General features: G+C 49.3%; 1 protein-coding gene and 1 pseudogene across 1 annotated transcript; both read left to right on the forward strand.

Annotated features, from left to right (window-relative positions):
* Positions 1 to 19,450: 19,450 nt before the first annotated feature.
* LOC144160908 (uncharacterized) lies at positions 19,451 to 20,940 on the forward strand (annotated as a pseudogene).
* Positions 20,941 to 47,256: 26,316 nt separating this feature from the next.
* On the forward strand, positions 47,257 to 49,410 carry LOC144160796 (uncharacterized). Its single transcript, XM_077691955.1, has 2 exons — positions 47,257 to 47,266; positions 48,147 to 49,410. Exons 1-2 carry the CDS (start codon positions 47,257 to 47,259, stop codon positions 49,328 to 49,330), a joined length of 1,194 nt encoding a protein of 397 aa, XP_077548081.1. The 3' UTR covers positions 49,331 to 49,410.
* Positions 49,411 to 72,089: the final 22,679 nt, after the last annotated feature.

Genomic DNA, 72,089 nt, shown 5'->3' on the forward strand with positions numbered 1-72,089 from the left:
TCGATGTGTTTCTGGTCGTCTGTTGCTTTAGACATTGAAAACATGCCCGAAAAGGGGTTGCGAAGTTCGTGCAACCATTATTAATTCGTTGTGAGCTGCTGAGGCATGCCTGTAGTCGTTCGGTAAAACGAAAACACAGGCATCGCGAGACGTCGTGGTGAAGCTGGGTGCACAAAAGGCAGTGGTTTAGCGCTAGATGGGCGCCGGCACAGCTAATATGCCCTGTGCCGATCGAACCACCCTGTGTTTGTGAGAGAAAAGAAAAAAATAGCTACCGTGGGAGGGAAGTGTAGAAAGATGGCGGCTAGGGTGTAGGTTTGAGCGCATGTTGTGAAAGTTCAAATCCAGAATTTTATTATTTTTGTTTACGGGGGCAGTTTTGTTCCTGTTAGCAGGGTGCCCGCGCAAAATCTTTAGATAATAGGCAGTTTTAGCATATCGTTACCGTGTTTGCGTTACCGTTTACCGTGTTACCGGAAGCGCTGCTGACGGTGAAGCCTGTGCCGGTAAGTTACCTTTCGCGGTAACTCTCGCGCTGCGCAGTCTACTCCCGGAAACACGGTAAACGGTAACGTAAACACAGTAACGATATGCTAAAACTGCCTAATGATGTCATGCAGTGACGAAAGCACTGCAGTGTCTTCACTCGTGAAGCAGTGACCTTCCCCGAGGCTCAGTACTGCGAAATGTGGCCTCGTTTTTTGTTTTTCTAACTGGCGAGAGAAATGTTGCCAACAGCGGCTAGTATTTATTTGTTTTTTGACGAAGTAGTTTGAGCTAAATCGATTCCGTGTAGGGCGCCGCGTGCTGTACTCGTCCGCGCCCCGACCGGCGCGATAAAGTGACAACAGCGTATCACCTCGCGCGGCGCAGAGCTCTTCGATGCCGTCGGCGTACTCGCGCTCTCGAAAACCGCTTTCAGTGCGCCGCACAGCTGCCGAAGTCGTTCGACCGCCGCCGCAACGACCAGCCGCGCCAACAGCGTATCGCCCGCGTAGGCTGTACACGCGTTTCGTGTGCTCATCGAGTCGACCGAGAGCCTGCTGCCGCCGTCGCGACCACGAAATCGGTCGCTGTGCCGCATTTGCTTTTTATGTATCGGCAACCCAGAGTTTCTTCAGCTTCTCGCATTACGGAAACCAATTACTCATGCAAGAGTCACGAATTACACTGCTCACTCGCGTGAGGCCGCACATAAAAAGGCCCCGCACGGGGCACCTTGTGTATTCATGGTGACGGTGAGCAGCGACACCGCGGACCCCGAGTTCCCATACATAAGCCGTGTCCAACCGTGGCGAGGTGTTTAAAGGTGAAGGGTAGAAGCCGTAAACGGTGGCCGTCGGAGCTTTGGTCAAGCTCCGGCCGATGGGCTCCCTGCCTGTCTACCAGGCTGGGAGCTCCGGGACCTCTTTGACTACCAGGGTAAGGTCAAAGGAGAAAGTACCCCCGTCTCCCTGCTTTCGAATGTATCATATGGCATTTTCAACCGCCCCCCCCACCCCAAACGTGATCGGCCCCCGAAAAGGGGCCGCACCGAAGTTTCCTTTCCACCACTTCCCAACTTGAGTATTCCGAAACCGAACAACTACTCTCGCTAATTAGTGATGGAATCAGTTGACCAGTTGAACCAGCTTGTTTCAAAGTCAATATTTCTCATCTCCAAATTTCTTGAAGGTGTCATCGGCGAATCATATAAAGCCAAAAAACAAAGAACCGGTGGAATCCTTGCTGAAGTCAGTAGTCAGGATCAGGCCGATAAACTACTTGCACAAACCCGCATCGCCGATCTGGCCATCCGAGTCACGCCCCACCGCCGCCTAAACAGCTCCCAGGGCGTGATTTCCGAATCTGACCTAATCAATGAATCTGAAGCTGACCTGCTGGAGGGCCTTCGTAGTCAGGGCGTAACAGCGGTCTGGCGCATAACCATCCGCAGAGACGATAAGCAAATACCGACAAAGCACCTCATATCCTAACCTTCGACAAGTCGACCATTCCAGAATTCATCAACGCAGGTTACATCCGTTGTTCAGTCCGGCCTTACATCCCGATCCCACGGCGCTGTTTGAAGTGCCAACGTTTCGGGCACGGCAGAAACACCTGTCGCGGCCGACTTACCTGCGCAAACTGCGCCCAGCACGATCACCCGGCCGAAAACTGCAACGTGCAACAACTTCTTTGTGTAAACTGCCAGGGTCCACATGCGGCCTACTTTAGAAAATGCGAAAGGTTTCAATTAGAAAAGAAAATCATTACCATCAAGGTCACTGAAAACATCACTTTCCCAGAGGAGCGGAAGAGGTTCGCCTCTTTCCGTCTGGGGAAGTACGCCGACGCAGCTCGCCGGGGGGGCGGAGTGGCGTCTGGTTTCGGCGGGAACCCAGTACCGCGAGTCAGACTTGGTGCCGCCCCCGCCCCCCCCCCCCCCCCCTGGGTTGCCTATGGCAGCCCAACCCGCCTGCGCACCGCTCGCCGAGCCAGTAGCGGTTGTGGTGGCAACTTCTTCCGTCGAGACCGGTGCCGCTCCCGTCCCTGCCTCCCCGTCCTCCAGTGCGTTGGAGGGTGCCATGGACACCACGGGCCCCGCATCGGCTTCCACCGCCACCGCACCGCCCGTGCCACTTCTGGTGCGCCGGACACCTACGGCGGTGGCGGGTCAAACGAAGGGCCCCCGAAGGGGGGCCAAGTCCGGGGGGCCCAGTTCGACGGGCACAACCAGGGCATCGGACGACGAGATGGACGTCGTGCCGTTCTTGCCTGCAACGCAGCGCAAGGAGCGGCCTCCGACGTCCAAGCCTACAGAAAGGCCCAAAAACCCGAATCCAAAAGTCACAGGCCCGAAAGACGACACATAAACATACACACTCCCGTAGCTCTGACACTAAATAATGGGAAGAGAAAACATAGTTCAATGGAACTGCAGAGGCCTTCTGAGTAATCTTGACTACGTGTATGAGATTCTGCATGCCAATCAGCCATGTGTAATGTATGTCCAGGAAACACATCTGAATTCCAAACACACAAATTTCTTGAATAGTTACCTGGTATACAGAAAGGACAGGGATGGCTGCACGCACTCTTCTGGCGGTGTGGCCATTGTGGCGGATCAAGCAAGGAAAGCAGGACGCAGACATCCGGTTCTCGTGGTGGTCACGGAACCCTCAAGCTCGAGCACGCGAGCGCGGCCGATCTTATTCTTCTGATCGCGCCACGCCCCCTGCCTTCGCTTGTCTCAACCGCCCATTCCACCTTTATTTTCTACACACTCCCCGGCCCGCCAAGAAGTCTAAGGGTTGGCTTCAAGGAAGTAGAACCGTTGAATGGGCCGTCTGATTTCTTGACCAGTTGACAGGCGGAGTACACAGGAGTGGGCGATTCCGTCGCGTCCGGGTGGCAACTTGGCCACACGGCCGAATCTCCAAAACGTTGGGGCGTATCCTTCATCGTGCACTACAACCACGTCTCCAACTGCGAGTTCGTGTAACGGATGTGAGGGCGCTTCGTGAGCGGACCGCAGAAGCAGCAGGTATTCATTCCGCCATCTTTGCCATAGGCGCTTTGTGACGTTCTGTCAGTGCCTCCAGCGGCGTGTCAACTAGGAGCTTTTCGACGATGGCTCGAATGGCCCGTGGTTCTGGGGGAGGCACGTGTTCTGCTTGCCGAGCCAGAAGTGAGCCGGTGTTATGGGATGAGGTCCGTCGGCATCCGTGGTCAGGTACGTCAAGGGCCGGCTGTTTATAACCGCCTCCACTTCACACAACGTGGTGACCAGTTCCTCAGCTGTCAGGGAGTTGCGTCCAAGGGTACGTCTCAGCGTCTCTTTTGTTATCCGGATCACTCGTTCCCACTAACCGCCCCACCACGGTGTGTTCTCTTTGTTTTAATGTCCAAACAATGCGCTGTCCGCTGCAGAAATCTTGGAGTGTGGCGTTGGTGAGGGAGTGGAAGGACTTCGCACAGTGTTTAAAAGCCAGGGCATTATCGGATTATACCGTGGCAGGTATTCCGCGGCGAGCAATGAAGCACCTGTAGGCGAGCAAGAAACTTGACGCTGCCATCCCCGTCAATTCCTGGTGTAGAGCCCGCGTGACGCCGCACGAGAACACGGCGACGTGTTCTCGTGCGTCGTTGGTACGGTCGTTGGTACGGCAGTACAGTACGGTAGTACATTCGTTGGTACGGCAGTATACAGAGGACCGCAGAAGTCGACGCCCACAATAGAGAACGGGCTTATCCGTTATGCGGTCACGTGGTAATGGTGCCGTCGGTGCTGTCTCCGGTGTCAGCCTGCGCCTTCGGCATGGCAAGCACTGGCGGAGGGCTTTGTTCACTGTCTGGCGTCCTCGAATGATCCAACAGCGCTGGCGGATCTCTGTGAGCGTGGCTTGTGTTCCAGCGTGCAACAGGCGCTCGTGGGTTGCCAGAATAAGCAGCCGGGTGAAATCGTTATTTCCGGGCAGAATGATCTGATGTCGCACTTCGAAAGGAGATTGTAAGCATTGTAGTCGTCCCCCCACGCGGATAACGCCAGCGGAGTCCAAAAAGGGCTGTAGACGAAGCAGTCGGGAAGTCCCCAGGATAACGCCAGTGGAGTCCAAAAAGGGCTGTAGACGAAGCAGTCGGGAAGTCCCCACACCAAGCTGGCTGTTTGATGGAGCTTCCTGGTCTTGGGGGAATGCATCGTGCTGTACCTGCAGAATCCAGTACAGTTCAGCTTCTTGGACTTCGTTAGCAACCAGTGGCCCGGTCATCGCCGGACGTTGCGGTAAAGCGTTATTTACGAATCGTCGAACCCAGGCCATCACTCTAAGTAGCCATGAGTAGCGGCTGTAATCTGAAATTTGACATAGCGGTTCCGGTGGCGAAGACCCCACCGGGCAAGATGACGCCAAGGCTGGTGACGGGTTTATTGTTTATTGTTTATTGGGTGGTGCCCACCAACAGCACTAGGCCTTCTTGGGTGGTGCACACGAAAAGGACAGGGCGACACACAGATAAACAAACGGTAAAACATGGAGACTGGTTATGAAGTGCAGGGGTCACAAAGTACATAGTACCACCGCACACGCGCGTGCTCGCAGGCACGCACACGCACTCACACACGTAAACACGCACACATGCGAGCACGCACACACACACACACACACACACACACACACACACACACACACACACACACACACACACACACACACACACACACACACACTCAATTTATACATTTAAGGAATTAAGATTACAGTCAGGTACATTAGCACGCGCTGAGACAGGGCTTGTGACAAGGTATACTACAAAGTACATTGGCATACACGCAAGTTCAGTACAATCTACCGTCGTAACTTACTGGGGAACGTGGATACTGGAAATAAGTACATATAAAGCAAAATTTATATGTATGCACGGCACATACGCTCGTGAGTGCAAACAAAACATACATACACGCATGCCCACGCGGGTGCATGTGAAGGTGAACAAGTGCAGGCAAATGCGCACGTGCATGCATGCACAGACACGTGGGTACACACAGACATAGGTACGTGGGAGTATGTGTACGGCAAACGGTGCAAGTGTAGAAAATGGGAAGGGAACGGAAAACACGAACACGAGATAACTTCTATACCATACTGAATGGGCAACAGCGGCTTCAAATGCATGCATTTTTCACGGCGCATTTAAAAGAGTTAACATTGCCGGAAAAGACGTCCAAAGATGCACGAAAGTCATCATTATACACGCGTTGTACACGGCACAGTGGAGGCAGCATCTCTGAGGTGGTCACATCAAAGCAAAGTTGGGGGCGGAGAGCTCGAATTGGTGCCCTTAGCCGAACAGAGCTCACTAATTTCGGGCTGTCGAATCTGGAGCGGATACACTTGAACAAAAACACTAAATCGCGGTTTGTGCGTCTAGATTGCAGTTCTTCGAGCTTCAGCCGCTTGATGAGATCCTTGTAAGCGTATTTCTCGTGTAGGGTGTAGCGGCGAGAGAAGATGCGCGTGAACCTTTTCTGAACCCTTTCCAAGCGCAAAGACGACGACGCACTCATGCAGTTCCAGACTGCCGATGCAAACTCCAGCTTTGGGAGTACAAGGGCTTTGTACAGAGCAAGGAAACACGAACCTCCTGAGAAGTCCCTTGTTGCACGAGAGATAGCGCCCAAAGTCCGAAGAGATGAGCGTGCGAGGTAGTTAACATGCGGTGTGAATCGTAGTTTAGAATCCATCAGAACGCCCAAATCACGTGTTTCGCTTACTCTTCTTATCGTCAGAGAGTCGAGGTGGTATGGGAAGGTTAAAGGAGAGGTTTTTCGAGTGTATGTAATTGTAACGGTCTTCAATGGATTCAAATCTAAGTAGTTAGTTTTGCACCAGAGGGAGATTGCTTGTACGTCGCGTTGAAGCTGGGCGCAGTCCGCCTGTGATCCCACTGTGCGATAGAGTTTCATGTCGTCTGCAAACTGCAATAGAGATGAATGCTTTATAATTAACTGCACATCATTCACAAATAAGTTAAACAATAAAGGACCGAGAATAGAGCCCTGGGGAACCCCGGACGGTACAGTGAAGCTGCGAGACTTAGCACCAGCGTACTGAACAAAGTTTGTTCTCTGTTTCAGGTAGGTTGCAAACCACTCGCAGAAAGCAGGAGCCAAGCCATAAGCAGACAGTTTGCGAAGGAGCAAATCATGGTTTACGCGGTCGAAGGCCTTGCTGCAGTCGAAGTAGATGGATGGTTGACGTGAAAGTATGTACTTGCTGGCGTCACTCAGTAAGCAGGCAAGGTTTGATTCGACGGACCGGGCAGGTATAAAACCGTGCTGATTACTATGAATGAGGGGCCGGATTTTGGACAAGAGGTAACGGTGTACTACTTTTTCGAAAACTTTTGAGAAAGAACAAAGGAGAGATATTGGTCGATAGTTCCCAGGCACCGACGCATTTCCGGACTTATGGAGAGGAAAAACAACGCCGGGTTTCCAATTTGTCGGAAAGTGCTGCTCTTCAAGCGAGAGACAAAAAATGTGGCAGAGCAACGGCGCGAAAATGGCAGAGCAGCCTTTTACAGTGAAGCATGGGATGTTATCATGGCCTGAGGATTTCTTCGAAGGTAGGCTGCGGATAGCAGCCGTGACATCCTCAACGGTTATGTTGGGCGTGTGTATGACATCACCTATCTGCACGAGCCGAAGCGGGAAGCCGCTGTCGCGTGACGAGGAGTACGCGGACAAGAAGTGTTTTGTGAATATTTCAACAATGCTGGCTGGGTCGGAAACGATGGTGTCGCCATCCTGCAGAGTAATCCGCTCAGGGGCCTTTCTTGTGCGCGTGCTAAAGATCCGCCAGAAGTCGCTCGGGGATCGAGTAAGCGAAGATTCTGTGAAGTCCGAAAAATGTTTTTTGTCGCGAGCGAGCAGCACTTTCACAAGTGAGCGCCGTTCTTTGAAGTTAGTGTTGGCGGACGTGTCGTTTTTAGCTTTCCTTAGTTTGTGGAATCGACGCTTACTGCGCAGCGCGCTGCGGAGTTCTTTGCTGAACAAGAAAGGGAATTGATGAGGGCGCTTAGACTTTTTTGGTATGTGCTCGTTTATTGCTTTTTGGACAATTTTTGTGAGCAGCTGCACCGCTGCGTCTGCATTATGCGATGTGTAGACTGGCTCCCAATTCGTCTCCTGGAGCGTTATGTAGAGGGCATTATAATCGCCACGGGGAAAATCAAAGAATGGGGTCTCCATGCGCCGCTCATAGGCAACCGGTAGTAAAGCCGTGACAGTGAATGGTTCATGCAACGGGTCGACCGGAACAAGGGCTTCTCGAGCGTGTTTAAGGTCTAAGGAGGTCAAGTTGGAGAAGACGATGTCAAGGACATTTCCTGCGGGGTTAGGAGGAAGTGCAGCATATGCCATCCAGCGAATGAGAAAAAGTTAAACAAGTGAGCGGCTTTGGTAGAATTGCCAACATTTTCCCCGGGATTCCACCACCGGCCGGGCACGTTGAAATCACCGAATAAAAGAATGTTGTACTTTCCAGGGTCTATACTGTGAGAAGTCGCGCCTGCATCTCCGTGTACAGTGATGTGCGAACTCGTGACTGCCACTCCATGTGTGTGATACAACGCAGTCACATTTTTCTGTGCCTCAGAACACTCGTGGTCATCACTACGTGCATCGAGTCACGTAGGCCAGACAGGTGTGAAGTGTATGTGTCCGTGTAGTGATGTGTGTCCGTGTAGGATGTGAGAACTCGTGCCTGCCACTCCATGTGCGCGTAATGCAATTGCGGTCTCATGTTCACGGATACTCGAACTGCTTCGCGCCATGCGAACGAGCCTCGAGTCACGTACGCCAAGGCCTCCCGCTTCTCCCCCCCTACCCTTTAAATTGAGCAGATCCTGTGGCCGGGGGCTCACAATGGCTCCGATGAGAGAAGACGTGTAACTTGCTTCAACAAGTATTAAACGCTTTATCTAACCCTCAGCCATGGACCTGCTCACATATGGCGCAGTCGCCCAACGTTACCTGCTGCAGCTTTAAGCGACACGACTGACGAGAAGAGCCTGCTTCATTCTTCAAGCAGTAAGCCCAGCCTCAGCCCGACAAGCCCAGCCTCAGCCCAAGCCGAAGAGCACCGGAGCAGCTCAACTCGCTCAGCAATCAGCCGTCGCTTCCGCCACTCTCAAACATCTTCGCCTGCAGTCTTTACGAATCTGCCCGAGATGCCGTTCATCAATTGGAGCAACGCAACCGCCGATGACATCGCACAAATCACAATGCCGCTCATAAAACAAGAACTTGAACGCCGACAGCTTAACACCGTAGGCAACAAAGAAGAACTTTCCGCCCGTCTACTCGCCGACATTGAAAGTCACCGAGACCAAGATGATTCGCCGGATGCAGCCCAAGACAGCCACACTCCTCCTGCCCAGACTGGATTCCCTCAAATGCCAAGCTTCAGTGAAGATAGCGCTTCTAATTTTCAACCGTTCACCACCTACATGCAGCAATACATGGCGATCATGACGTCTGCAATGGCTTCTCAGGTGAGACCGATTACAGTAAACACTCTTCCTGATCTATCAGCTTCACTGCGAACATTTCACGGAAGTGGTGTTCCATCCGCCGAGAGCTGGCTCGAAGAGCTTGAGAGAACCCAAAAACTAGCGGCATGGGAAGATTCTACACTCCTTGCAATAGCTCAAAGCAAACTGCGCGGAGCAGCCGCAGATTGGCATGAAACGCAGGTTCGGCATATGACAACCTGGCGCATCTAGAAAGCCAGCCTAAAAGAAAGTTCTGGAGAACAGCTTTCACTTATCCAGTGGCAGGAGACCGTGACCGCGAGATTACAGCTAGCCGAGGAAACTCTGCACTCGTATGCATTCGCCAAACTGCGGGTAATTTCTCGATGCCCGGTCAGCCTCACAGACAAAGAAAGGATTGAATATCTAATCCAAGGAATACGCGATGACCAACTGGCAACAGCAATTGCTGTACAGCACCCGAAATCTGTCGATGAGTTCTTGAGCATCGCAATTGAGGTAGACCGTACCATTGAGCACACAAAAGGGACGCGAACGTTCGACAGTCTTCTGCGCAGACCAAAAACGAAGACAAACCAGCCTCGACCTTCCCTCCAAAAGAAAAATCGCAAAAGCAATTGCGCCCGCCACTAAAGCGCATTTCTGAGCTTCCGCCCGCCGAGCAAAATGCACGGTATCAAGAAATTTCTGATAAGTATGGTGCACCAGCCCATAAACCCGGTCAAGACATAAAGAACGCCGTTTGCTTTAAATGCAAGAAGACCGGTCATTTAGCAGCAAAGTGCAGCGAAAGAAGTAAGGATCACCGGAACACAGAGCCAAAAGCGTACGCCACGTACGTACCTGATTCACTTGATGGGTCAAAATTTTTTTGCGCTGTGGTTCCTGCCGTTATACCAGGAATCGGAGAAATTCCAGCCTTCCCGGACAGTGGTTCGTCTATGACGATTATATCGTCGAAACTGCTCACAAAACAAAATGTTTTGCCGTGGACAGGACCACCCGTTCTTGTTGTCGGAGGAGGATCAGTGACGCCTATCGGAACTGTCTGTCTCCGGATAACAGTTGGAGCAATATCAGCTGTAGTAGAAGTGGCCGTTATGACAAATAGCGCGCTTCCACTCATTCTTGGAGAGGACTGGTTCTGCGCTGCTCGAGCTGAGCTCCACGTAAAGCCTCCTCAGCCATCTGAAATCCACCAGCCGAGCACGAAAACCATCATTAAGTGCCGCGACCAGCTTATGCCACGAATGGCCAACGCTGTTATGCTGACAATATCAGCTTTGTCTCACTTTGATGCTCGAGATGCCAAGGCCGATGCACTTCAACTAACCCATGAGCCCGACGAAAATGAGCCATTATGGAGCAAACCAGCCAAAGCAGCTGCGTCTGAAGTGAACCCAGCCCCCACAATAAGCTGCGCTGTAACAAAGCTCTGCAGCCCAGAAGCCCCTCTTTCCCCTTCCAGTTCCGGTGACGACGACTTCACTAATATCATTCTCGGAAAACAGCTAGTTCCTGAACAACATGATGCTGTCAAACGCGTTGTTGAAAAACACGCTGACCTTTTCACACGGAGTCCGGATGACTTTGGACTCTACGAAGGAATTGAACATGAAGTTAAGTTAAAGCCCGATGCCCAGCCATACGCACGACAACCTTACCGATACACAGCCTCGGACCGAATATTTCTAGAAAACCAGACAGCAACTTTACTGTCGAAAGACATCATCCGCCCGACCTCTGGACCGTGGGGATTTCCAGCTCTTGTCGTGACACAGGGTGACAAAAAGCGGCTATGTGTGAATTATATGGCCCTCAACCAGATGACAGTCCGTGTCCTCCAGCCGCTTCCGCGAGCAGACGACATTTTTGATGACATTGGTGGAGCCTCTTTGTTTGCCGTATTGGATTTATGCTGTGCGTATTGGGAAATTAAAGTAAAAGAAGAGGATCAAGACAAGACAACCTTCATCACTCATCAAGGCACTTTCAAGTGGACACGAATGCCCTTCGGACTAAAGAACGCACCTGCCACTTTCCAAAAGGCAATGCATAAAATATTTTCCCAACTCAAACCCCGAGATTCGAAATCTGGTGTGCGTACATACCTCGATGACGTCATCATCTTTGCGAACTCGTTGGAAGAATTTCTCGACCTTCTCGATGAGACTCTGACCCTTTTGCAACAAGGAGGCCTTAAGGCTTCATTGAAAAAGTGCAAGTTTGCTGTTCCTTCAGTAAAAGTTCTGGGATTTTTGATTTCACAAAACGGGAAGCAGCCAGATCCCGCAAAGATTGAAGCCATATTGCGCATCCCTACTCCGAGAACGCCGAAGCAGCTACTATCTTGGGTGCAAACCGCAAACTTTTACAGGCGTTTCATTCCTGGCTTTTCTAAGATTTGCGCGCCACTTCAAGCTGCAATGCGGAGTGCCGACTTCAAATGGACACCTGAGTGTGAGGAATCATTTCAGACCATCCGTTCGGCCCTTACATCAGCACCCATACTGGGCCACTTTGATCGCGATGCGCCCACAACAGTGGCCACGGATGCTTCTGCAACAGCTTTTGGAGCGGTGTTGACACAAAAACAAGCCGGAAAAGAAGTCGTGCTTGAATACGCCAGCCGATCACTGACGGAATCTGAAGGAAAGCTACACAGCAACGTTTGGGAAGCATTGGCTGTGCATTGGGCTATTGCAGGGAAATTTCGCCATTACCTGCTTGGTAGGAAATTTCACCTGCTCACTGATAATTGGTCGGTCGCCTGCTTGACCAGAAACTTGAAGCCGACTCGCCGATTCACTGGAATATTGCTGGATTTGGCGGAATTTGAGTTCTCTGTTGAGCACCGCCCTGGACGTCAAAATTACGTTGCTGACATGCTTTCTCTGCATTCATGTGCAGCGCTATCTCAGACGCATGAATTCACGGCCATGCAAAATGCGGACGACTTCTGCAAGAGCACCAAGCAGAAAGTGTGTGCTGAACCTAACTCAGCAGGACCGTTTGTCATAATCAATGACATCCTCTATCGGGTAACTTCAGAGGGGCATCACTGTCCTGTTGTGCCAGCAAAGATTCAACAAAGCGTTTTGGAGCTCACGCACGACGCAAGTGGGCACATGGATATCAAACGCACGATGGACAAACTGCAAGGACGGTTTTGGTGGTCGAATATGTTATCAACCGTTACAAGCTACGTGCAGGCATGCCAACGTTGCCAGGAAGACAACAGACCAACCAGCCGGAACGTCGGCAAGATGGAATTCATGCCTACTACTGACGTACCATTCAGTTCGATCGCTATGGACCACAGAACAATGCCATCCAGCGACAAACAGAGCTACATTCTGTGGGATATACGAGGGGTTCCTCGGGGGCCTTGCCAGCTCTCTGGGGTAGGCCCCCGCTAGCTCCCGGCGTGTCAACCACGCGGGCTCCCATGGCTACGGCAGCCCAGCGAGGTTCGCCGATACGAGAACACAGTAGACAGTAGTGCCGAAGCACAGCCGTTTATTTGGGGAATCCCAAAGCATGCGAGCACAAGGCTCGACGGCGTTCACGAATCACGCCGTCCGGGTCGTGACCGCGAACGGGAGGTGGGCACTCACGGCGCGCGACAAACAAAGCTCCCACCTGAGACACAAGTATCCATCACCGCCGCCATGTTCCGCCGATCTCGTCCCGACCGGGTCTCCGACGAGACTGTCCCTTCTCCCGTGCGCGCACGCTCGCGCCGCCCGCGCCCGCGCGCCTATCCGCGCACACATCGGTGGCGCCATCTCTCGGGGGACGCTGACGAACCAGCGGAGCGCCGGACCGGTTCCAGCAGTTCCAGCGCACAAGCGTCTCTCCCGAAGCGCGCGCTGGCTCGGGATCGCAGGTCGCGGTTCTCCACGATTCCCACACTCCTCCCCCCTAAAACTGGACGCCACTTGAGCTCGAGTGACGCCACGGTGCACCACACTCGTCACGTCTCAAGTCAGCAAAACAGCCACCGAATGCCACTCCACACCAAAGTTCACCACACGATGCCGCCGTAGCGATGCTCGCCTCACAAACCCGCAAACACATTGCAAAGGTTCCAAGTCTCTCGCGGTTGGGCAGCACAGCAGGTTGGCAGGCCCGGGGGTAGCTGCAGCCGCAGCCGACGAACGCCGGGGTCGCGCCATGATGCGACCCCCACTCCCAGCTCGAGGCGGCAACAGGAACGGCCGCGCCCACTGCGGCTGCCCGAAGGCTCGCGCCGCTCGCGTAGGCGCCAGACACCGCCGCCTCCTGGGTTCCGTGGCCGCTTCGGCCGCAGGTCCTCCCGAATGGTTGGCTGCCGCCCGGCAGGCCGGAGCAGCAACTGGAGTAGCAGCTCCACGAACCGCGCTCGGCCCCGCCGGTGGTTCAGCAGGCCATCCTCGCTGTCCGTGGCAGTGGTGACTGGCGTGGCTCCCGGTGGTATCCGTATGCTGCAGGTCTCGCTCTCACCGTCCAGTTTAAACGATTCCCGAACTTGAAGTGGGGAGCAGCGGGACTCCGCAATCTCCTGTGACTTGGCGGAAACCTTATCGACGATCTCACCAAATAGGGTAACAAAGATGCCCGAGGGGACGCCTCCTTGCACGTTCGCTTGCTCGCGGAATCACGAGTCCGGCAACTGTGCTCCAGCCGCCACCCCCGCCTGGAGGCAGCTCGCCTGACTATTACGGGTTGTCGGCATCGAAACGCCCGTCCGAGCTATTTCGGCCTGGTGCGTTGGTCGGCAAAGCAGCGTCAGCATCAAGCAGGCGGGCTCCTGCAACTCACTCGCAGCAATACAAGCTGCCGTAGAGCCAGCGCCAACCGCAATACCAGCGGCTTACGGGCGCACATCACCGGTATAGGTCGCCTGAGAGTCCGTCACTTACTAAGACTGGCGATCTCTCGCGACCAACGAGCCCGCTGCCGACCCGCGCGAAGCTCTTACTGCCTAAACGCAATCTCAAGCGGAGACTTCACGGCATCGAGACGCACGCACTCCGGAAGCACGGAGACAACGGTCCTATTGCTCCCGCTTCCCCCCGCAGCGAGAGGAGACTGATTCTTCAGCGATCCCCCTCGCTCTTTGTCAGGCGTCAAATCGGCAAACACTCCGCCTCGGACTCGAAGCGCAGTAGCGGCGGGCTCATCGTGCGGCTTGCGAACTCCCAAACACCGCACCCTCGCTCGGTAGTGTCCGCCGCGCCTGGGGGAAACTTCAACCGGCGCCGCCGGCGCGACTGCGCGGGGACGGCGCTACGAGGAAGGCGACCCGCCGCCATGTTGGAACAAGGCCTACGCACCTCCCGTCTCGCAAGCGGGCCGCGACTGCGGTGCTCGGAGGTATCCTACTGACTCACCGCCTGGTGCGTGTAGGAAGGTTTACGCATTTGCCGTCACGGCTGTATCGGGCATCATAACTGTCTGCCTGCAACCGACTGGCGCGAGGCGTTTCGTCCGAAGTCTTCCGGACAAAGGGTAGCGGGCTACGACTGCAGCAACGCATTTCTCGGAGAGCTAGCAACCTCGAATTCGTCCGAATACGAGACCCACGTTCGGGCGCCATGTGGGATATACGGGGGGTTCCTCGGGGACCTTGCCAGTCCTGGCGTAAGGCCCCCACGCTAGCTCCCGGCGTGTCAACCACGCGGGCTCCCATGGCTACGGCAGCCCAGCGAGGTTCGCCGATACGAGAACACAGTAGACAGTAGTGCCGAAGCACAGCCGTTTATTTGGGGAATCCCAAAGCATGCGAGCACAAGGCTCGACGGCGTTCACGAATCACGCCGTCCGGGTCGTGACCGCGAACGGGAGGTGGGCACTCACGGCGCGCGACAAACAAAGCTCCCACCTGAGACACAAGTATCCATCACCGCCGCCATGTTCCGCCGATCTCGTCCCGACCGGGTCTCCGACGAGACTGTCCCTTCTCCCGTGCGCGCACGCTCGCGCCGCCCGCGCCCGCGCGCCTATCCCCGCACACATCGGTGGCGCCATCTCTCGGGGGACGCCGACGAACCAGCGGAGCGCCGGACCGGTTCCAGCAGTTCCAGCGCACAAGCGTCTCTCCCGAAGCGCGCGCTGGCTCGGGATCGCAGGTCGCGGTTCTCCACGATTCCCACAATTCTGAATGTAACTGACTTCGCCACACGGTACATTGTTCCAAAACCCGTACCGAATACGTCCACGAAGGAAGTAATCAGGCACCTTCACTCTGTTTTTCATAGATTCGGAACTCCAAGTGATTGCCTCTCTGACCACGGAAAAGCCTTTGACTCCAAAGAATTCAAGAACTTCATGAGAATGCACGGAGTCACGGTACACTATTCAGTGGCATACAGGGCCGCAAGTAACGGACTTGTTGAGCGAAGCAATGGCACCCTCGTCACCGTTTTACGTAAAATGTGCAACCATGACCAGTCACAGTGGACAAAAAAGCTCGACGAAGCCGCTTTTGCCGTGAACACCAGCCTGAACTCCAGCACTGGATTCTCCCCCTTTGAGTTAATGTACGGATATACGCCAAATCTACCATACCAGACCATCCACGCATCAAAGCCCACTTCTGTGCAAGAGCGCCTTTTGGCACTGCAATCCCAGCTAGCCGAAGCAGCCAGCAACACGGAAAACGCCCAGCAAGCGTGCAAAGCGTACTATGGTCGGGCGCACAGAGATCACTCCTACAAGGTTGGAGACTTTGTTTGGGTGCGCCGCCAGCAGCCTCTTCCGCATGTGTCAGAGAAATTGGCTCCGAGGTTCAAGGGAGTCTATCAGATCCTCGAAAAGAAGACCCCGGTTACTTACCTCGTGACTCAAGTCGGCTGGAATTCGGGAACCCCTGACTCCAGAGTGGTGCATGTGAGCCAGATCAAGCTATTTAGACACCTTACATCGACCCTAATTGATTGATTTTAGGGTTTAACGCGCCGACGCAACGCAGGCGATGAGGCGCGCTGTAGTGGAGGGCTCCGGATTAATTTTGACCACCTGGGGATCTTTAACGTGCGCCGAAATCTCGTTCACACGGACGTTTTTGCTTTTCGCCTCCATCAGAAAAGCGGCCGCCGCGGCCGGTTACATCGACCCTATTCTTGCGTCATCTGAAGCTTGACCTCAATGTTAGCAGACTGTTGTTCAGTTTTCACGTCACCAAAGGGACTTGGTCATTTTGGCTAGGGTGGGATGTGAGAAGTCACGCCTGCATCTCCGTGTACAGTGATGTGCGAACTCGTGACTGCCACTCCATGTGTGTGATACAACGCAGTCACATATTTCTGTGCCTCAGAACACTCGCGGTCATCACTACGTGCATCGAGTCACGTAGGCCAGACAGGTGTGAAGTGTATGTGTCCGTGTAGTGATGTGTGTCCGTGTGGGATGTGAGAACTCGTGCCTGCCACTCCATGTGCGCGTAATGCAATTGCGGTCTCATGTTCACGGATACTCGAACTGCTTCGCGCCATGCGAACGAGCCTCGAGTCACGTACGCCAAGGCCTCCCCCTTCTCCCCCCTACCCTTTAAATTCAGCAGATCCTGTGGCCGGGGATTCACATTGGCTCCGATGAGAGAAGACGTGTAACTTGCTTCAACAAGTATTAAACGCTTTATCTAACCCTCAGCCATGGACCTGCTCACAATACTTTCTGAGAGGTTCTGAAAAACGGACGCGAATGCGGGGAAGTCTAGAGTTGGATGCATATAATACACGCCGATGAGCAGGTTTTTTCCGCGGTTTGTCTTTGTTTCGACCCAAACGCATTCATTTCCCAATTCGAGATCAGCTTGGCGAAACGCAACCATAGACTTTCGCAGGGCGATTAAAGCTCCTCCACCGTACTTTTGTCCGGTGCGTTCGTAGTCTCTGTCATGGCGAAAGACAGCGTACTCGTCCGGGAAGCAATCTGTAGAAGCAATTTGGTCTGAGAGCCACGTCTCAGTAATGCAGTATACGTCATGATCGAAGAGAACCACATTATCAAAGAACTGTTGCGCTTTTGTCCGTAGGCCTCGTGTGTTTTGGTAGTAAAAAGAAATACTCATGGGACGTTTACTTCGGAGGGCTTTAGCGCACGGTCTTCCCTCAGGGTGCCGTCAAATTGTCAAAATAAGCACCCGCTCGGCCACACTGACGACTTATTCACAAGATCAAAACACGCATCGCTTACCGCAACATGAAAGGAGGCGTAGCTCGGGTGCTTGGTTTTCAGACGCGTGCACACGACGCTGCCATCTTTACAAACATCCGTGACGAGTTTCAGCACGGTTGGAACTGAGGTGTCGGGGTGAAGATGGGACACAAACAAGGCTTTCTTGAGGGGCTGGCGGGGCAGGGTCTGAAGGTCGCTGTTTTCGTTTGCCCCAACGGAAGCCTCGGGGAAGCGGTTGCGGGGTTGCCTTTTGTTGAGGCCGCCGGGGCGAAGAGGGCTCCACGCGGGAGGGGGGCCGTTCAAGCAACTCGATATGGGCGACTGGCTGGTGGGTGAGGAGGCCGGGACAGAGCTGCTGAGGGGGCTTTGTGTGGCAGGAGCGTCAAGCACTGCGGAGGGCTTTCGCGGTGACCCGCGGCGGCGGAGCTCCTCGCGCAAGACACGCACCTCACTCTGAAGACACGCAATTGCGGCCGCCTGTATTTCCGATGCCTTCGTGGTTTCGCTTCGAAGGCGGGCGTGCTCCTCCCGTAGCTGGCTGAGCTCGTCCGTTAAAAATGAGATGCCTTCCACGGCGTTGATGAGCAGGTCATTCATCTTGCTCAGTTGCCTACCAACATCGCCGGGGTAGGGAAAGAATGCGTTGTGGTCGAGAGCAACGTTTTCTGCCGCCGGTCCGGTGTTCTCGTCGGGCTTGACGGGTGGTGCCGCTTTCCAACAAGCGTTGCAAAGGAAAGGAAGATCGCCAGCGCGAAGAAGTTGGAGATCCTCGTAGGGCCAGGCAATGCACTTTGTGTGCGCGCACTTGCCACACGAAGCACAGCGAAAAGAGTGCTGCTTGGCTGTGACACGTTGCGAGCAGGCGACACAGTTGGCTCGACCCGCCATCTTGGCGGCTTTGATGCAGCGGCCGTCGGCAGTGCACGATTTCACAAGGGGCGAAAAGGAATAGAAGCAGCGATGGCGGAAGGGGAAATCTCGGCCTGATCGTATAGTCTTTGACCTGATATTCTGTGTGAGGGTGAAGAAGAGCAAAAAATCAAATCGCGCGCCGCAAACCGCAAAGGGTTCGCACAACATCCAACAGATGGCGACGAATGTACTGGCCAGTAGGAAGACACGCAGTGAAGCATCCCCCTCGCGAGGGGCACGATCAAATGCAGAGCATTTCCGGGGGCGCACGACGTTAAGTAGTTTGCGTTACGTTAATGTCGTTGCACTTGTGGCAACTGCTGACGAGAGAGCGCTCGTTAGCAGTAATTTGAATCAGTCAACGATATAAGGCGCGTTAGAGGCGTCCCATTTAGTGTCGGCTTTGTGGCGCAGTGGGTAGAGCACCATGTACATTGCGCTCCGCCCGCAGGGTCGAGGGATCGAAACCTGGCGCCGGATAGTATTTTCTTTTATATATTGTAGGGGGAGGGGTGAGGACAACGACGGTGCGGACTACGACGGGACAACGCGGGTGACATCGTGAGTTACTGTGAAATGCTCTGCATTTAAAAAGCTATGCGGGGGAAGCAGTTACAATGCCTGACCGATCGTGATACGGCCCCGGCACCAGCATCGTGTGATTCACCGGACGCGGCTTCCGGAATGCTCGCCGCGAGCCAGCTTGTAATTGAAAACCAATCCTCCGGCGAAAGCGCTCTGGCGCGACGGGCAATCCATATTTCATCACCGAATGTAGCTCGCAGTCTAATTAAATGACATGATGTAAAAACAGCGCGGTAGGACAAAATACACGAGGAAAGGAACCAGATAGGACGAGCGTTGACTATCAACTGAAAAGTTTATTTGACTGGAAAGACATATATACAAAAACACAATTGAAACGACGCATGCGCTAACATCTTTGCCAAACCAACACTAATAGCGAAAAAAAGGACAGAAACTAGTTTGCTCCTTCATAATGTCAACCACAAGCAAGATAAGCAACTTCTTTATCATGTAAAGTAACTGATGCCTTACTAATGCACTCGTCACCAAGCCTGTTTATACAGAACGCCTGTATTATTTCGCGCATTAGCTGATTAGAATGACGGAACAGTAGGACCGTTTTTTCAAATTGGGACTGACATGAGCGGGTAGGACACAAACGACAGTGATCAGACAAATGAGATGTAGGTGTGCCTTTCAAAGAATTGAAGTGCTCTCTCAAACGGACATTTACACAACGGCCCGTTTGGCCAACTTAAGCATGACCACAAGATAAAGATATTTTATGTACCTTTGTGGGCTTGGCAGTGGGCTTGGCAGCACCGTGTTCGGCCGGTTGCTCATGCATTTCTGCTTTTTCGTCCAGATCGCCCTGCTGCGGGTGGATTCCGTCGTCGGCCCAGCGGAACTTTTTCCACCGCAAGGAAGCATCGTCGCGCCTGCGCCGGACAGCCCCGACAACGGAGCACCGTCATGGAAAGCAGCTCCTCAAGTGCTGCTCCCCTACCATGTTGTCAACAGTGTGACGCCAGTGGACACTCTTGAGCTTCAGCATAAAACCCGGAGCCATCTTCAGCAGCCTTTCAGTGGGCTTGGTAGCACCGTGTTCGGCCGGTTGTTCATGCATTTCTGCTTTTTCGTCCAGGTGGGTGACAAACATTCTGTCTGCTCTATTAGAGACGATTCGCTCACTTTAGTAGTGCTGCCAAGCCCACAGAGCTTCTTTCTTCATTGTGTGATTGTTTGCTTGTCATTAGGCTACTGCTGTTGACATCAGGTGACGTGGAGTTAAACCCTGGACCCCGCTCAGACTCAGATTCTAGTTCCGGAGCCGCCTTAAACAGCCAGCTTCTCAAGAAAATCCTAAAGGAACAAACGAAGACCAATAAAACACTCACTGCTCTTTCCGAAAACTTGAAACAAGTAGAAACAACGGTACAGGAAAGATTAACCGCCATAGAAAAAGAGTTAGCTCGCCTACAACAATGCGAGGATAGACTCGCCGAGCATGAGGTAATGACCGTAGAAACAAATAAACTGGTGCGAGAGTTATCGGTTCAGGTTGAAGACTTGGAAAACAGGAGCCGCCGGAATAACATATTAATCTATGGCTTGAAAAAGGGTGATGACGAACAAAATGCAGATTTACAAGAGCGGGTTGTTAAGGGCATTTTTAAAGATATCCTCAAGGTCAATGTTACATCTGTAGAACGTATGCACCGAATCGGCAGGAAAAAACAAAATCGAGAGCGGCCAGTAATTCTTAAGCTGTACAATTTCTCCGAAAAAAATGTTAGTCCTTCGTAATTGCGGCAAACTGAAGGGAACAACAATATCGATATCTGAAGACTATTCCGCACGAGTTCGGGACTTGCGCAAAAAACTATGGCAATCAGCAAAGGAAGATCGGGACAATGGTGGCAAGGTCACTCTTGTATTCGATAAACTGAAGATAGATGACGACTTGTATGTATGGGATGAACAAAAAAATGCAAGAGTTTCCCTGAGAAGGGCACGTCACGATAGTCCCGCGAAAAACAACGCGTGACACGCTAAAGCCACTACACCGTTTTCCTTGTTATGTTTCAATGCCCGTAGCATTGTTAACAAAACTGCTAAACTAGAAGAATTGTTATTTTCGTACACTCCTGATATTGTCGTGATAACTGAAACGGGGCTACACCCAGACATACTTGATTTTGAAATTGTTCCTGCGTCATATTGCCTACTTCGGTCAGATCGTGACGGTCGCGGGGGCGGGGTTGCCATTGCAATAAAACGCGGCTTGCAATATCGTAGAGAAAAGGGTATCGCGAATCATGAAAGCGTTTGGTGCACAATATTTGCTCGCGATGCTCCAGCCAGTACTGATCGGTGGCATCTACAGAAAGCCAAATGCGTCTGATGATTACCTTTTACAAGTGCGTGACTATCTGGTTGATAAGGTTACCCCCCGTACCCAATTAATACTTACTGGAGATTTAAATCTCGCTATTGACTGGACAAACTTTAGAAGTACTAGAAATACCACCAACAGCGAGCTATTATACAATTTAATGTTCAATTTTTCATTGGCCCAGTTGGTCCAGGAACCAACCCGTATTCAAGGAAATACTTGCTCCATACTAGACCTAGCTTTTATTTCTGATAACCTATCCGGTAAAGCCACTGTAGAAGATGGAATATCTGACCACAAAATGTTAATCATAACTTTTAACCTTGATGGCTTAAATCCCAAACCCGATGGCACAAATTCACGGATAGCCGTGAAAGACTACACCAGAGCTAATGATGTTTGTGTTATTGATTACCTCGACACAGCACTAGAGACGTTTTCTCTAGAGGAATGTGAGGGTGTTAATGGTATGTGGATTCAACTGAAAAAAATAATTACGTACTGTGAACAAAACTTTATCCCAACGAAACTAAAACGCACACGAAGAAAAACACCATGGATCAACCGCCGTGTTACTCACCTTAAAAGAAGGATGCAGAAATCGCAATAACAAGAGGAACCCAGTCATTTTAAGTGAACTTGCATCTCAGCTTAAGGCGGAAATTAGAAGTGCAAGGCAAGCTTTTTTTCACATACGTTATCTCACTTCATGATGCATCACCCACAAAAATTTTGGCGTTACTTGGCACGGCCTAAAAACCCAACAACCGAAGTAGAAATTGAGGGTACTGTTGTAAACGACGCGCAGGCAGTTTCCAATGCTTTCAATAGATATTTTCAGTTGGTATTTACGCGCACATGCGCACCGAGCTGCCCTGTTGCTCCGGTGCATCCTTTTTCAATGCCCGATGTCCTTATCACTACGGAAGGTATTCTTAACCTGCTGTTACAAATCGATGTTAAGAAATCAGTGGGTCCTGATAATATTTCAAATGTTTTCCTTCGGCGCTACGCAGAGCAGCTATGTCCCTTTCTTGAAGCAATTTTTAAAGATTCCCTACTAACAGCTTCTTTACTTGCAGACTGGTTGTGTGCAAAAGTAATTCCTCTGATTCTTTGGAAGTTTTTTTCCGGAGTACCGCAAGGTTCCGTTTTAGGGCCCATCTTGTTCCTAATATATGTCAATGATATCTATATGTGCCTTGAGCTTAACGTTAAAATGAGACTTCGCTGATGACTGCGTGATCTACACCACTATCCGCACTACTGATGACCAGCTTAGACTTAACACCACACTAGCTAATATTGCATGTTGGTGCCTTCAATGGGGAATTGAAATTAACGTGTCGAAAACAGCTTGCCTTAGCATAACTCGCAAAAAAACAATCCAGCATTTTAATTACAATTTGGTTGGCACAAACAAATTGTTGGCACAAACCACCTTCTTTAGCTTTTAGTTTCAAAGAACAGGTCAAAAAGCTAAAAGAAGCTGGTTTTCCAACTAGTGCGCTGGCGTCAGCATGCAGTAAGCTTGTAAGAACGGTAAAAGGCTGCGACAAGCATAGCGCACAAAAAGAAGTAGATCAACAAAAAAAAGTTCGCGGTAGTTCCGTACATCCACCGTATCACTCAAAGATTAAAAAAGGTTGCTTCCAGATATGGGGTGCAGGTTGCCATATCAGCACCAAATAAACTAGGTAAAGTCTGTGCCATAGTAGACAGGAAGAAACGAGACACAAATTCAGATAGTCCACACAGTTTTACTGTCAACCGCAAGAACAAGTACATACCGTGCAGTGTTGGTGTTGTATATACCTTTGTCATGTGGTCATGCTTACGTTGGCCAAACGGGCCGTTGTGTAAATGTGCGTTTGAGAGAGCACTTCAATTCAATGAAAGGCACACCTACATCTCATTTGTCTGATAACTGTCGTTTGTGTCCTACGCGCTCATGTCAGCCCCAATTTGAAAAAACGGTCCTAATGTTTCGTCATTCTAATCAACTAAAGCGCGAAATAATAGAGGCGTTCTATATAAAAAAGCTTGGTGACGAGTGCATTAGTAAGGCATTAGTTACTTTACATAATAAACAAGTGGCTTATCTTGCTTGTGGTTGACATTATGAAGGAGCAAACTAGTTTCCCACTTTTTTTCGCCATCAGTGTTGGTTTGGCAAACATGTTAGCGCATGCGTCGTTTCAATTGTTTTTTATGTATATATGTCTTTCCAGTCAAATAAACTTTTCAGTTGATAGTCAACGCTCGTCCTATCTCGTTCCTTTCCTCGTGTATTTTGTCCTACCGCGCTGTTTTTACATCATGTCGACCTACCAACTCGCCCAACTTTCCATCCTGCTCCTAATTAAATGAATTACTTTTGGCTTTCTTGAAGTGTATACTTTTTCTTCAAGCTCATAACCAGGGGCAAAATGCTTCCCACTTGAGAACCATTGAAGGAAGGAGGCGCGTGCTGCTGATCAGGGAAATTTAAGAAGTACCCGCTCGCTCTTTCAGCCTGTGTTATTAGCGCGGCAGTGCGATAGCGCTGCACAGTAAGGCGGCGTGGCGCTGGAAATTTTTCGAGAGCGGGGAGGCGATCCACTAGTGATACGATATCGATACTGCTGATGACAATGCCGAAATTGATGCTATTGTTTCGATGCTATTGTATCGGAACCGCGGACAGTATGACCCAGCAGCAGTTCTCGTGTATCCCTTTGAAGTTAAAATAAAGTACCTTGCGAATGGACTCGCCATGGCGAAACCTGGAGGCGCAGCAAGATATACCCTGATCCGTCACCAAACCCGCGTTCCGAGTATATTTTCTGGTACACTGCGAGAAGGCGGTACATTACAAAGTCAAATCGCCACTTAACAAAATTAGCCATGCATTTCTTTTTTGTTTTGTTGGATTTGAGTTACACTGAAAACGTAGTGTCTAAATTTACGTCGGGCATACCCGAATCCAGCGTGGTTTTGATGGCGTATAGCTCCTTGGTGCAATGCAGGGAGGGAGTTTGACTCCGGCTACTTTTTTTTCGTGTATTTTGTTTCCGGCTGCCATTTGAGTTAGCACTGGGGTTATTTAGGTTGGAGATTTCAGTGATTGTATTTGTTAGTTCGGCTAGACTACGTTAAGCTGAGTGAGGTTAGGTATCACCGCTTGTATGCCCACAATGGTACCTTGTAGCCTTTTCTCTGTCATGGTGCTAGTTTTACCGTGAGCAATATATTTCAGATACAGTGTTCAGCATGTGGTATATCTTGATTGATTGATTGAGTGGTTTAACGCGCCGACGCAACGCAGGCGATGAGGCGCGCCGTAGTGGAGGGCTCCGGATTAATTTTGACCACCTGGGGATCTTTAACGTGCGCCGAAATCTCGTACACACGGGCGTTTTTGCTTTTCGCCTCCATCAGAAAAGCGGCCGCCGCGGCCGGGAATCGAACCCGCGACCTCGTGCTCAGCAGCGCAACGCCTTAGCCACTGAGCCACCGCGGCGGGGGTATGTGGTATATCTTACCTCCAACTAAAAGTCTGCTGTCTATGTTGATGCTTGCTTCGCAGTGAATTATTCTCACTTGTTCGTTTTGCTCTTCTGTGTGAAAGCCAATGTCTGCTAACTCGTGTACCTGGGATTCCATGGTGGATGTGTTTCCAGACTTGTAATGCGGCATGCACCTTGCTGATGCACATTACGCCTTCGCGACTTCTGATTTCTGAAATTGCTCCCTTACTGTCGATCGATTGTGGGGTTTAACGCGCCGACGCAACGCAGGCGATGAGGCGCGCCGTAGTGGAGGGCTCCGGATTAATTTTGACCACCTGGGGATCTTTAACGTGCGCCGAAATCTCGTACACACGGGCGTTTTTGCTTTTCGCCTCCATCAGAAAAGCGGCCGCCGCGGCCGGGAATCGAACCCGCGACCTCGTGCTCAGCAGCGCAACGCCTTAGCCACTGAGCCACCGCGGCGGGTTGCTCCCTTACTGTAATACTTCTAATCTCAGCAATTAAGTTTGCTTGGGGGTTTCTCATTTAATGTGTGTCACTGAGCGCCCCTTGTGCTTTTCCCAGTGCCATTGGTCTGGTAAACTCGGTATCTTTTTTTCTGAAATGGTGTCATTGAAAAACATTTTTCCATGTTAGCGATGCACGCATTTGTCCTTCAAAGGCTTGACGAAAAGAAAGTCGAACCAAGTCTACCGTGATAAATGGCTTGAGCTACCTAACTCGAATGCCCATTGTGTTACCCTGTATTCACACATTTACTGATTTTTTACTGCAGGCATACAGAAATCTTGATGAATGGATTGAAACTTCCTCTTCTATGCCTGTGGTACGCGTACTTGGTAAGATAGTACATAACATATTATCATGTGTGTACCTGGAACCAGGGGAGTGAAACTTCCTATACCGTGCGTGGGACGCGATATTCGCTCGCAGCGCCGGACAAACCCCTGGTTTTTGGGGCTGGTACCAAAAACATGGCGGCGCGTTGCAGACGCGTTGCGGCGCGTTGCACTGGGAGACGCCATCTTGATGATGACAGAAAAGCCGAGCGATGGGTGGGGGCAATTTAACGCCAAATTCAACTGGGACGCACATGCAAGGGACATTGCCCGAGTGGAAGATATCCAGATGGCCAGCGAATGACCCTGTTCCTGTTGCGCAACCCGCCACATGATCAAAAGGGCAATTGCTTTGTTCTGATTGATGAAGTTCTCGCACCCACTTCTTTTTGCACCACTTGTTCTAATTACGACTTTGTTTCGGTTTATTAGTACACACAATCTAGACAAGAATAAAGAGCACAGTTTTTAAAATTTTTATTGCCTAGTACCATTTACACATTAAAAACACAACCTAGATATTTTACGCGTTTAGTCGCATACAAAAGTGTATGGCACATGGCCTTATGATAATAACTAGATATCCAGCTGTCCAAGGTCCGCGTAGTCTCTGGAGGTGAAATTGCTAGAGCACAGCCTGTAGCTTCTGTAGATCTGGAGAGGTGGTAAATTAGCCAGGTCCTGCCTCCTCGGACCCTGGAGGCAAACTCAAGATCTGGCATATCAACAAGCACGTGTGTATAATTGGGTTCGAGTGAATTCTAGCTTGCTGCTTTCAGGCGCACAAACGAACGTTTTGAGTAAAAACTGGCATCTGTATTCGAAATAAACGTTGCCTCATAGATTAGCAACCTTTCTTTCTTAAATTGATTTGGTCTACAAAGACGACTTGTGACAACACCAACGGTAAAAGCAAATTTTTAATTAAAATCAGCCGTTATTATGAAGAGACGCGGAAATGTTTTTTTCTATTCGTGCGATCATAATGTGTGGTGGCAACGACCTACCTTTCCTCCTAATCCAAAATACATTTCTGCAGAAAAAAGCAGCCATCCCACACCAGGATCTCTAAACAATTATTCATGCATTTTTACTTTCGCGCGCTACGTATTCCTCAGGTATTTCCTGCCATAACCCGGTTATAAAAACCGTATGAAAAACATGTAATAAATTACTATCCCAGGTTGAAGTTGAAGTTGAGTTTATTTCGCGAATGATACAATATATTTTCTTGCCTTCCTGCAGAAGCACTCGAAGGAGCTTGTATGCGGACGGGGCAGCCCAGTGGTCACACAAACATCAATCTTAATACACAAAAGCAACTGACAGTGCAATTGAATAACAAAACTGCTATTCGACAATTCAGGTTAAGCCTGAATTGTCTAATTATTTATCGGCTTATAGCTGTAACTGCGTTCTCGTGAATATATCGTTCTTGTGCTTGAAGCTGAAACTGGAAGCAATGAACTGAAGCGTAAATTATAAATTATAGGTGTTGCTGAATTATACTTATGACTGTATTACGAATTACAGTGTTATGTTATTATGTATTACAGTATTATGTATTATAGTATTATGTATTAAGTAATTGCTTAATTTGTATATTTATTGCTACAAAGTTGATTGATTTGATTTGATTGATTGTATGGTTTAACGCGCCGACGCAACGCAGGCGATGAGGCGCGCCGTAGTGGAGGGCTCCGGATTAATTTTGACCACCTGGGGATCTTTAACGTGCGCCGAAATCTCGTACACACGGGCGTTTTTGCTTTTCGCCTCCATCAGAAAAGCGGCCACCGCGGCCGGGAATCGAAATTGCTACAAAGTCATTCTGCTATATGCCATGGATTCACGTGAAGACAAAATGCAGATCACATATTAGCTCATCTAGTCACTACTTAATGCTAACAACACGATATGAACCTATTGACCCACCCTTTGAGCCAAACGTCTATGGAAGATGCCTTCCTCCAGCTGTGGACATAGATAGGCTTCTAATAATAACGATAACAATATTACTGATAATAATTAAATAATAACAATAATACTGAGACTGGGTAGACGCGGTTAGAATTAGATGTATTTACGCTATTTATAAAAGGGGATAATTACAAAGGGGGAGACAGCGCAGATGACCACTCTAGCTCTTTTTGGGCGCCACACCGATCGTCGTCTTTCTCGTCCTCTACGATTGGCCTCATGGGATTTCTCTCCATAGCAGTGGCTTCACCACTTCGCTAAGGAAGGGTACCCTCGGAGGCGTAAACGCCGTCCCGGTGTGCTCTATGAAGGAGCCGACAACTTAGAGGTGTAGGGTTTGAGCCGAGTGACATTGACAATGTCGTAGCGACGGAAGAGGAAGGCTGAATCGGGGTGACCTCGTACGTCAGGTTGGTAATCCGTCGTAACACCTTGTAAGGGCCGGTGTAGCGTGAAAGTAGTTTTGATGACAGACCCACGTGGCGGCGAGGAGACCATAGAAGGACGAGAGATCCTGGGGCATAGTCTGCATGACGGTGGCGCTTGTCGTAAGCAGCCTTTTGGTGAGCTTGGGACTGGTTAATGGGGGCACGGGCAATCTGTCGGGCGTAGTCAGCGCGGGTGATAGCATCGGTCGCGTATTTTGTCACAGAAACCTTGGACGAAGGAAGTAAGGTATCCTGCGGCAAGGAAGGCTCTCTGCCGTACAAAAGGAAAAATGGCGAATATGTGGCGGTGTCATGCCGAGACGAGTTGTAAACAAATGTCACAAACGGTAACGTTACATCCCAGTCGCGATTGTCCGGTGAAACATACATGGCTATCCTGTTGGTAATCGGACCATTAAGGCGTTCAGTGAGCCCATTCGTTTGAGAATGATACGCAGTAGAGAACTTGTGCTTAGTGCCACACGAACGCGGGATGTCTTCGATAACTGATGATGATGATGATGATTAGTGGTTTTCCCTTTGAATCGGGGCGTCGGTTGTCAGCAACCGACTTGCCTGTTTTATTACGCTTACTTGCCCTACTCCCAGCTAACCTATAGATTTGCTTCCTCCCTCCCATCTCTCCCTCTTTTCTGTTTTAAACTCATCGCCCCCACCCCCCATTTTTCTGCCCTCGCTGTTCTAAATTCTCGTCCGCATGATTACTCCGCCTGCGTACCCATCCCTTCCCTACTTTTCCTCCACCACCACTCCAGTCGCCTCTTCGTCACCTCTATGGCCTTGAAGTTGAGGTTCCCCCTCGCCCCAAATCCCAAAGCCTCCGCCAGCGTCGTATCCCCCTCACCCCACGGTGGCCGTATCTCTGTGCAGCTCCTGACAATATGGTCTATAGTTTCCCGATCACTGCCGCAGCATGCACACGTTTCACCCTGCTGCCTGTAGCTACCCGTGTATGCCCGGGTTCTCAGGCACCCTGCCCGTGCCGCGAAGAGCACCGCACTGCCTCTCGTATTGCGATAGAATCCCTCTTTCTTAATTGCCATTTCTCTGCCCTATAAGTCTCCAGGGTTTTTTTCGCTTCCATTCTCCGTGCCCACTTCGTCGTCTCTGCTGCCTTTACTTGCTTTTTAACTCTTGTGTAAACCCCGCTTTCCCCTACCGACTTTCCGTACCGCTTGGTCAGCTGTCTGGTCCTCCGTCTCCACCGCGTGTCCACGCTCCTCAAATACAGGTACTTAAACACCCTCGCGGCCCATTGTTCGTCCTGCATGTCACGAAGTCGCTCCTCAAACTTTATCTTGCTCTGCGCCTCCCTCGCCTCGAAAGACGACCAGCCCATATCCCCTTGTAAAGCTTCATTTGTAGATTTACTGTGGTCCCCTAGGGCCAATCTGCCTACCGCCCTCTGATTTACTTCCAGTCCCGCTTGGGTCTCTGGCTTCATGCACAGAACCGAATTAGCGAAAGTTAATCCTGGTACCATGACCCCTTTCCAGACTCCCCTTACCACCTCATATTTGCTGTATCCCCAGAGGGCTCTATGCTTCATTATAGCCGCGTTCCATCTTCCTTTCGTCTTAAGGCGAGCCTCATGCGCCTACGTGTAATCTTCGCTGTTGTTCAGCCATACTCCAAAATATTTATACACTTTCACCAATGGTATTTCTACTTGCTGCACTGATACTGTTTTGTGCTCCTCGCCGTCATTAAAGACCATGATCCCCGATTTTTCTCTGCTAAAGGTTGCGTCGCTTCTTCGTGGCATATATCCATCAAGCCATGCATACTTATCCGGTTGTACGCCATCAACAATATGTCGTCTGCATACATTAGTCCCGGAACCCGTTGTTCCACCACCTGCCCGTTTTTTATGTAGGATAAGTCGAACCCGATCGTGCTGACTTCTAGCTTCCTTTCTAACCCCGTCATGTAGATCATAAACAGCAGCGGAGAGAGAGAGGACATCCTTGTTTCAAACCCTTATAGGTGTATACAGGCCTATTGTATGTTACCCCCTCCCACACTATTTGCTCTTGGTTCTCCCGGTATAGCTCCCTGAGTAAGCTAATGAATTCTGCCCCAACTCCCTCGTCATCCAGGATTCTCCAAAGCCGCTCCCTGTCTACAATATCATACGCCGCTTTAATGTCCAGAAAGGCTAACCACAAAGGTCGGTTTTGCATCTTCGCCACCTCTATGCATTGGCTTACCACGAATAAGTTGTCGTCTAGTCTTCTGTCCTTTCTAAACCCATTTTGAACCTCCCCTAATATCCTATTTTCTTCCACCCACTGCTCTAGTTCGAACTTCACTGCCTGCATTGCTAACGCGTACAGCACTGACGTGACGGTTACTGGCCTGTACGAGCTTGGGTTTGTCCTGACTCCCTTACCCTTGTACACTAAGTTCATCCTGCTCATTTTCCACGCGGCCGGTATTGCCTTTTCTTCTATCCTTGTTCTGATGGCTTGCAGTAGCTTTCTCTCGCTCTTTGGTCCTAACTGGTTAATCAACTCCATCGGTATCCCATCCGTGCCTGCCGCGGTATTCTTAGGGACCTTTTCCTCTGCTCTTTTCCTTTTCAGCTTGTCCCCATCCATCTCCAGACATTTCGCCCTACCCGCCGCGACATCTCTGTGTCGCTGCAGGGCCTCTTCATCCACCTTACCGAACTTCTCCGTGATGATTTTTTGCAGGTATGCTAATGCTTCCTCTCCCTTCAGCATCTGCCCCTGCTCGTTTTCTATAGTATTGCCTTCTGTGGGACTCGTACGTTTCCCTAATGCCTGCACATGGTTCCAAAACCTTTTCGGCGCGTCTCTACCCTTTCCTCGTATTTGCGCTACCCATCGCTCGCTGTCCCCCTTTATTTTCGCCTGTACTAATTGCTGCACTTCCTGTTTCATTTGCTTATACTGCTCGCATTTTAGGTCCACCTCCGCCTGATGTAGCCCCATCCTTTTGGCCTGCCTGTGCTCTCTAGACGCCTGTTTACGCCTCTCTATCGCCGCCTTTATTTCTTTGTTCCACCAGTTTTGGATGTTTTTTTCCTCTCCATCGATTGGCCCCCTCTGCCTTGACTTTTTTTTCCTGCATAGTCTTGATGAGCCTGTCATATTGCCACTCTTCTCCAGGATTTCTTTCTATGTCAGCCTCTATGCTTTTGGCTATATCCGCAATTTGTTTGCTGTTTAACTTTGTGCGCTGCCCCGGTCGACCCGTTTTTTCGCACCCCAGTCTCCCAAAACTCAGGTTTATGCGCTTGTGGTCACTGCTCAGACTGTGGCCCCCTTCCTCATCTGTGGTCATTCCATCCAACCATTCATAAAGTCCCTCTAAAATAAGGCTGTAGTCAATACTCGACTGTCTCCTACCACACTCCCACGTTATTTGACCCTCGAATTTTTGTTCCCTATTTACTATGATCAGCTTCTAGGACTCACACATATCTAGCATTGGGCTAAACTTGGGCTAAAAAACTTCAGCCTAAAAGGACCGCCCTCTATCGGTGAGAAGTTGGTGAGGGGCTCCATGGTGTAGAATGACGTCATGTAAAAGGAAGCCCGCAACTTCAGTAGCACAGGAGGTTGGAAGGGCCCTGGTGATTGCAAAGCGAGTTGCATAGTCAATGGCAACGGCAACCCACTTGTTTCCTAGAGTGGAAGTAGGAAAAGGTCCGAGCAAATCTAGGCCAACACGGTAAAGGGGTTCAATGGGGACGTCGATGTTCTGCAGGAGGCCGGCGGGGGCCACGGTAGGGGTCTTCCGTCGTTGGCAGGGATCAAATGATGTTACATGGCGCTTCACCAATCGGTACATCTTCCGCCAGAAGAACCGGTGGCGAACGTGGTCGTAGGTCCGCGCGATGCCCAGGTGGCCTGCAGTTCGTTCGTCATGAAGTTGCTGAAGGACGGACAGTCGCAAGTGTTCATGAACGACGAGCAAAAGATCGGGGCCATCTGTACGAAGATTTCGACGGTATAAAGTCCCGTCCTTGATGAGATAGTGACGAAGGGTAGCACCCTGCTGGGGAGAGTGTATGTGTTCGATGATGTGCCGCAAGCATTCATCTCGTCGTTGTTCGACTCCGACGTTGAGCAGGCATGAGATAGACCAAACTTGGTCTCCAATCTCATTTCCATCTGGGCTGTCGCCGGGATTGCACGACAAGGAGTCGGCGTCCTGGTGTAACCGTTCGGACTTATGGACAACAGTAAATGAGTATTCTTGAAGCCGGAGAGCCCAGCGGCCGAGCCTTCCAGTGGGGTCCTTCAATGATGAGAGCTAGCAAAGGGCATGGTGGTCTGTGACCACAGAGAAGGGCCATTCATAAAGATACGGTTGAAACTTGGTGACTGCCCATACCAGTGCCAATCACTCACGTTCAGCAAATGAGTAGTTCCGTTCGGCTGGGGACAAGAGACGGCTTGCATAAGCGATCAGATCACGCGATCTTGGCCGCGTTGTCGTTGCGCCGGAATTGCTCCAATCCCATGACCGCTCGCATCCGTACGAACTTCTGTAGGGGCGGAAGTATCGAAGTGACCAAGGATGGGAGGTGTTGTCAGTCGAGTTTTTAAGGTCGAAAAAGCACGTTCTTGATCAGGCCCCCAGGTGAAAGGCACATTCTTCTTAAGAAACTGTGTCAAAGGGCGTGCAATGTCGGCAAAACCTTGAATAAAGCGTCGAAAGTATGAGCATAACCCAAGAAGTCTGCGTACATCTTTGGAATAAGTAGGGACAGGAAAGCTTTGAACTGCTTTGACCTTTGCTGGGTCAGGTTGTACGCCCCGCGCATCGACATGATGGCCGAGGATTGTACTTTCATTGAGTCCGAAGTGGCACTTGGAGGAGTTCAGCTGGAGACCGGCTTTCCGGAAAACGGCAAGGATGGCCGATAGACGAGAAAGATGAGTCACAAAAGTAGGGGAGAAAACGATCACATCGTCAAGGTAGCAAAGGTAGGTGGACCACTTGAATCTGTGAAGGAGTGAGTCCATCATGCGCTCGAATGTCGCTGGCGCATTGCAAAGGCCGAACGGCATGACCTTAAACTCGCAAAGTCCGTCCGGTGTAATGCAAGCAGTTTTTTCTCTGTCCATGTCATGGACGGCGATTTGCCAGTAGCCTGAGCTAAGGTCGATAGAGGAGAAGTACTTGGCGCCGTGGAGACAGTCGAGGGCATCGTCTATTTAGGGTAATGGATGAACGTTTTTCTTAGTAATGTTGTTGAGATGACGATAGTCGACACAGAATCTCCAGGTGTTGTCTTTCTTCTTGGCCAGGACCACCGGCGATGCCCAAGGGCTGGACGAAGGCTCGATGATGTCTTTTTGAAGCATCTTATTGACCTCCTTTTGAATGACCTGGCGTTCAGCGGCGGAAACATGATATGGCCGCCGATGGAGAGGGCTCGCGTCGCCAGTGTTTATTCGGTGTTTCACCAAGGTTGTTTGGCCTAAAGGGCGGTCGTCGAAGTCAAAAATGTCTCGAAAGTAGCTCAAAAGGGTTCAAAGGTCGTTAATTTGCTCTGTTGTTAGATCAGTGCCAATCATGTTAACAAATTCATCACATTTGGCCTCGCGGTTTGGCGTATCATTCCGAAAATCGGAATGCCCTTGAGTCGTTAGGGTCAGAATGTGGCAGTGGTCAAGGGAACGCAAGTTCGCCAAGGACATTCCTTCGTAGACGACTTGTGGCTTGTGGGGAAGAACCGAAATTCAAAAGCAGAAGGGTGGCGTGATTGTTGGTGACTGTAAGGAGGGAATGAGGAAGAGTCACCTGTCTTAACAGCAGCACGTCAGTGATCGGAGCAAGGACGTACGAACCATCGAATACGGCAGGAGTAGAAAAAAAATTAACGTATGTGACAGTTTTTGGTGGCAAACGGGTGAACTTCTCCGACCGAAGGCGACATTCTACTTCATCAGTGATATAGGGAGAAACTGGCAGTCCAAGTTTCTGTGAGGAAGTCGACTCCAAGGATGATATCGTGAGGGCAGTGTGGTAGGACATGAAACAATACAGGGATGTGGTGATTTGCGATGGTTACACGAGCGGTGCACGTGCCAAGAATGGGTGGCGTGCCCCAATCGGCGACTCGCACAACACAGGAAGGGGAAGCAGTGCGAACTTTTTGAGCCGTCGGCAAAGGTCCGAACTTAATACAGAAATTTGCGCACCGGTGTCCACTAACGCCTGAACACATACACCATCGACAGTGATCTCCAGAAGGTTAGGACGGGGAAAAACAGTCAAAGGAGGATTTTCGGGACGGGACGTCAATGCAGCGTCACCCCTAAGCGCTGCATCCTCTAGTTTTCCAGAATGGGGCGTCCAGGATAGGGGGGAGAAGAGAAACGGCGGGGCTGGGGCGACGGCGACAGGCGACGGCGAGGGGACGGTGAGCGACTGTGGTGGCCAATAGGTTGTTCGACAGGCGAGCGGGAATCCGGGGCGTCCTCGGTTCGGCGAGGGACAAAAGGTCGGGTCGTCATTGGGTGTTGGTAGCTATAAAACCTGGAACGGGGTCGTGGTGGCCAGCGGCTTGTACAGTAGCGAGAAACATGACCAACGCGGTGACAGCTGAAGCAAATTGGTTTGCCGTCAGGTGTACGCACTTCATCCGGGTTGCGATATCGAGGAGGTATGTACGAGGCACGGAGAGCAGTGGCGGGGGGAAGAACGTGGGTGCAAGGGCGACTTAGGGAGCACAACGAACCGAGCTCGTGATTATCAAGTTCCTGGCGTACTACGGTCTGGATCAGGGATAGCGTGGGTGTTACGTGGTCTGGTGGGGAAACGAGAGTTAGTGGAGCCATGGCTTCCAGCTCTCGGCGCACAATGCACACCACATTTTCGGGTGAAGAAGAGTCGCGCGGAGGAGGTTGTGAGCTCTCGCAGGACGACGTGGCCGCTGTGTTGGGAGTCTAGTGAAGTTTTGCACAATGCGGCGCCATTTTGCTTCCTAGAAGCGTCGGCATTCAGCAAGGACTTCATCCACGGTCGAGCAGTTCTTAATAACAAGTAGGTTAAAGGCGTCGTCAGCAATGCCTTTCAAGATGTGGCCGATCTTGTCGGATTCAGACATTGTGGAGCCGACCTTGGCGCAAAGGGAAATGACATCTTGAATGTATGCTAAATACGGCTCCTTGGCCGTCTGAGCACGCGTCGAAAATTCTTGCTTGGCTACGAGCTGACGTCCGAGGGCTTTCCCAAACACCCTCTTCAGCCTCTCTTTGCAGATGTCCCAGCTAGTGAGCCCATGTTCATAGGTATCATACCCCGTGAGGGCCATCCCCTTGAGATATAACACGACGTTGGCCAGGATGAACGTGGGATCCCAGTTGGTATGGCGGCTTACACGCGCATACATGGTGTGCCAGTCGTCGACGTCGACGTCACCGGTGCCGTAGAAAAATCCAGGATCCCGGGGGTGGGTAAACACAATCGACGGTGGCATGGTCGGCTGATGGTGCTGCCCAGAGTCGGTAGGCATGGTGTCCTGAGAGAGCTGGCGTCCGCTCCGAAGCTCCGTCGTCTCACGGGATCGTTGTAGCACCTAACCAAGATGACCCGGGGTAGACGCGGTTAGAATTAGATGTATTTACGCTATTTACAAAAGGGGAAAATAAGAGACACAGCAGATGACCGCTCTAGCTCTTGCTGGGCGCCACACTGATTGTAGTCTTTCTCGCCCTCCACGATTGGCCTCATGGCGTGCAGGGGCTGTCTCTCCATAGCAGTGGCTTCACCACTTCGCTAAGGAAGGCTACACCGTAACAATGTTAACATTTTAAGTGCAATGCACTTCTTAAGCGACCCTGAAGCTGCGTCCACCGGCGATGTCCGCGCACGTGGAGATGGGCGCGCGCAGCCTGGCCGCTGACATGGCACATACCCACGTGGGGGATTGGCCAGGAATCTCCTCGTCTTCCTTGGCAACGGGGGGAGATGGGCGCGCGCTGCCTGGCCGCTGACATGGCACATACCCACGTGGGGGATTGGCCAAGAATCGGGCGTGAGAAGGGCTAATGCACCTGCTTAAAGGAGTACTGACACGAAATTTCAAAGCTGAAATCCGCTCTAGCAATCAAGTACAACGACAACACAAATAGGTGTCTGTGAATAAATGCATCTTTCTTTCTTTGTAGTTGTGTGTGTGTGTGTGTGTGTGTGATCTCTCTTTCGCGAACATTACCGAACCGCGCAAATTCAACTCGTGCATTCTCACTTTCACATTCTTCCCCTCGGGGAAATGCGGGGAATTTTTTAACAACAACGACATCGCGTGCTACGAAAACAAACTAAACGCAGACAATCAAAAGGTAATAAAAATAGTACTAGTCACTACTTAGTCAACATAATGCTAACAACACGATATGAACCTATGGACCCACCCTTTGAGCCAAACGTGTATGGGAGAGGCCTTCCTCCAGCTGTGGACATAGATAGGCTTTATTTATTTATTTATTTATTTATTCATTCGTACTGTCAGCCCGTTGTTGGGCTATTACAGGAGTGGAAGGGTTACAAGAATGAAAAAGAAAGCACATCTCCAGAAATGCAAACACAATATACTCTTGCAACATTGCAATATACTTTTGGAAATGCAACATTGAGGCAACAATAAAATGCGCTACAAACACAGGTGATGACATGGTTCACTTTTGGCCAGGTCATTTAGCGCGAACGTGTGTGCCTTTTACAATTTCGAGAAATTCGTTTATAGATGTCGTCTTTACTGCGGCGTCTGTTAACATATTTCATTGCTTTATTGCTCTAGGAAAGAAACTGTATTTAAAGCAGTCATTACGAACAGTCGGAGGTGGGATATACATGCTGTGACGATTGCGAAAATATTCGTCGGGAGATATGCGAAAGTAGTCATTTTTGTCAATTTTAACATGGCCATGAATAATCAGAAAAAGAAACTTCAATCGGTCATATTCAGTTCTCAGTTCTAAAGAAGGAAAGTCAGCAAGTTCACATAACTGGGTGGGGGAGTGGCAGCGACGATATTTGTTAAAAATAAATCTTGCCGCAAGCCGTTGAATCTTGTCCAGTTTAGAATGACTTCCGGAAGTGTGCGGGTATCACACAATTTTAGCATATTCAATAATTGGTCGTATTAAGGTTTTGTACGCTAAAGATTTCACTTCAGGGGTGGCATTAAACACATTTCTTCGAAGTGACCACAATGCTTTTCTGGCTTTACTGCATATATAATCTGCATGTTCATTCCAACGGATATCCGATGTGAACTTCGAACCCAAGTACGTAATTGTTGATACTTTTCTCATAACGATAACAATATTATATATCATAATCATAACGATAACAATAATACTGATAATATTTATAATAATCAGAATAATAATAATAATAATAATAATAATAATAATAATAATAATAATAATTATAATAACAACGCGTGCTTCGAAAAGAAACTAAACGCAGACAATCAAAGGTAATAAGAATAGTGCGGACAGGCTCACACTGTTTTATTAGTTATGTTACGTGTTGCTACGAATACATTTTTCTGCATGCTGTGGAAAGCCTTAATGAGAAATACACGATCGAAACGCATTAAATCAATAACACACGTATAAACAAATGTGTACCTAATGTAGTCATTGGATTAATCGCCAGATGCTCTGCCACGCATTTCATGTGTAGTTCAAGAGGCAAAGAAAACAACCAGAATGCAATAAATAAATAGTGCACGTGTATGGTCACTTATATTATACAGCTACTGCTGCAACCGCATCCTCCTATGTCGTACAAGCGTAGAAAAGCAAAACGAGCAGCATGCAGATCGGACCGCCGGGATCCAAAAGAATTTTATGCCGGCCTGGCGTGAAGAATTTTGACACCACTCAGTACAGCACGATCTGTGATGGCGGAGCGAACACATTCAAGCGTTTGTTTCGATGAAACAAACTCCACGGTGGTACACCATGAAGGTGGATCGTAGCATACTTGTAGCATACCCGTGAAGGTGGATCGTAGCATACCGGGGATCGTAGCATACTTGTAGGCCCGTCAAAAAACGCCCCTTTCCAGCGGTGCCAAGTAAAAAGGCGCGGTTCTCGTTTGCGACTCCGGGTGGCGCTCGTATTTTCGCGGTCTCGAACTGCAAAATTTAAGTTCACTTTCATATTACAAGCTCCGTAATTAATAAGCAACCTGGTAATAAATATAAAATGTAACAACAACGTTCAGTTATGCTCGTATGTAGTACACCCCCAAACGTTAGGATCGCTGCCGTAACGGGACAGAAAAACGGCCGAGTTGCATCCCCCTGCTGGAACCCTTATTTATAAATAAGGGTTCCAGGCAAACTATACAATCCGTGCACTGGCACAACTGCACCATCATCCAACTAGTACCACTCACCCCTTGCACTTGTTTGGTTAAGTTGGTTTAGCGTGGTAGGAAGGGGGCCATTTGTTTTTATGTGAACCCCCTGAATAACTTCCCCGGGTTGAATAGGATGGAGTGTTTAGCTTAGGTTTCAATGAGTTTGAATATCAGTGTGCATTCTTTTCTGTGCAGACACTTTGACGCATACTTGCATTTTTGATTGTGCTCTTGAAACCCAACCTACTTATACTTTCAAACAAAACACCTTCTAAACCTCTCTAAGAACGTTGGCAGCTAATAGGACTTATAACACGAGGCTGCAAATGTGACACAGGCACAGTGCTTATTCCCAGTGTCATCTCTAAAAAATGCAATATCATCTAGCTTGTTCAAGAATAATGACCTGCTAAACAACATACACTAATTATTCTTTAGACCCATTACTCAGCGCTGTGGCCACGTGGCAAACTTTTTGCCTCAAAAACTAGCACTTGTGCCTAGTATAAGGGTGATCAAAGTTAAGTCGACAGGTTTTCTTAAAAATAGGCGCTTAGATTTACGCTAAGACCACCTCTACAGGGAAGTTATGCGCCAAGGGGGACACATAAATAAGAGGTAATTATTGATTTGTGAGGCTTAATTAACTAAAATTAGTTGATTAACTTTTTTGCGGCTGCAGTAACCAGGCACGTTTCTATTGGAAAGTTAGACGCAATCATGTTTCTACGCAGTTTCAATTGGCAGAATTCTTCTAGCGCATCCGTAGTCCGAGATATCAAGAGGCGAAAATTAATTGCCATTCCCATGTGTACGCATGCAAGACAGTATGCACCAGCGCAAAGCTCCTCCCTTCTGGGATGTGCCACAGGCACAGGAAAAATCGATAACTGGCACCCATTCATTCCTGGCTGGGGTTATCGCAATATGCAGTACTCGGAACCGCTATTGAAACAAAGAACAAAAGGGAATAGCTATGCGCCGGTCCTGACTTCTAGCATGCGTAATCATGGAAAGAGCAATTAAACTTCGCCGTTTGATATCTAGGACTACGGATGCGCTGGAAGAATTCTGCCAATTGAAACTGCGTAGAAACATGATTGCGTCTAACTTTCCAATAAAAACGTGCCTGGTTACTGCAGCGCTTAAAAGTAATAATCAATTTTAGTTAATTAATCCTCCGAAATCAATAATTATCTCCTATTTATGTGTCCCCCTGGGCGCATAATCTCACTGTAGAGGTGGTCTTCGCGTAAATCTAAGCACCTTTGTTTCAAAAAACCTGTTGACTTACCTTTGATCACCGTGTATATGAAGTGTCCATTTCAGGTGCATAAAGGCCGCTAGGTATTCGAAGAATGTTTCGAATCAACTTGAGATAAAAGTGTTGGCTTATGGGCTTGAGGTTGACACGCGGTCAACATTGAAGTGAGGCTGAGGGTGGGTTGCGGCTCTGCCGAGGTGAAACTCAGTTGTACTGAACTGACCTAGAGGCGAGCTTGCCGGGTAAGGTCCAGAACTACAGGCAAGGTGTGATGAGGTAGAGGACAGTGATGGTGCGCGCATCGGAGACAGCCTCGCCGACGACGAAGTTAAACCGTTAAACGTGGACAATCACTTTGTGGGGGTATGTTCCGGCTATGTGTCACCCGAAGAGAACTTGCATAATAGCCCAGGCAATAATGTGACGGGGGAAGAGGAAGAAGAGAGCGTGTCTGGGTGACAGTGGATGATTCGGAAGAACACGGTTATGAGGGCTACCCACAAGACGCCGTAGCCGTGCTCCACCAAGGCCGTCGTCAGGACGCCCGGAAAACGAGCAAGGCTGCAGTGCCATCCGTGCCTTACCTGTGTCGACCGCGCATTGAATCGCCGGAACCGACTGTCTGACGTCGTGTTCCCCCCGTGCCGATCTACCGACAGCCTCCGAGAACTGGGACTGGCCAACACCTTATCATTGAGTGCGCCGTAACAAGTGAGACGTTTTATCTATCACGGGTGTCCCTTCAAACTTAACTGTGAACTGTTGATTCCTTTACGCGCATACAGAGCTTGGTGTCTGTAGGATTGACTTTAGTGTTGCAGCCTATTTGTAGCGGTAGCATACTGTGATATCTATAGCTCGTCTCGTCTCGATAAATGTCCGTCTTCGTCTTATGCGTCATAGTTTGTCAAGTGCCTGTGTCGTTTGTGCGACGTTAACCCCGAGTCCTTGCCACCAATACCATCACAACTGGCGTCCGCGACAGGACCTCTTCTTTAACATCTTGAAGAGAGCAAACTAGGACTCGAGATCGGCGGAGTACAGTATAGGCATGGAGCTTGAAAAAATAATGACCGTCGGAACGCAGCTCGGACTAAAAGACGCAGAACTACGGGAGTTTGTTAGATCGGAACAGAATCGTTTGAGAGAGGAAAGGGTAGCTGAGTGTGAGGCAACCAAGGTGAAACAGGAACGCGAACACGCGAATCTTCTACTGAAACTGAGAGTGCAGGAAGAAGCCCGGAGTAATCCGCAAGGAGAAGGGTCCGCGTCGACATCACAGGCAGCTTCAGAATCCCTCACGCCGATGAGTCCGCACAAGTTTATCGCCCCATTTGATGATCGCAGAGACGATTTTGATGCCTATCTACTGCGATTTGAACGGGTTGCCCTTGCGCAAGGCTCGTCGCAAGACAAATGGGCAGTCGGCCTGAGCATGTGCTTGACGGGCGAAGCGTTAACCGTGATCGGAAGGATGTCTCCTGAGGACTCCCTAGACTACCAGAAAATCAAGTTAGCCCTTCTTTGCCGGTTCAGGTTCACTTCTCAAGGATATAATGAGAAGTTTAGGAATGCCAAAGCCGAAGACAGAGAAACAGGGATGCGGTTCATGTCCCGCCCACGGAGCAAGATAAACAGGAGCGCCGACTTCGCTCTCTCCGGCGGGCTCTTAATGTCCATAACTCGCGGAGCACAATGTAGATGGCGCAGCGAAAGGGACCTTAGCCGGCGGCGGCTAAGCGGCCGGCGTTCCCCGTGCGCCGGCGGGCGAGTTGGCGGAACGCCTTTCGTCGGCTCTGTCGTCTGCTTCGGCGACGGCAGTTTTGGGCACGGACTGCTTTGGGCCTGCTTCGGCGCCGCTTCGCGTTCATTGCGCGCCTCTTTCGCACAGTTGATTAACTTGTTCGACAGCACCTTCCGGGTAACCCGGACACGAAGGAATTGAGTGGCCGTACGGCAAAGATACGTTAAGGATTGGTTTGCATGGCGGGAAAACAAAATATAGAGACCACATACAAACATATGGCTGCTATACAAACACTACTTTTTGCGCGGTGCTTGCCGAAAATGTGGCTCCGTTTTGTAAATTTGGGAAAACCAATTTGGCTGTGTTTTAACAGGTTTTACAAAAGGCGAAAGAAGCAACTGGTTCTGATCACTGGCGATTATAAAAGTTCCCTCAGCTTTCTCGCAGTTCTGCAAGTTGCGTCCAAAACAGAGTGTGCCTAGAACACGGGCCGGCACTTACACGCTCATCAGAAAAGAACAGAAATGCGATAACATCACCCGCGACTGCCCGCGACGTAGCAATCTGCTCAAGATCAAGTCCCTGACAGTGCGGTCTTTTCACAAGCCTTCATTTCGCGATAACTCGCCGAAAGAAGAGGTTTAACGAGCCGGTTGTTTTGCTGGTCAGCCGCTTAACGAAAAAAAAAACAAAAAACGCCGGGAACCCTGGTAGGCCAAAAAATTGCAGCCATACAAATCACAGCATTTTATTTGGAGACCGCGGTGTTATCGACGAGATAACACGGCCGTAGAGCGACAGTGAACATCGGGCGGTAAGTTGCGGCATGAGTTAAAATGAAGTATGCGTTTGATATTCTTGGGTTCCTTATCAAGCTGACAGTGTTTTTGTACACTTGATACAACAGGGCAGCCGTCCAATTCAGTCATTGGCACAGAAATGTGCATCATTGCCGTTTGCCGATGGAGTCTCCGGGCGACCCTCGTAAGCGTTGTTCGTGCGCAGAAGCAGCATAAATAATTAAGCACGCGGCCGGAGAGCGGGATAACCTTTGCGCTGCATCGATTCGTCGTAAGCAGAATCACGCTAGACTATGTTGTGGCGTTCCATATTACTCTTGCTCATTCTTCGGTGCTTCTGAAGTCGTCGTCGTTCAGTTGCGTCTTACATGTGCTGGGTTAGTACAATATTTTTAGTGGATATTCATAATGTCAGACTAAACGTTACGGGCATAAGCGATCGCCATGTATGCGGCGGCGTGCGATTATCTGCGCCGTCTATTCTGCCGCGCACGGGTGTTTAAATTCCGCGCGTGCACGCATGCCTCCTGCATAGTAGGACAGGCATAAGACAGACGTCGCTGCGCAAGAAAAGATGCCTCTGGGGAGAGCGAAGAAGGGAAGAGCTATGTACAGAGGCACAGCGACGAGAGGGCGAACGAAGGAGGAAGAGAGCAAAGGGAAAGCTGGGTGGGCGGCGGCGCGTGGACATTATCGGCCCGAGCAAAATATTTTTTCTGGGCCACAGTCGGCGCTCCTCTTTATATCTTGCTCCGTGGTCCCGCCTATCAGGTTACTTTGATCGGTGGCTAGAAACATCTGGGGTACCGAAGACTTTTGAAGGACGCCACGACAAAATGATCGCAGAACAGTTCTTGACATGCTGCCACTCTAAGCTTGTTGTATTCTTCAAGGAACGCGAAGTTCTAACCAGGAGGGAGATGGCAGATGTATGCGACCAGTATCTGGAAGCTCAGGCGATGAAGAACCTGAGTCGAGCTAGGGAAGACGGGAAAGAAGCAGTGCTGAGGTACGACTCGGGGACTGTCAGAAAAGCTCCCACGTGCTTTCTTTGCAATAGGATTGGACACCATGCCGCTGACTGCCGCGTGTCGGCCCCGCATATTCATTGTTTTGTATGTCGACAGGCCGGTCATACAGCTGAAAACTGCCGTTCGAAGGAGTTGGGAGATCAAGTCAACGCGATTACACTTGATGTGAACCGTCCGCGGCGAACCCAGGTTCCTTACTCGAGCTCAAGTTTCCGCATAGACCGGGCGAGCGGAAAGCTTGAGACTCCTCAGAAATCAACCAAAACCACTTTCTTGGCCACAGACCTTCCAGTTGTAGTCGGAGAACTTGTCAGAAGATCGATATCAGTTCTGCGTGACTCTGGCAGCGACACTGTTATTGTAACGAGAGGCTTGGTCCCGGAAGAGTGTCTCACGGGGCAAGCAAAGAGTGTGATTTTCCCGGACAAGACAACTCACCGTCTTGAAGAGGCATATATTACAGTACGAACGCCCTACTTTTCGGGAAGAGTCTGCCAACTGTATGCCAGACCCTCTTTATGACCTAGTGTTAGGTAATGTACTTGGTGTCAGAGATGCGAACGATCCTGACCCAAACTGGCAGCATCATTCAGCAGAATCTGAAGACACTTCTGAAACCCCCGATGAAACTCCTCCGCACCTCAGCAACGCGAGACGACTAAAGGCCCCAAGGTGATTTCTGTGAAGAAGAATGAAAAGGCCGGGGCAAGGCAAGTCACGTTGCCATAAATAGAATTAGAACAGAAGAACTAAAGACACAGCAAGAAGAAGATCCCACGCTGAAGATGTGCTTCCAGGAAGCGGGCATATAGTTCACCTCACGGAGCGGGAACCGTTACAAGTTCTTCCGAGAGAAGGGCTTGCTCTACCGCAAATTTCAGCTGCCTTCTGGCAGACATTACAAGCAACTGATGGTCCCATACTCGCTGAGAGAATCAGTCCTTTACTCGGCACACGTGCATACGGTAGCTGGGCACCAACGTGTTCGGAAAACAACCACCTGGATTTTGCAGAAATTTTATTGGCCGAACATCTATGCTGACGTGAAGAGATACATCAAATCCTGTGCCATCTGCGAAACACCCACGGTGATTGCCCCCCAAGCAAGACCATACTTGCAGCTTATTGGACCAGGGGTCACGTTCTATTCTGGTTTTACAAGCGCCAGACGTATGGAGTGACTTCGCCTTCAATTGAAGAAACCCGCCTGTTTTTGCAGGAATACTCCTTTTCTGTACACTACATTAAGAGTAGTGAAAATGTCGGTGCTGAATTCCTTAGCCGAGTGTAGTGACAATTCGCAGGGCTTTCTGATCCAAACAGTGTGATTTTGTGTGATGTGTCTCTCAGGTTCTGATTTTTTTAAAAGTGTATTGTATGCCCCAACAACTTTCTTAAGTGGGGAGCATTGTGATGAGGTAGAGGACAGTGGGGGTGCGCGCATCGGAGACAGCCTCGACGACGACGAAGTTAAACCGTTAAACGTGGACAATCACTTTGTGGGGGTATGTTCCGGCTAGGTGTCGCCCGAAGAGAACTTGCATAAGCCCCGTTTACATTGACCCGACGAGGGCGCGTTGAGTCGAAATAAACAGGTTTTTTGGACTCGACACCCCCATGTATAAGCGGACGGGGTGGGTCAGAGAGCCGTCGCGGCGAGTCCAGTCAACTCGGAGGCAGGGGGTGGGTTAGCTCGCTCGTCGGGCTGAGTCGGCGGGCCGCGGGCAGCAGAATACCGTATTTTCGCGGTTCTAACGCGCCCCCAATCGTAACGCGCGGGTAACTTCGCGCAGGAAAATTCGAAAAAAAAAAATGTGACACTGACGGTACTGCGCAGATGGAAAAGACATGACACCCCGTACCTGGAAGAGGGAGATTTTATTTGGCGTATGCAGCTCTGGAAGCCAAAAATGAATTGTGCTTCACAAGGTTTCTTATCCAGCTGCTGCTGGAAATAAAGTTATAGCGGGGAACACTGAAGCTGCTTGCGATTTCAAGTGCCTTGATCTTCATAATTCCAAGCGTTAGGGGCTAAGCAGAAGCACAAAAAAATGTGCAACAGCTGACCAGGGTATGCGGCATGCCATTGAGGAATCAGTGCACCGAAATTCACTCACGTGGTGTTGACCGATTGTTTTTATTGGATTGAGTTGGATTTTGCGGGTACTTCGTGTCCGTTGCGCATGGAAATGCTGCTGGCCGCTTTAAAGCCTATTTCGGTTTTGAGCCCGATTGTAACGCGCACACAAAGACGAAGCTACCTTTTAGCAAAAGAGGGTGCGCGTTAGAATCGTGAAAATACGGTAGCCCCTTTTCCGTGAACCCTGCCTCTGCCCTCACCTCGATTCTTTGGACGGGGTTCATATAAACTCGGACGCGTCGAGGTAAGCTGAACCCGCCACTCAACTCACCCCGCCCCGTCGCGTCCATGTACACGGGGCTATAATAGCCGAGGCAATAATGTGACGGGGGAAGAGGAAGAAGAGAGCGTGTCTGGGTGACAGTGGATGATTCGGAAGAACATGGTTATGAGGGCTACCCACAAGACGCGGTAGCCGTGCTCCACCGAGGCCGTCGTCAGGACGCCCGGAAAACGAGCAAGGCTGCAGTGCCATCCGTGCCTTACCTGTGTCCACCGCGCATTGAATCGCCGGAATCGACTGTGTGACGTCGTGTTCCCCCCGTGCCGATCTACCGACAGCCTCCGAGAACTGGGACTGGCCAACACCTTATCATTGAGTGCGCCGTAACAAGTGAGACGTTTTATCTATCACGGGTGTCCCTTCAAACTTAACTGTGAACTGTTGATTCCTTTACGCGCATACAGAGCTTGGTGTCTGTAGGATTGACTTTAGTGTTGCGGCCTATTTGTAGCCGTAGCGTACTGTGATATCGTTAGCTCGTCTCGTCTCGATAAATGTCCGTCTTCGTCTTATGCGTCATAGTTTCTCAAGTGCCTGTGTCGTTTGTGCGACGTTGATCCCGAGTCCTAGCCACCAATACCATCACACAAGGTAAATGTGAGCTTGCGAGGCCACTTCAGAGCACTAATTTGTCTAAGGTGAGCTCAAAGGTAATGAGCTGAGTCGTTCACCCATCTCAGGTAATGACATAAACACTGCCTCATTTTTCAGCCACCAGTGTTTCACACTACTGAGCAGTAGTTCTGGATACGCGTTCAAGCACAGTATAGTCAGCATCCTTGCAACTCTTCTGAGGGATTAAAAAGGGCTTGTGCACAGCGAAATTCTAATTTACACCTGTGATTTTCAATTCTGCCTGTTTTCACAAGCTTTGCTTTGTTAGCTTTATTTTTGAACACTTTGCTTCTCTCGTGATAGAACTTTAGGCATTTGACTTCATTTTGGTTTCTTTTATTTGAAAATCAGAACTGCATAGGTTACGCAGAAATCATGGTCCACAGAAAATCTTTCCTCATGCTTTGACGCAGGGAGTTTTTAAGAACTTTTGATTTCTAACACGTGCTATAGCTGACAAATGAGGAGTACACAGTTCGTTTCAACATTGTTTTTTAAATTCCTTTTCTCCTTTTTTTTCTTTTTTTCAGCTGGAGGCATATTTATTGCTCATGGATGGTAATTCTTGACGTTGCAAATTTTTTTGAAGACGTGACATTTCTTTCTGCCTTGGAGTTGCTTTATGATGCCCACTATCAGGGGTGTAGCCAGCAATTTTTTCCGGGGGGGGGGGGTTGAGGGGGTGTACTCTACGAAAAAATGGGAGGGTGAAATGTGTAGGCAAGGCTTCTTGTGCGTTGTTTTTCAAACAAAGCTTGAAATAACTGACTTCAACGTGCGATTTGTGTACGCTGAATGCTAACAGTAAAGCCCACCTGAAGGAGCTTACATAATGATTATGGTGACCTAAATTCCCGTTCGCCGGTCTATCGGTAGGCCACGGGTGATTCATTCATCCGTACAGCAGGCGGTTATGCGGGCACGCACTCGTGAGCGAAAAAATGTACTCTACGAAAAAATGGGAGGGTAAAATGTGTAGGCAAGGCTTCTTGTGCGTTGTTTTTCAAACAAAGCTTGAAATAACTGACTTCAACATGCGATTTGTGTACGCTGAATGCTAACAGTAAAGCCCACCTGAAGGAGCTTACATAATGATTATGGTGACCTAAATTCCCGTTCGCCGGTCTATCGGTAGGCCACGGGTGATTCATTCATCCGTACAGCAGGCGGTTATGCGGGCACGCACTCGTGAGCGTGATCATGAGTGCTCGTGAGTGGCTCGCAGTCCCCAAAGTTCGTCGGGCGGAAGTGGAGGCAAACACTCAATGGAGGCAAACGGGAACCTGCCGCGAGCCTCGATCGGGTCGCGGAAGGTTCCCGGCGCAGCTCGGTGCATCCGGCGCGAAATGTAGACCGCCTACGTATGATAAGATGTACAGCATCTGGAGCAGGCGCAGGGACCAGATGTGGACACAGCCCTTGTTTTCAGCTTTATATCTTAAAACTTGTGGCAATCCCGCAATAATGGCGGGGGACAATCTCACGGGATAGACATGTGCCGGCTGAGGAAGATGTGGGGCGAGACGAGCTAGGATAGAACATGGCGGACTGGGCTGGGCTACGTGTGTGCAGCCGGATCGGCTGAGCAGTGGACCTTGGCGGAGCGGGACTCCCAGTAAAGGTGTGATCGAGGGGGCTCAGTGTCTTTCTGGGGAACCGCGGCCGGGTGCAAGAACCACGGTACCACATTTGGCGCCCTGAACGTGGGGCCGGCCGTGGTTCCTGGGAAGGGCATTGTGGTCTTCTTCCTCGTTTTGGTGTTCCGCGGTGGGCATTTTGCGGGGCGAATTACGTTGGCGTTTTTGAGTGGCTCTCGGGATTTTTCGGTAGCCCTCCTCGTGATTTGAGGCGCCTTTGTAGTGGCTTCTGTTGTTTATAACCATTTTTTCTTCCCGTGTTCGCTTCGCGGCGCGCGAGATTATTTCTTCCCAGGGACATGCCTGGCCGTGGAGCTTCTACCCGTCGGCGCCCCTTGGTTGCTCCGCGTGAGCCCGCAAGGGATGCGGACGCCATTGGGCTCGTCGGCGTGCTCCGCCCGATCATGGACCTCTGCGAGAACCTCACGAACCGGCTGGCGGGTCTCGGGCTAGAAGGCGGTGGGTCCGAGCATGGGCCATCGTTCCAGCCGAGCATTGCGGTGCCGCGCTTCACGGGCTACGATGACCGCAAGACCGTGGCGGAATTCCTGAGCGATCTCAATGTTTACAAGACGGCGTCGGGTGCTTCGGACGAGTTCGTGTTGACCCGTGTCCTGCCGGTTGCCCTGGAGGCATCGGCTGGTCGTTGGTGGCGCCTCCAGACCCCGTTCGCGTCCTGGGCTGACTTCGAGGCACGCTTCCGCGAGGAGTTCTTGCCTCCCGACTACGACTACCGCATCCGCCGTGAGCTGGAGGCACGTACGCAGCACCCGCGCGAAGGCTTGCTCGAATACATTCGAGCTATCCAGGAGCTCTTCAAGCGAGCTATCCCGGGTGCGTCTGACGCGGAAATGGTAAAGCACGTCTTGCGGCGTTGCCATCCGCGCTTCGGACCTTTCCTGCACGGCCGTGATTACTCCAGTTTGGAGGAGGTGGCGCGATCAGCTCGAGCAATCGAGGACGCTCTGATATTAGAGCTGAGTTATGTACCCCCTCCGCCAATAGGGGAAGCACTTGAGCCAGCTTGCGCATGGAGAGACACCTATGAGACTTCGCCACAGCGAAGTCCACAGCCGCGTACGGCAGCGGCGGGCTTGAATTCCCCCCGCGCACGAGGTCCTTCTGCCCTTGGCGACAGGCAGTTGGAGCGCGGAAGACCACTAGATGGTGCAGCCCACGGCGGGAACTCCCCGCAGCGGTTAGAGCCAGGGTTCCTGCGTTGGGAAAACAGGCCCTCTTTACTGGCAGGCTCACCGCTCCCCGACCCGAGTCTCTCCCTTGGGGGTCGGCAACGAAATCCTCTGAACTCCAGAGGTCCTTCTCGTCCGGTCGTCGAGACGGGAGGGTCGCGGGGCTACGTGCCCAACGGAAATCAAGCTGGCGGCTGGTACCGATGTGGACAGCCAGAAAACGTCCGTCGTGAGTGTCCCCGTGTGATGGCTGGTCGCCGAAATACAAATAGCCATCGAGATGAAGGAATGCAGCCCGAGGCAGTGATGGTGACTAACCCATCGCTGTCTAGGCAGCATGGCTCACGCTTCTCGCCTCTACGTTTTGCAGGCTTTCTTCATGTCTGCGGTGCTGCTTCGTTTGCCAAGAGCGTCTGTTTCGGCAGGCGCATCTACAATCTTTCCTGAGCCGGTGAAGATAACTAATCACTACCCCTGGGACCACAGCCAACCTTTGAACGTGACTTTCTTCATGCGCACGGACTTCGGCGCACCCACCTCATCTACGTCAACACCGTCCAGCCCGGCCTGTATAAAACGCGACCTGCCAGCCAGCCACCTCAGTGGGCACGGGAGCAGTCTAGGCAGCATGGCTCACGCTTCTCGCCTCTACGTCTTGCAGGTGCGTAATACTTATCCGTTATACGCAAAGAGAAGGGACAATCGTTTTTGCTATTGCTCCCGTGCCCCGGGGTGTTGTGTGACATTATCGCCGACTGTTTCTCGATGTCGTTTTTGCTACTAAGCTCGGGCGATGTGGAAACCAATCCCGGTCCCCCCAAGACTCGCTTTGCCGATATTCTTGCACTTGAAAGTTTGCCCGATGACCCTGCTGAGCAGATGAACGTCGTGTTTCACCTACTTAAGGATCTGCAGTCCCGTTCCACACATGCGGCGAAGTGTCAGGCTGATTTAGAGGCTGGCCTTAAATCTATCCAAGCAGGACAAAAGAAAATTGAAGCCAGCATAGAAAACATCCAAACGCGTCTCTTGACAGTAGAAAAGAAAACTGAAGTGCTCGAGCGTATCCACGAGGATATAGCGACAGTAGTCACTAATCATGATTCCTTGCAGTCGCGTGTGGACGATCTTGAGGATAGATCTCGTCGAAATAACCTGATCTTTTATGGATTCCAGGACTCAGTCCGCGAGACTTGGGAGGAGTCTGAATCGCTCGTGAAGGGGGTCCTCACTAACGTTCTCCCCACTTTTTCGGACGACGCGTTCGAACGCGCTCATCGTTTAGGGTCTTTTTCTCCTACTAAATCCCGTCCAATAATTGTTAAATTTTCAAACAAAGGACCAAGCACTTTCTGCACGCAAGAAACTTAAAGAAAATGACATAACGGTGTCCGAAGATTTCTGCCCTGCAACGCGGGAAATTCGTAACAAACTAACTGCGTTTGCGAAAAATCAACCAGGCGAACCACTCTTTCACCTTCGATACAAAACACTCGTTATTAACAAGACGCACTCCATCTACAATAAGGCTACTAATGAAATATCCGAAGACGTACGACGACCCTCAATCACTAACGATCAGCGTCGCTTGAACCCGCGCGCTACTACGTCCTCGTAGGGGCGCGTCAGGGGAAGTGGTCAGGACCTGTCACGTGTCTCAGTTCTTTTTACTAACATTCGTAGTATCCTCAACAAGCGTGACTCACTAACATCGGCAGTTGAGACAATTAAACCAGACATTTTAGTATTAACTGAGACGTGGCTACAGCCGCACATTTCAGATCACGAATTATTTTTTCCAGCACACCGTTTCTCGGTTTTTCGTTGTGACCGCACTTTGCGATCGGGGGGCGGCGTCCTCCTAGCCATCAATAAAAACATTCCATCACAATGTATCCATGTGCAAAGCAACCTAGAAATAATTTGGGCTATCATCGAACTAACTTCCCGAAAGCTTATCATCGGTATTTGCTACCGTCCACCCCATAATACTCCTACATTTATAAATGAGCTACACGATGTTATCAACCTGGTTTGGACGCGTCATACTAATATCCCGTTGCTCCTAATTGGTGACTTTAACATTCCAAACATATTTTGTGAAAATGAACCGCCCACATTGCAGCCTTTTTCAACCTTTGCTAATGACTTCTTCAACACGTGTTCAGTTTTTTCTTTATCACAGCTGATCAGGCCGCCAACTAGATCAACGCAAACGTCTGCCAATATTCTTGATCTTGTACTAACTTCTAGACCAGATTACGTATCCAGTATTGCGCACCTACCCGGCTTAAGTGACCACTGCATGCTATCGTTTGACATTAACTTACCACGTCCGAAATCTAAAAATAAGAATAAAACAATTCGGCTTTACGAAAGAGGCAATTTTGACGCATTTAATGAAGAATTATCTGGTTTTCTCGACCCGTTCCTCGAAGATTTCGACTGTCACTCGGTACAAACTAACTGGGACATGTTCTCTGACAAAATTAAGGAAGTAACAGATACGTACTATTACGAGCAATATGAAAGGGAACACAGGAACGCGCAGAAAACACCCTCGGACCCAGCTGTGAGTGATACGCAGCGGCCGCCGTCGGAAACAAAGTGGAAAGGGGGACGCTGTTCTAACAACTGTTCCCATTCCCGCCGTTCGTCTTATCGGCTGTCGGACGATACCATTTATCGGCGAACTGACGTAAGCTGCTGCTTTGTAGAAATGCCAGCGTGGTGGGAGTGCCAACAGTTAGTGGAAGAGCGCCCTCCTTTCCCCCTTTGGTTTTCACAGCGCCATCCGCGTATCGCTCCGAGTCTGTTTCGAGGCTGTTTGCCACGCGTTCCTGTGTTCCCGTTCATATTGCTCATAATAGTACATACCCACTCGCATCATAGTTTCTAATGATAACGCGCCATGGTATTCTACTCACTTAAAACGCTTATCTGACCGAAAGAAACGTTTATATAAATTAGCCAGGCTGTCCCCTAGCTCCGTTCGGTGGGCTGCCTACAAAGAGGCATTTAAAGATTACGTCACTGCTCTTAAAAATGCTAAAGAAAATTTTTGATTACTACTTTGCCATCGATGTTATCAACCGATACAAAAAAGTTTTGGCGCGTTATTAACCCCCCCCCCCCCCAAGGATGGTGACTGCTTAACATTTGTTGATGAAAATAATACCGCTATTCCTTCCAACCGAAGTGCTGAAGTTCTCAATGAAGCCTTTGCATCGAATTTCTCCGAAACTACTAATGTCCCACTACCCTTACCTTGCAATTACAGTCACAACCAGATGCACCCAATTACCATCGATTCTTGTGGTGTTGAAAAACTTATTAAATCATTAAAACCATCCTCTGCTCCTGGATGCGACCTCATCAGCCCAAAAATTCTAATCAGTACTAGTTACTATTCTTCCATTATACTAACAAAAATTTATCAACAGTCGCTCGATCACGGTGTGCTACCAATTGAATTTAAAATTGGAAAGGGGGGTTCCATTCTTCAAATCTGGCAACAGGCACTCACCCCTTAATTATCGACCTATTTCTTTAACTAGTATTCCGTGTAAACTAATTGAACACATATTGTTTTCTAACCTAGTTAAATTTTTAGAATCGAACTCTTATTTTTCTCTGTCACAACATGGTTTCAGAAAAACGTATTCATGTGAAACGCAACTCGCATTATTCACCCATAAACTGCATACTTTTCTTGATCAGTCCACGTTTGCCGATTGTATATTCATTGACTTTTCCAAAGCATTTGATAAGGTGTGTCACAAACTATTGTTGTTTAAACTACATCAGCTTAACCTCGATTTCAAACTTCTATCTTGGCTTGAGATTTTTTTTACCAACCGTTCGCAATTCGTATCCGCTAATAATCATAACTCGAGTTAACACCCGTCCACTCTGGTGTGCCGCAAGGTTCCGTGTTGGGTCCTCTTCTTTTCCTTATTTACATTAACGACTTACCAGCATCCGTTTCTTCTAACATTCACTTATTCGCCGATGACTGCGTTGTGTACTGACAAATAACTTGCGCTGATGACATAGCCGTCTTGCAATCTGATCTTCATACTATTTCATCCTGGTGCAAAACTTGGCTCATAGAACTTAACTCTACCAAATGCAAATATTTACGTGTTACAAGAACAGCCCACCAGTTACCTACTTATTTTATTGATAACTCCCGTTTAAATCATGTATCATCCTATAAATATCTTGGTGTTCACATTTCAGCTGATTTACATGGACCACTCACACCGAGTATGTAATTGCCAATGCTAACCGCACGCTAGGATACCTCCGACGCAATTTTTCAAGAGCCCCTTCATCACTTAAATTACTAATGTACAAAACACTCGTTCGTTCTAAACTGGAGTATGCCGCATCAGTGTGGGATCCAAGTTATGATACGCTAATACAATCACTCGAAATGGTACAAAATAACTGTGTTCGCTTCATTCTTTCTAACTATAATCGCACTGCTAGCATAACTTCAATGAAATGTAGCCTTCAACTACCAACGCTATCTTATAGCCGTAAAAATTTGCGTCTTTGTCTGTTCCATAAGATATTCTATCACCGACATCTACGTCATCAGCTCATTTTGCCTCCGCATTTCATATCGTCTCGTTTGGATCACGCTAATAAAATCGGAATATCATCGTCAAGGACAAATGCATTTTTTCAGTCTTTCATACCCAGGACTTCAGTCGAATGGAACCATCTTCCTGCATCAACCGCTGCCATTATTGATCATGAATCATTCAAAACAGCCTTAGCTAACATTGTATAATGATGTGTTAATTTGTATTTTGTTTTGTCACGCCTTAGCTAAAATTGTATACTAAGAAGCCAACCTGATATATTCGTTTATACCTTATAATGCATTAGCTACAATTGTATATTTAGAAGCCATTGTTATAACCTTTTTACTTCTTTTGACTGCTTTTGTCATTCCTTTTTTTGTATTTAACCACTCCCCTCTCTAATGCCTTATGGCCCTGAGGGTACTGTAAATAAATGAATAAATAAATAAATAAATTGGCTGGTGGCGAGGACTGGTGCTTTTTACCCATTGCTTGCCGTGTTGAAGCACGAACACAGCCCATAGCACCACATGTTTTTGTTCACGTTCTTGGAACGGATGTTTCTGCATTGGTTGATACCGGCGGCAGTTTGTCGCTCATTAGTGATACCGTCTTTGAACTTTGCCGAGCACGTGGTGTTAAGTTGCGCAAATGCAGCACCCGGTTGCAAGTGGCCAATGGTGCTGTGGTTGAAGCGCGTGGGGCTGTGCGCTTGCACATTTCTTACGCAAGCAGAAGGTGTCGGCAGCGCTTTACGTACTGCCGTGGCTTGGATGTGCCCATGATTTTGGACCGGGATTTCATTATTCGCGAGGGCCTACTGCTTGACTTGGCGGGTGGTGGTTACAGATTGGGCAATGACGCACAATTGATACCTTTTCTGGCGTCAACGCATATCTGTACACGGGAGACGCCCCTCCTTGACACGGGAGACTCCCCTCCTTGGAGCTGCAATCCACGGCCGCTCAGCATCCAGAAGAAGGGGAAACTGGATGTCGCCCTTGACGAGATGCTCAACACGGGGGTTGTGCGGCCGTCGCAGAGCGCCCATGCATCTCCAGTCGTGTTGGCGCCAAAAAAAGACGGCAGTGTGCGTCTCTGCGTGGACTACCGTCGTATCAACGACGTAACTGTAAGAGACGCATATCCTTTTCCTGCCGTAGAATCCATCATTGCCTCGCTTGGTGGTGCCCGCGTGTTTACCATTCTAGATTGCTCACGCGGCTTTTTGCAAATTGAAATGCACCCTGATGATATTCCTAAAACAGCTTTCACATGCTACAGGGGTCTTTTCGAGTTTGTGCGCATGCCGTTTCGGCTGAAGAACTCCCCGAGCTCGTTTCAAAGATTAATGGACATCGTTCTTGACGATGTACGTTATAAGAACGCAATGGCCTATATGGATGACGTCGTCGTCTTTTCGCGCACCTTTGAGGAGCGTCTCGTGCATCTCAGAGACGTGCTCGACCGCATGAAACGCGCCGGCCTCACCATCAATCCCAAAAAGGTTCAACTCGCGTCAAGCAAGGTTGACTTGCTCGGCTTTGTTGTGAACAACGGAGAGCTTCGTCCTAACGATGCCGAACTGAAAGCAATTACAGAGTATCCGTGCCCGCGTGACGTTAAGAGCTTGCAGCACTTCTTGGGCATGATAGCTTTTTACCGTAGCTTCATCCCTCATTGTGCGGAGCTGTCACGTCCGCTAAACCAGCAACTACGGCAAGGCGTGAAATGGCAATGGGAGGAGGCTGAACAGCAAGCTTTTGAAGCACTGTCTCGCGCAATCGCGGAAACAGCGGGGTTAAGGATACCGGACCTTAACAAACAATTTGTCTTGCAGACCGATGCTAGCGACTATGGACTGGGCGCAGTGCTCATGCAGGAGTTTGAGGGCGTTCTCCGTCCAGTCGCATTTGCTAGCCATACGCTCACTCCAGCTGAGCGCAATCACACGGTCACAGAACGTGAGTGTCTAGCAATTGTGTTTGCACTAAAGAAATTTGACATGTATCTTGACGGTGCCTCTTTCACCATTCAGACAGACCACATGGCACTAACGTGGCTGCAGCGTTTGCAGAACCCTGCTGGTCGTCTTGCGCGCTGGGTGCTTGCGCTTCAGCGCTACGATTTTACTATCCAGCACAGGAAGGGTTCGCAGAACCATGTCGCTGACGCGCTATCGCGCGCGCCCCTGCCGCCATCTTCGGACGCGGAAGCGCCGGCGCTGGTGGCTGCAGTGGATGCTGACGCACGCTGGGGTACGCTGGTGAGCAGGGCAGATCTTCTCGCGGCGCAACGTGCCGACGGACTCTACCGTAAGATCATTGAGCACGTCGGGGCACAGGGCGAGCTCCCACCAGCAACAGCGGTGAGTTTGATACATATGTGTTGGCGGAAGACGGTCTCCTCCTGCGGTATATCCCGCAGGACGATGACGAAGCTAATTCCCCATTCCGCGCTGTTGTACCGCGTAAGCTTCGGAGGGCTTTCATCCGTTACTTTCATGATTCAGCTCTGGCTGGACACAGCTCTGGCAGCAAAACTTATGAGAAGTTATGTCGGACTGTCACGTGGCCGGGAATGAGGCAGGATGTGCTGCGGTACGCCAGGAGCTGTCACGTGTGTCAGACAGCGAAACCCCGAGTCGGTTGCCCGCCCGGATTGATGCAGTCTGTTGAGAGTAAGAGCCCCTGGCAAATCGTTGCTTGCGATATCATGGGCCCTTACGCCCACAGCCCGCGCGGGAATTGTTATTTGTTTGTGGTGACGGACCATTTCACGAAGTGGGTAGAGCTGTTCCCGCTACGTACCGTCAATACACCGAATGTATGGAGGTGCCTAATGGAAGTGTTTTCGCGCTTTGGGTTCCCCGCACAGCTCATAACGGATAATGCTACGTATTTTACGAGCAAATTGTTTGAGGACAACTGCCGAGCTGTAGGCGTGAAACACAAACGTACGACCACCTATCACCCTCAGACAAACATAACTGAGCGTGTGAATCGCAACCTCAAGGCGATGCTAATTGCTCATACGGAGCAACACAAGGATTGGATGCTAGGCTGCCTGAGATTGCATTTGCCACTCGCACCACGGTGAATCGTTCAACCGGGTTTACGCCGGCTTATTTGAACTACGGTCGGGAAATGCCATTTCCTCTTGACAGGACACTTCCAGAAACGGAGGCGGGTTCTGGTCTGTCGCCCCATGCTGTGGCCGTCCGCCAGCGCCTGCGCGACGCGATACAGGCTGCCCGGGAGCAGCTTGACGTTGCTCGTCTCCAGCAGGCGGAGCAGTGCAACCGGGGCCGTCGGGATGTTCAGTTTGGGGTTGGCGACATGGTTCTCCGGCGCACTCATCCACTGAGCGATGCCTCACGCAAGTTTGCCGCGTCGCTAGCCCCTAAATGGGAGGGCCCTTTTACCGTAATCGAGAAGCTGTCTTCCATAACGTATCTTTTACGCCACAGGAGTACAGGTGAACATGCAGGCCCGGTTAATATAGCAGACCTTAAACAGTACCACGTGGACTGACCTGCTTTTGGCCGCAACGCCTCTTGTTTCTCAATGGCGTCTGCGCACCCGTCATGTTAACTTTCTATGAGATGTATCTAGAGTATCCTTTTTAAGCACTTTTTTGTTTGGGATTACCTTTTCTTGGCCCTGAATTTGATGATTGATCACTCCCACGTGATGCGCTTCTTTATTTTTCATTTTTTTCCCCAGATAGAATTGTGTTCGTTTAAGGGCGTTAATTTTTACTTCTTTCACGTCCAGAATCCATTTTGGCATTCGCTACGGCTCCGCCCGCATTCACCGCCGCACCGTTTGGAGGACTTTTACCACTGCCGCATCAACATGCGCATTGGCATGCCCCGGTGGCATCCTGAGCTCCTGTCTCCGTGACCTTGGGGCCACTTCGGTTCCACGGCACTTGCTCCGGGCCGTTCCTGCTCTCTCCTCTACACTGTGTTGTCTTGGCGTGTATGCTGTGGGCCTTGAACCGGACTTTTCGATGGTGCTCTCGGTTCCACTCCGGCGCTGCGTACCTCTGGCCGGGAGGCCCTATCTCCTCCCTCTGGTGCTGTGGAACAGACCGTCATCGGTTGGTGGGATTCCTCTAGTGGCGCCAGCGATCAAGGGGCGTCCATGGCTGTTCCTAGGCTGATCTGATCCTGTGGCTGCTGTCCCGGAGGATGTACCGAGTTTCAAGCTTGCTGTTGACAGATGTTTCGTGGACTGTGACGTCATCTTGGCGCTCTGATGCCGATGCCTTCGAATTACTCTTTGTCTATATTTGGTTGGCTCGAGGACTGTGCGTTGGCCTTTTCTTCGGAGGGGGGAGAGTGTGGCAATCCCGCAATAATGGCGGGGGACAATCTCACGGGATGGACATGTGCCGGCTGAGGAAGATGTGGGGCGAGACGAGCTAGGATAGAACATGGCGGACTGGGCTGGGCTACGTGTGTGCAGCCGGATCGGCTGAGCAGTGGACCTTGGCGGAGCGGGACTCCCAGTAAAGGTGTGATCGAGGGGGCTCAGTGTCTTTCTGGGGAACCGCGGCCGGGTGCAAGAACCCCGGTACCACAAACGGCAGGTTCCACGCCTGCAAGCCACTTCTGGTGGTTCTTCAGGCAACTTGAGCAGCACCCCAGCTTGCACGAAACATCTAGGGAGGGGGCACGGGACCTGAGTGCCCCCCCTGGCTACGCCCCTGCCTACACCCCGTGCCTACTGTTGCCTTGACATAAAATGTTGCAACGAGGTGGCTGCAGTGCTTGCATTCATTCCGACGTAAGCATTCGTTTTTTTCGGTAAGAGCAGAACGCCTGCTTATAAGCTACATTGATTTCGTTGCCATGGCATTTGAGATGGATGTACAATAAGTTGCACTCACATAATGCAGTTCCCCTATTACTGAAGAGTTGCAGCGAGCATAATGTGTCTTGGGTAACAGGTCGACAACGTAACTGGAGATGTTTTCTCATGTAGTCATGTACAACTTTCACACCGTGTTCTAATAATGTGCTCTCTTAAAATAACACTAAAAACATAAAAACTAGTCGGTGGTTTCCTGTCTTCGTAGTATGGCGTGTTTGGTGCAGCAGAATTCTGGACAAAAAGTATTCACACGGTCGTACTATGTCAACATTGCGTCCACAGAATCGGCGACGCGATGCACATTCCCGAGGAATTTTTGAGATACGAATATTTTGAGAACAGCGGTGGGAGGGGGGGGGGGCAGGAAGTTTAGTGGTTTCAAATTTGAATCACAAAAATGAAACAGGTCTGGTTGGACACCAGGGATTGTGGTGCTTCCACCAAAGTGAAAAGTGAAAGCTCTTGAACAGAATGAGAAAGTTATAAGCTCAAAAATTTACTGCAAACATTGGCTTGTAGCTGACAATCTGAGATTTCCAAGCCACCTGTTAAAACTCCTTTTCACATAACAAGATGTCGGGAGGGCGGCCCACTGCTGCTGGTATTGCTCTTGCATAGTGGTAGTTTTTAGTTCCTGAGGAGCGCATTTCAAACGGATGGCCTAATGAAGCGATTGGGCGGTGAAGTGGGGCAGCGAGCGGTGGTGAAATAAATAAACGGAGAACCCTGGGCAGTCATGAAATAAACTGGCACAAATTGCTTGATGCTTTTGTTAAACGTAATAAATGAAGGCATTGTTTCTCAAACTGCATGCTCTGCAATTTACATTTTCCTCTGCAAGTGGAAAATTTGAGTCAGGTGCAACAACGATGTTGGACACACTTTTTATAGCAGTCCATTTATAGTTGAATGATTGGCTATAACGTAATTTTTTTCTGTTTTTTTATATTATTAGTGGACAGCACTGTACCACTAAAGTTTTCACGGAAAGCATGAACCCTATAAAAAGTTTTCTTTTTCCGTAATTCCAAGTTTGCATGTGATCGCAAATGCTTGTTTCCCTGTAGTATATTTTGTGAGGAACTCTGACTGCCTCTGAAACCTAGAGTCCCAATCCTGTACCGATTTTGTGGTCGTGTACTAGTACTAACATACCAACCCCACAGGGTACCATGATGCAATAAGGTAGTTCAAGCCAGTCCCGGCTGTTAAGTAGTTGGTCCCCGTAGGCACCGGACAGTGACACGGCAGGAAGCTGCAGCACCCAGCGCAATTTGCGGAACATATGAACAACACTGGCACAGTGGCTAAGCCAGCCCGCTCAGGACTTGAGTGCGCTTCTTTATCGCACCACAGTGGGAAGCATAGTCATTGCTACTATTATGTTTATTAAGGGGAGTTATAACATTCTACAGTTATTTTGCCACCCTGTGCTGGTAAACGATGACAGATTTACTTGGTTCAACTCACGTACGGGAAGCCAGGTTAAGGCAACTTTGCCTGACGCCCAGCATGAGAAATGCAGGAACATCTCTTGTGCGTCTTATCACTTACTTGAACAACTCACTCAGGAGGTACATGGTTTGGTTTGAAAGCTCGTGATCCTTTTTAACTCTTTCGCGACCACGGTTATTCAAAATCGTTCAATTGGAATGATAGTGTGAGAGCGCTTTTTCATAGCGTTCCAGGAGTTGCTCGAACAAGTAAAGCTGTTTGGAGTTAAATAAGAAAATGGCCTTTCAAAATCACTTTTGTTTTCATTTTTACAACAAGAACATGATTTTTGACACGCGTTTGAAGCATCTGGGTGTGGAAAAGGGGTGTGGTCATCGCGCGTCACTGCTACCAAAGAAGAATTCGTTCCAGTCGTAATTAGCCGGACAAAAAGTCCAACAAGACTTTCTTGTTGGGCTGACAGCACGCCTGTGGGGCCAATAAGAAGTTATGTCGGCACTCTATCGTCCCAATAGCCTAGTCTTCCAACAGGGAGTTTAACCTTGATGGCATTTGTGGGGCCAATAAGAAGCTCTCTCAGCACTCTATCGTCCCAACAGCGTAGTCTTCCAACAGGGAGTTTAACCGTGATGGCGTTTACCGGCTCGCCAACATGATCAGTTAACGCCAACAGACGCCTTGTTCGTAACCAGCGGCGCGAGCGCGCCATCAGACAGAACCGACAGATGCCCTCAAGGTGCTTTTTAGGGCCTAAACAGCAGCGTCTATGTCTGGCATAGACGCTAGACGTCAAAGTTTGTGTTCTGATTTTTAGATGCGACGCATCTCATTCACTCGCCTTGTCCCTGCATCCATCCGGCGTTGTTGTCGGCGTTGTCGGCTTCCACCCCTCCCCCATTCTCCTCGCCGCGCCAGTTACGCTCTCCGCCGCTCACCCTCTCTCCTCTCCGATAGCGAACACTCTCTCGCGAGGGGCATTGGATTGGATTCGATTGGCTTGGCTTGGCTTAGCTTGGATTAGATTGGATTGGATTGGATTGGAACTCTGCGATGCTTCGCATCACCTCAGGGTTCCCCTCGGGAAGATGGTGTTATTTTTCCCTTCAATAAGGAACAGTCAGACGGACGATATCATCACGATGTGAAGATATACTTTGGCTCATACCACGGCAAGCACAATCGTTAGTTGCTGCAGCGTCGGTTGCTCTTCAGCCACAACAAGCTGAATCGGCTCTACAGCTTTCTTCGAGGGCGTGTATGGAGTGGTTCTGTCTTGCTATTTTGCGCAGGCCGCCGGGGGCGATCGTGTAAAATCATTTTCGCTCGTCACTGCCGTTCTGCCTACCTGTTTGCTGTACCAATTACCTCGCCGCCACCGGATGCTTCGGTCGCTTTCTAATAATCCTCACTTGTTACAAACTCAGAGGTTTTCGCACTCTTAGCAGTCGTTTTACACGACGGGTTTGATGCGCCTGACATGCCAGGAGTGACATCGCTTGTAGTATTAGCGCGACGTTGCTTGTCTGCAAGACGGTGCCGGAGAAACAAGCGTTATCCACGCCATAATTCTAACGGCACATTCCATTTCATTCGTGGCTACCGTGGCTTGCGCAGAAAAGGTCGGGTTGGCTGCGATAGCTTTTCTTGAGTCAAATAAGGGAGCTTTGGCTCAATCGCTTGCAGCGCTAGCAATGCGGCCTCTTCTGCAAGACCGGTGCGTGAGCAACAATCGTTAGGACAGCCAGAATTTCAAAAATTCAGCATAAACTAGACACCAAGCGACAATATTCGTTGACAACTTATGTAAATATAGAGTTGTTTTAGGCACACCCGCACGGACCGCCGAAATAGCTCAATGGTAACGCGTCCGTTTACTGTTTTGTAGGTCAATGGTTCGATTCCTCGTCGAAACTCGCTTTCTTTTAGGTGAGGGTTTCATTAGCTCTTTTTTTAGGACCAGGGTAAGCGCCTGTTCCTTGCTTTCTCTCACGCCGACATTTACCACCCTCTTCCTAAACCTAAAGTAGCTCGTTTTCTCGCACCTTCTGCCTTGAGAAGGCCGCCGTGAAAACAAAACGAAAACAAACGTCGAAACCTCTTTACAATATAAGTATATGCGTCAGTTCCTTTATGTGTATTCACTTTTGCGTTTAAAAACCTTAAATTTAAGTTATAAACACATTTTAGACTTTGAAAGCAGAAAGATAATTACCAATATTACAGTACTAACACAATTTCGGTCAAACATAGAGGTGCTGCATTTGAAGTCTGGCAACTATCTCTCACTTTTTGTGTGTTTTTTCATGGCGTTTTGTGCCGAGTGGTTGCTGGCGTGATTTGATCAGTTTTATCTAATTCAAGCTTAAATCATAGTTATAAAAGCTTTATGGGTGATGTCGACCCTTCCAACCTACGCGTGTGTTGAACATGGGGGCCCCGGAAGAACTATCATCGCCGCATAAAATAGTGCGCGTCAAAAGTGGATGACATTGCATCAGAACAAAGCGTGTTCGTGTGTCCGCGAGATGAAGACGACAGTGAAGGAGAATTGTACGTTGGAAACATCGTGTTTGCTCGGGTAAGTACGCATTTTTTATTATTCTGTATTTGGTTGGAACGAGTTGTGGTGTTTATGGATCAGTAATTCGCTAGACCATCTCGTTTGCTCTGAGAGCCTACGTGAGTTAGTATACTTGTGTGGCGCCCAGTCCACCGTTTCCGCAGAAGTCAGCATCAATTTACGCTGAAGCTATACCTTGGCTACGATGCTCGCGTTGTGGTACACGGCTGCTAATAATTTCACATCACGCAAGGCTCTTTAACACTGGGGCGTTTCTTTATGTGTCTCTCAAACAGTGCCTTTGCGGCTGCAGATCGCAGTCGCAATTTTGCGTGAGTGGCACGACGCTGTGATTAGTCCTCCTTCGTGAATACCCGCAGTATACCGAGAAATAACATGAACAGGAGGTTCCCTGGAAGTGCATGCGAAAAAGCGTACACTTGATTCCGTGGCTGGCGTGTTTCCGTGGCTGGCCAGCCACGGGAATTCTGTGGCTAGCGCACTGCACGGAATCACCCCCCCCCCTTTTTATGTCTTTATTTATTTATGTCTTGATACTGCTAGCCTCAACTCTGGAGGCTGTTGCAGGATTGGGGGATACATGAATAATAAGTGTGCTCTTTTTAAACAATTCATGAAAGCGGGAACAGGGGTCAAGGTGAAAACAATATCAGCCAAACAGACTCCACACATTAACACGTGGCAATTCAAATGATAACAATGAGAAGCGCATGAAAGATTCAGCAATAGAGAGTATAGAACACATATCAAGAAGGATTATTTTGCAAAAACGTATACAATTTAAAAGCAAAATTATCAAGGGATGAACTAGTAACAATTTCATTAGGAAAACAATTCCATTCTCTTATTACACATAGAAAATAAGAGTATTTAAAGGAATCATTGAGGAACCTGTACTTAATGAGATGTTTGTAGTGTTTTGTTCTTGTAGACCTGGAAACAGATGGAGTAATGAATTCCTTACAGGGTATTTTTAGTCCGCCATGGATTAGTTGAAACAACAATTTTAGGCGTAAAATTTTGGCTCGTTGACCTATTGTAGGTAGCTCAGCTCGTCTGAGTAATTCCGTGGGTGAGTCGTAGCGTTTATATTTATTGTAGATGAAACGAATGGCCATCCGCTGGACATTTTCTCGTTTAGCAATAAGGTGTTTTGTGTGAGGGAACCAGCAGATTATACTATATTCCAGGATCGGCCGTACAAGCGATTTGTAGGCAAGTAATTTTGTATCAGGTGAGGCCATACAAATGCGTGCCGTTCTCGTAAAGCTCGGCAACAGCGTCGGGATATTGCCGTACTCGCTCCCCAACGCGCCCCAACAGCGTACGCTTCGACCGAGTGCTGGCGGAGTTGTGCTGGAAGAAAAGCAGGCAAGAGATGAGGACGCAGGTGTCGTTAAACAGATGAAAATTTACAAAGTGCAAGGTGGAGAAAATAGTATGCAAGGGCCGGAAACGGTGAGAGAGTTCGGGCCGCGTTAAACAGATGAGAATTTACAAAGTGCAAGGGGGAGAAAATAGTATGCAAGGGCAGGAAACGGTGGGAGAGTTCGGGCCGCGCGCTAGCGAGCGTGTACGGCAATTTCACGACGTCTGACGTTGCCGAGCTTCACGAGCCCGGCACGAATATGACGACGCCCGTCTGAGAGTTCACCCATACAAAAATATTGTATGGTCGGCTATAGAAAATCCTTTTTATGGTCGGCTTTAGCTATTTGGCCCAATATTCTTTAGACGTTTCTATGGGTGTCTTTAGCGAATCGTATCGCCATTCCTATGGGTGTCTTTAGCTTCTTCTATAGCCAGTTATGTGGTTGTCTTTAGATATTCGTATCGACTTCCTATGGGTGTCTTTATGTTCTTCTATAGCCGGTTCTATGGTTGTCTTTAGCGATTCGTATCGCCATTCCTATGGGTGTCTTTAGGTTCTTCTTTAGCCGGTTCTGTGGTTGTCTTTAGATATTCGTATCGACATTCCTATGGGTGTTTTTAGCTTCTTCAATAGCCTGTTCTATGGTTGTCTTTAGCTTCTTCTATAGCCGGTTCTATGGCTTTCTTTAGGTCTTTCGATATCGCTACGGCTATAGAAGAAGATAAAGACACCCATAGGAATATCCATAGAAATGGCTAAAGACAGCCATAGAATTGTCTAAAGATAATTGGGCAAAATAGCTAAAGACAACCATAAGAAGGATTTTCAATAGCCGACCATACGATATTTTTGCATGGGCTGCAGCCAGAAGAGAATCGCCACTACTTGAAACACAGCGACAGCAGCAGCCTCTGGGAAATTATTAACGCGCTGCCATGCCGGCATATAGCCTTGCGGATCTCTAGAACTTCTCCTGTGGCACTTAGGTTGTGTGGCCATCTGCATTCTGTAATATATGCTCCATGAACACTTCAGCGATATAGGGGGATTGCAAGGTTGCGACTGCAAACACGTCGCCAGTTTTCATTCACAAAAGGCTTAAACAAAGGCAAACAAGAAAAGCAAAACCAAGGGGTTTATTCATCCCATCCATTACATAAAGGGCTACTATCTACGCTACTTCGCCGCCAGTAAACTGTTGTTCACATAAGCCGATCGAAACACACAGCACACGCATTCCAACACTCTGGCTCACGCTTACGTCATTCGCTCGACAGCCACACTACGCGGCACATTTTCCACGAACGCCCACCGAGACACATATACGTACAGGTGCTGGGTAGTCCAGAGAAAATAGAACACTCAGAAGTCCTTCATTTCACTCAGTACTCAATGCACGAAGTTGCAAGTATGGTGGCTAAAAATGGAAATGCACTCTTAATTAAACAATGAAGACGGTCGCACATATTGCAATAATAAAAAACATTTCCCAAGTCCGTTTATTTAGTTCCTTGTACGTTTTCTCAGTTTGCGAAAAAATAATTATATTTGTCTCATCACCGCGGCGAAATCTTCACTTCTGTGTACATTGCAATGCCCATGTGGTGCAGGGTAGCTTGGAAACGTATTCTTGAACACCAAAAAAAGTTCTGCATTTCTCGCACAACACAGCCTCTTCAGTTCGTAAGATCACTCACCCTGGTGTTTTGCGTACGATGAAATTCCTGTCGCGGTACCGCAGGTATCCATTTTCGCATGACTTCGGGTTGATGTTGAATTAATCGCAACACTGTCACCGCCGACATCGAAAAGCGGCACATTTGCTTGGCGTCACGCCATCAACACGAACACATTGCAGTCGAGTGACTCGAGTCGTAAATTTCCAACATTTGGCAACACGTGCCATGCCCGCGCACATGAGCAAGGAGACGAGATGTGGCTGACTGAGTACATCCTGGTATAAGCAGGTCCATCGCGCTAGCAAATAGTGCGGGTACGTGCCCATCTTTCGACCTTTTTCTAACTTGTTTTCTGGTAATGATTTTATTTGGCAAATACAACATCGCTTAACGTTTTGTTTTCTTCATCCGAAACAACTATATCTGTTATCAGTACTCAGGGAAAATTTTCTGCCACTATTATTGCTGCGCGCACGAATACTAACACAGCACGGAACGCCTGACCCTCTTTTCCACGAAAACTTCCCTTCGCACGACCGGGCTACAGCGTCGACGCGCTTGGCACTCACGCCGCACCTCCCCGGCCGGTCGTTGTCCCCTCTACGTTTTCAATGCTTCCCAGAATTTCCTTTCCCTGCCTCCTTCGGTCCAGCTTGGGTCGCTCTCCCCCTTTCTCAATGACTAATTTCAAAGTGAGCTCCGCGGGAGAAGAAACGCGGTTGTTCGCAGATGCCACCATATTTCTGACTGCGCCCGCAGGAACGGGGGCCGCGAAAGTTCTTTTTTTTTATTATTTGCTTCGACGCTGAGAAGGCCGTTTTCAGAGAAGCCCGCTTTTTCACTTGACCGCGGCAGCGAACGGCCGCAGAGGAAGAATTCTCCGAACTTATACGTCTTTTGGTCTCCGTTCATTCGCAAGCTTTGCCGACGCACAGTATCCGAAGTTGCAACCTGAATTTGAGCGTTAATCTGTCTGTAGCTGCCTTTAATCGTACTTTTCCCGTATTGTTGGTATATTAGGTACCTAACGTTATTGAACAAAAACTTTCCTATAACTGGCCGATGAACCTCATCATCGTTGTTCAGTCTGTGTTGTAGATGTAGCTAGGTAAATCATGAGTGTAAATTACGCGTCATAAGTCACATTGCAACCAGCGGAATAGAATTTAATGTTGCGCTCGAATTATACCTTTATAGGCTAACACTTTTTTATTAGCGGCTGGAGACTTAGAGGCTTATGTCACTATGTAGTTAGCTAAGGAAGCTTTTATGTATGCAAGACTCTAAATTCTGCGCCAAACGCTTTCCTAACTCCAGCTAAATGTTGCTTAATTTTCACGCGTCTAAAGGTTTACAGTTATATATTGCGCTGTAGCCAGCCGCAGAAACTTTTATGGGTGCCTCTCTTTAGCTTTAGGACAGATTCTCTCTAATAGCTGGCAGAAGACAGGTGAATGGTTCCAATTATGTAGACTTAGAGCTAGACAACGGCCTATATCCAGCCAAATGAGCTTTTATGGCTTTCTCTCTTTAGCTTTAGGACGAATTCTTTTCAATAGCTGGCAAAAGACAGCTCAATGGTTTTGAGTCTGTAGAGTTAGAGCTAAAAAACGGCCTATAGCCAGCCAAATGAGCGTTTATGGCTTTCTCTCTTTAGCTTTAGGACGAATCCTTTTCAATAGCTGGCAAAAGGCAGCTCAATGGTTTTGAGTCTGTAGAGTTAGAGCTAAACAACGGCCCATAGCCAGCCAAATGAGCTTTTATGGCTTTCTCTCTTTAGCTTTAGCACGAACTCTTTTCAATAGCTGGTAAAAGACAGCTGAATGGTTTCAAGTCTGTAGACCTAAAGCTAAACAATGGTCTATAGCCAGCCAAAAGAGCTTTGTCGCGGCTGGCCTATAGAACTAAAGCCATAGATTTTTCTTTAGCTGGCTACAGCTGTGACTCTATAGACTAAACACACTAGGTTGTTCTATAGTCGTCTAAAGATAATTGTATGGTTTACATTCTTTAGTGCAGGATGCATAAAAACTTCAATAGCTGGCTATAGCCTAATTTATGCACTTTTATGGGTGACCATAGGGACCCATAGGCGGCCATAGCTCACCATACATTTTTCTATAGACGCCCATAAGGCATTTTTGTATGGGACAGAGGCACCCGGAAGCTTGGAGCGTGAGATGGGGTCTTTCACGCTGACAATGTCAGAACGCAGCTTGCTAGTGGGCACATGCACAATGTGTGCACTGCGTTTCTTGAAAATGCGTGCGAGAATTTTACTGATGTGTGGGATGTAGGTAACTGCTGCACGTTTTGATGCAGTCCTTGTGGCTGCCTAAACCATTATATTTAAAAAGAAGCGAAGAGGGCGACTAGCAGGAATCTGCATTGACATTAGCAGGCGGAAGCGTCCACAAGGCCTGTGTCAAAACGTGCTGCAATTCTCGTCCTACACATCAATCAAGCTTTTGCACGCATTTTCAAGAAACACATTGTGCACATCGTGCACGTGCCCACTAGCAAGCTACGTTCTGACATTGTCAGCGTGAAAGACCCCCTCTCACGCTTCAAGCTTCCGGGTGTTGCTTATTAGATTCCGTGCGCCAAATGCAAATCAGTGTACATTGGCAAAACAGGCAATCTGCACAGAAGATTAATGTAGCACCGGAACGAAGTGAAGAAGGGCCATGCAAAAACGAAGCCGAAAAAAGCCCTGACACCAGAGAAGGTCGCATCCCTGAAAGGTATTGCATGTGATATCTGGCATCAGAACTCATAGCTAACTCATAATTTAGCAAAAGCAAGCATCCCCTAATAGGAAACTTCTGGCACAATAAATGGTCTCACATTGTGCTTGAATGCCATTCATGAATAATGGTTTGCGGTGGGCCCAGCATGTGTTAGCTTACAAGAAAAAAAAAGCTGCAAGGTATTAGTTTATTCCCCAAAGTGTTGCTTTTTACTGGCAACCTGTTTGGCAATATTTGTTACCCTTTTACCGCATGGTCTTTTGTTCACAAGGTCATTGAACCCTTAATTATTCTCTCTATCTACAGCTCTTTTTCAGATCTATGTGGCCAGGACTGCGTCTGCGGAGCCCACTGAAGCCAGGCTAAAGGTGGTGCGAAAGCACCTTTCGCAACAACACGGCGATATGCAGCGCAAATAAATGAGTGAGCAGCACAAAATGAACTTCTCTATTTTTATTTTGCTAAAAGGCCTACATGCTTGCCAAACTTGTAAACCAGTGACACACCTCACAGCATGTGTCCTAAGTAAATCTCGTCATCGGACCTATAGCTTCACCAACAGACTGCATTCAGACCAAAAGACTGCATTCAGACCAACAGACTGCCATCAGACCGACAGACTGCCATCAGACCGACAGACTGCCATCAGACCGACAGACTGCCATCAGACCGACAGACTGCCATCAGGCCAGCAGGCTGCCATCAAACTGCATCAGACCAACAGACCGATATGCCGAATTTCCGGATTGGCTGTCGGTCCAACAGCCTGAATGACTGTTGGGATTTGTCTTGGGGTACACTGCATCAGTGCTTATTTTTTGTTATCAGAGCATGCAAGGTGAACCAGCAAACGATTTTCCATCGTCAGCTTTGCACTATGAGGGTAATAATCTCAGAAATCGGTTGAAAATATTAAGCAGTGCCTGTTTGCAAAGCTACTTTATGATTTTAGGCATTTTATTGCCTTTCCGCACGTAGTTCTAAGTTGTGTGGAACTTCCACGACCATTCTTGAACAGTTTAAAACAGTTTCAGTTTAATTTCTGCAACGCGAAATTCAAATTTAGCGGTTCAAATTTTCGGCAACTCAAAAATATTCAAAATATTCGGCAACTGCAAAATTCAAATTTTGCAGTTGCCGAACTTCCAGGCTACCTGCCATGGCGCCTTGGGCGTCCACGACTAATCCTTGAACAAAGCTTGCCGCTCCTAATTTCACCCAACCCTAACCCGATTTCTGCGATAAGAACTTCAGATGCTAGTCCGAAGATCACACCCAGTCGCCAGATATCTGTTCCGGCGAGGACAGGGCTTCAAACCGGCCTTCCACACTGCCGCCTGCCAGTTTAGTTTCCATACAACGGTATCTCCGGGGGTCTAGTGTTGCTGCTTAGTTGAACAGTCTATTCGGACGGAGTCTCTAATAAGTTTTTGTACTGTTTCATTTCAAAAATTTTAGGTGGAGCTGCAATGGGGAGGCTCGTTATGTTGATCTTTTTTTGTCGCGCAACAGCTACTCGGCCAAAGTTTACAGGGCACGATTCTAGTGCACCGCACTGAATTTCTGCAAGCAAGGCTACAATTGCCAGTCAGAAGATGATAATAACGCTCAATTTCTTGTTTTAAGATATAACTGACCGTGAAAGTCACCAAGCATCAACCATAGAGTTCCGTTTTCAACCTTATACATGTTTTTTCCGCATCGCGTGCTTGTCCCAAATACTGTGCTGGCCATAACTGCAAAGTCAGTTATTGAAAATATGTTTCTACACAGTTAAAAAAACTGTAAAATTACAGCGCCCGGCACGGCACTGCAGCCGCAATTTCACCGTAGGTTCTCGCCTGCCGTAACCTCGAGTGACGGCAAAATTACTGTATTTTTAAAAAAACCCCATGATTAACCTATTATTGTGTATAACTGGCAACGAGTATCTGTATTTACCAGTGAATTGAGCATCTATGCTGATTGCTACAATTTGTTGCAACGCGTTTTTATCAGAGCGAGTGTAATATAAGGAACGAGTTTTTCTTTAGGACGAATATGAGAGCAGCTGCGCGGCGAAGCTTACTGTTGGATATTTGCACTCTGTATCGTTGCGCGAGCTACTCGCCGGCACCGACACGGGCAGATTCGCACCTTCAATTTTCGTTGTTTCGGTGATTTTATTTCCATGGATTTAAACTGCCGGACGAAGGAATACTGCCGAGAAGTCAAGGTAAGTGAGTAGTCAACCTCGTTTTCTTGCGTTATGTATGTAACGAAGGAGAGTTTCTCTCTAACTTTGGTCCGCGTAAGTGGTTAGCCCTAACGTTTTCAGTGACTCGTTCTGAGCGTTCCGTAGATTTTAGGGGTGACTTGTGCGCGGGTGGGACGTGTGTGCGCGAGAACGATTGTCGCACAATTACTAGCCATTTGTTGAAGTGGTTGTGCCCTGCTTTGCTAGCGGAACTGTTTTATTTCAAATGAAATGAGGGAACCTTGGTTGTGCGAATACCCGCATAGGTATTAAAAGCACGTCGTGTACTCCTAGTGACTCCTAGTAAAAGCACGTCGCATCATTATGGGTCAACGGGAGGACGAATTAGCGACCTCTAGAAACAGTACGAAAGCAAGAGAGAGCAACAGCCCACCCATTACGAAAAGCAAAAAAAAAAAAAACATTCGCAAGCCGAGTGAACATGTCGGCGAGCGGCCCAGGGTGTCGGCGCGGGTTTGCACGCGCGTTGGAACGGCGATATCCGGAGCACACGCGGCTGCAAGGTCTTGGTGGCGGAGGAAAAAGCAGTGCACAGCCAGGCCACACGCTTCTTTTAGTCGAGGAAGGCGCTTGGGGCAGCGATTGCGGAGATCCGCCGCGTTTGTATGGCGTCGAAAATTGAACCAGATAAACCAGAAGAGAGGAAGCCAACCTACGCCATGGTTGTGTCCTCAGGGACAATGGGCAAACAAGAGGTGGCATCGTTAATCAAAAAGAGCATCCATCCACCTGACCTTGGTTTCCGAGACGCTACAATCAAACCCGGAAGGGAAGGTGTAATAATCACCACCACGTCGAAGGAAGGCTAAGCGAAGATTGAGACGCACCTCCAAGGAAAAACAAAGGACCTTCAAATCAAGAGACCTAAGAAGAATAGATACCCAATAAAGGTGATTGGAATTGACGAAGAAGACGAAGCAGGAACGATCGTTCAAACGATTACTGAACAAAAACTTACCTTGCACTACTAGAGATATCGAGGTCAAGAAAACCTGTAAAGGAAGACAAGGAACAACAGCAAATTGGCACTTAACAGAGAGGGACACCAGGCGCTGAACAACAGGTCACACCTGTACATCGGATGGAGCAAATGCCGAGTTTTAGGGGCGAAGCTCCTAAAGCCATGGGTCTGTCCATCCCTTGTGTCTCGTGGTACGTGACCGCCGCATGCTTTCGGAGATGTCGCAAAGTGGGCCGCCTTGCACGCGCAAGAACCGGCTGCAACCGGCAGCGCAAACTCGGCACCGGGAGCGCGAGCTTGCCTGTGTTCGCCAACGGAGGCGCGAGCGCACGTGCACTGCGAGGGGGAGATCACGCAAGAGATCACGCCACGAACGCAGGCAATCGTTCTCGGAGATCGAACGAGACGCAAGGACCTTTGCTCGTTTCCTCTCCTCTTGTTCGGGCACAAGTTCGCCCTAAATAAAAGTTCTTTCTTTATCGTTGTGTCTCATCCTACGTGACAAATTATGGTGAGGTGCGGGGTAGTCCTCGATGGCGCGGGGTCTTTCACCAGGTCTGGGCCTGGGAGCATTGACTCCGAAAATAAAAGTTCATTTGTACAATGTACGCACACAGTCTTACGTCTTTCTTAATGATGTAATGGGCGAACATTCACGGGAGAGTTACGGTTACCG

The sequence above is a fragment of the Haemaphysalis longicornis genome, unplaced genomic scaffold, assembly GCF_048455015.1.
Source record: "Haemaphysalis longicornis isolate Haplotype H1 unplaced genomic scaffold, Haemaphysalis longicornis Haplotype H1 scaffold_11, whole genome shotgun sequence".
NCBI classification, from domain to species: Eukaryota; Metazoa; Arthropoda; class Arachnida; order Ixodida; family Ixodidae; genus Haemaphysalis; species Haemaphysalis longicornis.